The sequence below is a fragment of the Stegodyphus dumicola genome, chromosome 7 (genome assembly GCF_044657685.1).
Source record: "Stegodyphus dumicola isolate Sdum_Otavi_A_Nest chromosome 7, ASM4465768v1".
Classification (NCBI taxonomy): Eukaryota; Metazoa; Arthropoda; class Arachnida; order Araneae; family Eresidae; genus Stegodyphus; species Stegodyphus dumicola.
The window spans coordinates 163,325,876-163,394,130 of NC_140774.1; the positions used below are offsets into that span (position 1 = coordinate 163,325,876).

A 68,255-nucleotide genomic window follows, 5' to 3' on the forward strand; every position below is an offset into this window, starting at 1 on the left:
GGTCGTTACTGCAGATTTGCACTCCTGTTGCTGGGCTCTGCATTATTTGGCATTCATCTATTATAGCCTTGATCTTTAGCTGGTCTTGTCTTAGTCTCTTTGTAGTTTGGAACCATTGATGCCAGTAATTGTCATTAGGCTTTTTGAGCCTGTACTGGGCTCTGAGGGTGCATGAAAAGAATAGATGGTCTGGGACACCTACCTCACCACATTCGCAGGTGTCATTATCTACGAATCCAAAGTGAAATTTGTGCGTGAGGAATGGGCCATGTCGCAGTTGAAAACTGCGTCATAAAATGTGTGGGACTGTGTATCGGTCTTTACTTTTGGAATAAACTGAAAGATCCGACGACCCGTGGTGCCGTGATCCTATCTTTGTTGCCACTGAGAGAGTAATTGTTCTTGCGTCTGTCTTTTGATGAAAGAGATCGGCTTTAACCCTTTCGCCGTCCTCTCCTGTCCACGAAAATTTGCCCCCAGCGGCCGTCTGTTTTTCGTAGCGTGTCACGTTGTTTTCTCTGTACATCATAACTTTCCATACATGAGTTTCGTAGTGGATGAATGTCAATGAATATTAATTAAAATTATAAGGAAATAAAGCATAATGGGAAAATAATAATATCTCTGCTTATTTCTAACAGCAGGATAATTTCATAACATTTAACGCACGCGGTTCACTCCTCCCACTTTGTTGTTGTAATCTTTTACAATTATTGTTTTTTTTTTTTTTTTTTCTTTTTTTTTTTTTTTACAGTTCTTTTCCCTGTTCCAAAATCAATCATCGTTATTATGGACTATACTCATCAAAGTACTTCTTGTCTTTCCAATTCGGAACCTCATTTTTTTTCTCTTTTTCTGCTAGGTAGACGTTGAAGCCATCTCATCTCTCACTGTCTTGTATCTTATGTAAAATGGCGCAAATATTCATAAAATCCGGGGCAAATTCAATTAGAAATAGAATGCCTGATTAGTGCTACCCTCTAGGAGGTACAGAAAAGGGTGCAGCCCCCGTCCTCCTAATCGACTTGATTTAATGACTTTTTAGGGAAGCGCCGAGTCATAACCACAAACGAGGACATCCAGCAGCCCAGCCATGTTCCACCCTCTAGGAGGTATTAGAACAAACAAAAATAAAAACTCAAACAAGTAAACATTTAGAAAGCGTTTTAAACGTTTAAAAGTTTTAAAATGTAGAAGAACGCTTGAGCCGCGTTACGGGCGCCCTGCGGAAGTTTCACTTGAACGCGCTACACGCGTTACGGACGACGAAATTAATGTGCCTTTTTCATTGACGTCAGTTGGAGCAGGCTGCCTCCTTTGCCGACTGTGGAAAACTACAAAGTCGAGAAAATACAATTAACATTTTCTTCTAATATTTGATCTAAAGAAATGTCCCTATGTTGTTTAAATTCACCCACTTCATTCTGCAAGGTAATTCTTATACTGTGTATATTATGGTACGTGCATTAAGTGTTGATATCACTAAAACGTGTGCGGAACGAATGTTTTGCACACTTTTTAAATGTACACATAAATACAATTAAATCATTCGCAGTAAATCAATAATAGAAACTTTTATTCTTTTATGAACTATTTACCTAACTTGTTAGGTTTTATGCATTTTTGTCACGCACATATATTTTCATGTCGTTTTACATATCTCCTAATTAATATTTCTTTCTTTCACTTTGTCATTTCCTGAAAACTAGTGCTGCTGTTTAGTGTTTCTTATTAAGTTTTCTTTAAAATATGTTCAAATTTTTACCTCATGTTATGTTACAAATAGGCATTATTTCAATATGTTTGGAAGATTCATATCTTGAATTCAGATCTTCACTTTATTGTAACATATACACATGATGTCATAAACTATGTCTTCAAAGTTATCCCTACTACTATGATGGTGAAAAATTGCAGTTGCTTATCATACTGTCAAGCTTAATTTTCCATCTGTTAAACTATTAACATGATCCAAGCCAGTCTGGTATTTATAAAAACATACTGAGGTAACACAGTTTAATGCATATATAATTATTTTCGATTTGGATGTAATGTGAATGCTTATGTCAAGACAGTACAGCTATTTCGTAATTGTAAGCATCTTCTTTTTTTAATTGCAGTCTATTGGTGTGAGGAAAATATAAAATAAAATTATGTAAAGTGTCATACACATATTTCACATAAACAGAATTACTTTTGCTTTGGATATATTGTTATATTTATGTCAGAATAATCCAGCTATTTTAGAATCATAAGTCACATTTTTTTTAGTTGCAATCTACTGGTATGTGGGAAAAGCATAAATAAAAATTATGTAATGAATGAGTGGTCAATGCCATAGATGGCACAATGTTTTTAAATTTTGAGTTATCTATCATACATTAAAGGTTATAAATACTGCATCATATTTTTTTATACAATAAAATTCTATTGTCTCATGGAATCTCTTAGATAACTGTAAATCAATAATATAAATTCTTTCATGCAGATGTATTATTATTCAATAACTATTTAACATGAATTAAACAATAATTGAAATTATTAATTCATTATGTCAACTTTTTCTAAAAATATCATAATGATCATTTCCAAGTTTTTGAAGGCTTTATATTTTCTCTGTTATTTGCATAACTTAGCATGCAGCCAAATGCCTACATATAAAAAGAACATTCATTGGTTTTCGATACTTTACTGGTGACCAAATAATGCTCCAGTTTGTGTTCACATACCTTTTCAAAACACAGACATCATTAGAAGTTGCTTTATATTTTCAAATAATCAAAAACAATATTCTTTTCAGAATTTCAGTTATTAATGTAAATGTTAACACTATTGCATTTTATATTTTCAGAAAATATAGACATACCAATGAAATATTAAAACATTAATCCCTTCTTCTAACAAAAATTTTAAAAAATGCAAAAATAATTTTGTTTTATTATAAAGTAAATAAAAAAAATCTCTCCATCTCAAGCTCCCGCTCTCCAAAAACTGAATAAAATCCCCTATGTTATTTCACCATTTCTGATATTTTATACGAAACATTCGGCAGTATTCTGAAGTCCAATTATAAATACTTAAGTTCTGGTAATGAAATTTCCTGTATATCATTACATATTTTGTTCAACGAAATTTCTCTTCAATACTTTACGTGTTTAATAAACATTCTCTATTCGTAAAAAGCAAATTTAACTTTACTATATTCTTTTAAAATACTTCATGAGTTCATGTCTGAAGAGCTCCGTGTTCTGTATTCCTCGATAGCTATAACTTTTAATGGTTTATTATTAATTTGGAATTGAATATGCATACAAAGTTTATTTTGATTTATCCAGCAACGAATAAATTAATTTCTACAACATCTTCCATAATACGTTTTCATCTCACATGCAATTGTTTTTGTCACGTGACCAAACAAGTTACGCTATTATATATGAGTCATTCAGCCTATAGTGATTCAGCATTTTCTCCACAGAGGTACTGCGAGTACATGTTAGGAACATGCATATCGGATTACGCAGAACTATCCTTGCTTATCTATCATCTTCACCAGACTTCAAGAATTGATAAATACTAACTGCATTTCTCCTACCTAATTTGGATTCCAGAAAAAACATTCTACTACTCATCAAATTCTTCGCATTATCACATAAGCATAAGTTTTAATAATAAAGAATGTGTTATTGGCTGCTTCCTCAACATTGAAAAAGGCCTCTGAAAAAGTATGGCATCCTGGAATTATCCACAAAATGATAAATTATAATTTTCTTACTTACGTCATGAAAATCATCAATAGTTCCGTCCAAAGTAGAAAATTTACGAGTAAAATCAGGAACTCTCTCTCCTCTTAAGTCAGTTCAAGCTGGTGTTCAACAAGGCTTTGTTCTTTTAACTATTCTCTGTAATATTTTTATTAATGACATGTCTAATCCTCATCGTACGCTTTTCCCCAAATCTGCAGATTACACAACTCTGTTAGCAGGTCATACAATCCAGACACTGCTTTTCAAATTCTTGAGAATGCACATAATGAGGCCGATAACTGGTGCATTAAAATCAACCCTTTTGAATCTGTTGCAATTCCTTTCCGCATAAAAAAAAAGCTACAATTTACAAATCAAAAATATCAAAGTGCAGCTCAACAAATCAATAAAATATCTCGGAGTGTATCTGGACAATAAATTAAAATTCGAGGAGCATGTAAATAGCATTTGAATCAAAGCACAGAAAGCTTTCATGGCAGTTTATCCCCTATTAAAAATAAACTCTCACCTAAGCACTGAAAATAAAAGAGTTATTTCTCTATGTAACGACGGACCCTGTCATTCTACATGCAGCCCCAGAAAGGGCTGGGACTCCAAACTGAAACCGAAAGTAAGTTTCTCCACATCATATCTGATGCCCCATGGTATTTACAAAACAGTATCATCCATGCTGACCTTAAGATCACCACCACTGAAGAGGAGCTTTCAAAGTCTTGCGAAAAATCATTTCACAACCGTGCCCACGTCTAACTTAGCTGAAATTTTGGAGATTTTAAATTCCGACCACACAGATATGCAGAAATACAAACGACCATGCACTGTACATTGTAATTCAACCTGAAGTCTGAACGACTACCCTGAATTTTCAACTTTTCTCCACACTCTCTTAGCACAACACAAAGTTCTCACCTCCGATCAGATCCAGAGTTCAAGGTCCTACTTTTTCTCTGGTTTGTATCATATTTTTACTTATGCATATTTAAACAAGCTTCTTCGTACAACTAATTATCCAAGATTCTTTTATTTCTGCCTTATGTTTTTGAAAAAAATGCAAAGTCTTACTATCGGAAATTTTTTATATCATTCTCAACTGCAATTTTAAATTTAAGCAATGACTACAGTTTATCATCTCATAATGATTTTTATGATTAATCTTCGGCTTTTAGGTGACTTTATACTTAATTCTTTTTATCCAAAGTACCTCCAGCTCAATTTTTCAAGATGATCTTGTTAAAGCCACAAGGCAGATACGCAACACACAACTAAGATAATGGTAATGGTATCGCTGCTTGCACACTGATGCATACGTCCAGCATGCCCTCTTTTATTAGCAAAGTGTGACTCCAGGATTGTGTTTTATTTTAATTTTTGTTGTCTTTTGGTAATGCAATCTCTTATTAACGTGTAAACTGTATGCTTTAATTCCCCTTTTTACATTCGTACCTTTTGTTTTAGCATTCGTTGCTTATTTTTTAATTTATTTACACAAAATAATTTACAATTTGAGCATACATCTTACATTCCTACAATCAGAAGTCTTTAGATCATATTCTGAAAAAATAAAAAAAAACTGGGGAGAGGGGAGGAGAAGAATATGTGAGTAAATACACTATATCTTTATATATATATATCTTGGTAATTGCCTAAGTCATCTGTGCTTCAATCTGGCCCTGCCCTTCTTATAAAATAAAAATCGCATGTGAGAAATGTGTGTTATTATTTGTTTAAAAGGACATATTGTAAGCTGCTATTGGGAAAAAAAGTAAATTAGTCATTTGTATTAAATATAGAGGAGAGAAATGTTAGTATGATTGAAAAGGCCTCTGTTTAGTTCATATAAACAATTACTTGTATCTAACCAGTGGAGAGCTATAAAGATTTGAACAAAGGATTCATACACTATCCTATAAGGACAAAATGTTTCTTTTTTTTTTTTTTTTTTTCCTAATAATACTATGTTTTACTTTTTACAGCAACAAAAAAGACAAGTCAGTATGCAGGAATAGAAATCATTTAAAAATTAAAACAAATCATAAAATATTAGAGATTATAACTGAAGTTTGATAACAATCATCAGTGCCCAGTCTTAAAAAATCCAACTTACAAGTTGATTAATAAAACATATTTATCATTCAATGCAAAATGCTTGCATAGAGCTTTGTGACTTCTCCAAATAGCAAAAGTTATACACTGCATGCTCTCATGTTCCAAAAACAGTCGATTTTTTTTTTTTTTTTTTTTTTTTTGTTTGTTTGTTTGTTTCAACATATTGATCTTTACTATGGTTATTTAATTTTTCTTGATTTTGGTTGTGGATTTAAGATAAACAGAAGCAAATTTATCAAGAAAAATTCCAACATAATTCTTTTCCTGAGCAGTTTTCTACCAAATCTTCTAATTCTAAGCATGGTGGTCGAAGCTCTGATTTCGGTAGTAAAATTGTTTTTTGCAGTTGTTTGCATTTTTTATGAAGTCAGACTAAAATAAAGTTGAATACTACTGGTATACATAAATGCCAGTTTTATTGGAATGCAATCTAGAAAGACATGCATACCAAATGAATAAGAAATCACACGACTGGTACATATAGTAAGTTATTTGCACATGCAAGTATGTTCAGAGCACATATTATTTTCCACACAGGTTATACTCAAAAGGTATATTAAAATATGCATGTTAATCACACTAAAGGGAAACCACATGAACAAGTTACATGCAGGCATCATTAAAATAAGCATGTTTACACACACTGGGGAAAAACTATATAAATGCAATGTTTGCAAATCATCCGCACATTGAAGTGCATTAAAAGGACAATCACTTATCCATAACAATAAGAAATGACATGAATGTATATTTGTAACCTGTTATTCACAGTTAAATAGTGTGTTAGAAACATAATTTTACCCACACTAGCTAGAAATCATAAACATGTGCTAAATATAGCAGTTCATCTAAATTCAATGGTCATTTAGCAATTGCTTATTTACTCTCATGAAAAAACACACGAAAATGTTATATGCAATAAATCATTTGCATGCAAGAGTGACTTAGCTAAGGAATGCTGCCTTTGCAAGGGGATCTCTCAAATTTAATCTTCAAATGTTTGATGTTGCATGACTTCTGTTTTTGTGAAACTTCAGCTGATTTTCATAATACTTCTTTATATTAATCACCATAATATCAAGTACCTCCGATTCCAAGATGATCTCGTTAAAATCGCAAGGCTGAAGCTGGACATGCAACTAAGATAATGGTAACAGTATCGCTCGCTGCTTGCAAGCTGATGCATAGGTCCAGAATGCCCCCCTTTTTTAATAATTTTGGTATGACTCCACAATTGTGTTTTATGCTAATTTTGGTTGTCTGTTTGCATTCGGTGATCCAATGTTTACCTCATGTGTTAACTGCATGTTTCCATTTCCCTCTTTACATTTGTACATTTTCTTTTAGTGTCTGCTACTTATTTTTTTAACACGAGTGCATTATGTCACTTATTTCAATGGTCTTATCAATTTCAACAACATTTCTTTTATTTACACAAAATAATTTCTATCTTTGGATACATTTTACATTGTTACAATCAGTCTTTAAATCATATTCTAAAAAAAAAAAAAAAAAAAAAAATGGGGAGCAGGGAAGAATATATAAGTAAATACAGTATACCTGTATGTATCCTGGTAACTACCTAGGTCAACTGTGTTTCAATTTGGCCCTGCTCTTCACATAAAATAAAAAATCAAATGTGAGAAATGTGAGTTACTATTTGTTTAACAGGGCACATTTTACGCTCCTATTAGAAAGAAAAGATACATTTCAAGTTATTTGTGTTAAATATAAAACAAAGAAATTTAAAGACCTTTGAAATGAAAATACTTTTGTTTAATTCATGTCAACAATTACTTCTATCCATCCAGTGGAGAGCTATGAAGATTTGATCAGAGGATTCAGGCATTATCCTATAAAGACAAAATGTCTTTTCTAATAATATATTTTACTTTTCACAGCAACAGAAAAATAAACCAATCAGCATGCAAGAATAGAAAACATTTTAAAATTAAAACAAATCACATAATATTATAGATTATAAGTTATGTTTGATAATAATCATCAATGACCAGTCTTAAAAATTCCAACTTACAAGTTAATTAATAAAACACTTATATTGATCATTCAATGCAAAATGCTTGCATAGACCTCGATGAATTCTCCATATAGCAAGTGTATAAAATGCATGCCCTCATGGTCCAAAAACACAGTGGTTTTGGCTGTGGATTTGAGATAAATAGGAATAAGTTTATCAAAAAAAATTTCCAAAATAATTCTTTTTATAAACATTTCTCTACCAAATTTTCAAATTATAAACAATGTGATCCGAGTTTCGATTTGGGTAGTAAAGTTGTTTTTTGAGGTTTGCATTTTTAAGAGGTAACACTGTGATAAATTTGAACACTACTGGTATACGTAAAATGACAGTTTCATTGGAATGCACTCTATTGCCTATTTGGGAATAAAAGTTTTCTCTGCAATGCGTGCTGACTTGCATTTCTTCATTTATTTTCTAAAAGATTTTGAATTAAAGAAAAAAACACTTTTTTAAAATTAATTATTTATAACTCACTCATATGAAAAATGTATTACATAACTGTATTCTTAAAGAACAATACATATTTTTCCGATTTTAGCTTACGTCTGCTAAAATCAAACAACAGTTATAAAAGGAGGAGGAAACAAAAAGAATATGTTTGCTTTTTCTGTCTGAAAGAAGAATGCTCAACTACACAGTACACTAATTTCAAATTTATATTTTATTGGGACTTACTTTCCTGAATAGAGGACAGAGAGGGAAAAAAATATTTATTTACATTTACATGTAACCATGCGAATCGCATATAAAATGTAAAACTCTTCATTTACTTCAAACATTTCTTTCCATCGAAAACATGTCTTATTATTTTTTAAATGGTTTAAATATGGATTTGCAGCTCTCGAACATTTATGAAATCCACCATGAGGCTGCTGTCGTCATAAAGTTTGGCCACCCCAGGTATATATAATAAGTTATTTGCACATGCAAGTATGTTAAAGGCACATATTGCTTTCCGCACAGGTACAAAACAACATGAGTGTGTTCGTGCCATTTATACTCAAAAGTCATATTAAATCTTTATCACACATGAACAAGTTGTATGTGATGAATTATTTGCATCATTAAAATAAAATTGTTTACACACACTGGGGGCAACTTACATGAATGCAATGTTTGTAAATCATCCGCACACACAAGTGCATTAAAGAGACAAATACTTATCCAGCAACAATGAGAAATGACATGAATGTGATATTTGTAACCAGATATTCACAGTTAAATGTGTGTTAGAAACACACATATTTTTACCCACACTGGTGAGAAACTATAAACATGTGCTAAATATAGCAGTTCATTTAAATTCAAAGGTTATTTAGCAATACATGTGCTTATTTAATCTCATAAAAAAGTTATATGCAATAAATCATTTTCATGCATGAGCGAATTAGCTAAGGAGTTTATTAAAAAATGCTGCGTTTGCAAGGAGATATCTCATATTTAATCTTCAAATGTTTCATGCTGCATGATTTCTGTTCTTGTGAAACTTTAGCTGAACCACGCTTTTATACTAATCACCATAATGCCATTTCTTGCGAACTGTAAATACAAATAAGAAAATATCTAGAATTACAAAATAAGCTTACTTTTAAGTTCTGAAATACTATTTGAATTTTCAAAACTGAACACAATGTAAAGCCAACAATAAAGTCGAGAAATTATCCAAATTAGTGTACAAATATTTTTAATTCATTTCTCAAATCTGGAACACAACACAATACAGTCAAAAGTCGTTAATTCGGACACCCATAATCCGGAATGATCTATAATCCGGACCTCAAAGCTACAAACTTTCTGCGCATGCGTCGCATTCACGCACAGGCGTTTACGAGAGCGCGTAAGACCTTTACGGCTGCTAATATGTTTGTGCGCATGCGCATTTAATGTGTAACGGAGGTATAAGCTGAGCTAACGTTATCTAATTCAGTTAATGTTGCAGATTGCGTTGTTCCTTAATCTTCGAATTAGATCCGGCTTATTATTTTTTGCAGACTGTTAAAGCAATTTCATAAAAGTAAGCTTGAACTTTCGATTATGTCAAATAGAATTTCCGATATATATTTACTAATATGTAATTTGAATCTATAAAGCGAAAGTATGTTTTGAAATCCGAAATCTGTTTATCAATTTCACGCCGCGGATTGGAAGTTGATCTGTCAGCACTATCCTTATCTTCAGGGCAGATGTTTTTATTTTATTTGGCTTATAATTCCTTACTAAGTGTAGTATTTTATCTCGATGTACTCCATCTTTGATATGATTTAAATCAAGTTCCTCGTGATTATAATTCGCTTCCGATAGTGAAGAAAGTGACCCAGCGGTTATTGAAAACGAAAACATTTCAATTGACAAGTAAGTCGGTGTTCTCGGCACAGCAATTACGGGACTTGAACAGCGGAACTTTGTAACCGAACAAGAAATTATGTTTGTTTATAGAATTAAAGAGAAATTATTATCACAGAAAACGAAGCAACTTAAACAACTTACATTGAAAGAAATGTTTAATAAAGTAAACAAATAAATATTAAGGTTTTTTTTTTTTTGTAAATTTTGATACCCTTTAGATTATAATTGTTCTTTATTTCATAAATTACGGTTTCATATTTTTAATTTTATAATTTCTGCATGCCATCTTACCAGATTTAAACTGATGATCTATAATTCGGAAAAATCGATAATCCGGAATCGCCGAAGTCCCGACGAGTCTGGATTAACGACTTTTGACTGTATAAGTCTGATTTAAACTTATCAAAAACACAAAACTGTAATTAAACTTTATTAAGGTTCACTAGAAAGTATGAAATTATGCATTGTATGGATATTTACCTAAATGATAAGTGGAATTTGGTTGGAAATTAAGAATACAGATTTGTAAATAGATAAAAAATAATCATATTATTTATTTAAATATGATTTATAATGTAAAATGACACTTTCCTTATAATCAAATAATTATAAATACAGTACAAAGTGCTTAATCCGGGAGTCCATAATCCGGACCTCAAAGCTACAAACTTTCTGCACATGTGTAGCGTTTATGCATGCGCATAATACGTTTACACATGCACGTTTAATGTATAACGGACAGTATAAGCTAGGCTAAAATGATCTAATTATCTATTTCAGTTAATGTTGCAGATTGTGTTGTTCCTTAATCTTCTAAATGGATCCGGCTTATTATTTTTTGCAGACTATTAGAGCAGTTTTATAAAAAGTAAGCTTGAACTTTCGATTATGTCAAAGAGTTTCCGATTCTGAAGCTGCCAAAGGATCTACAAAGCGAAAGCATGTTCCGATGTCCATCAAACAAAAAATGGATAAAGGCATGAAGAAAGTGACAGAGAGGTTAGTGAAAACGAAAAAATTTCAACTGACAAGTTAGTCGGTATTTTTGGCACAGCAATTACAGGACTTGAACAGCGGAACTTTGCAACTGAACAAGAAATTTTGTCTGTTTGTAGAATTAAAGAGAAAGTATTAGCACATAAAACGAAGCAACTTAAACAACTTACATTGAAAGAAATGTTTAATAAAGTAAAGAAATAACTATTAAGGTTTTTTTTTTTTAAATTTTGATACCCTTTAGATCATAATTGCTTTTTATTTCATAAATTACGGTTTCATATTTTGGTACTTTTCAGTTTCGCTTGCACAAAACTCTCCAAGCAGACTTTGTTGCCAACATCATACAGTACACACATAAAAAATGTTAATTCTAAGAATTTTTTATTTTGAAGGCATAAATATTTTAATATGGTTTAACATTTTGTAAAAATACATTAATTTAAGAATTTACTATGCTTTCATGGTTCTACATCCTGATTTGCTGGTTTAAATCGCGTGACCCCAAGTGATCTCATCTCACGTAAACTGCGCTACAAAAATCTAATTCTCTCAGCAGTTATCTACATTAATTTCAACTTAAATCTTAATTTGGAATACAAGTTTAAATGCAAGAATTATTTCAATTTGTACGAATAGCTTACTCAGAAAATATGTAAACCGCAGTGCTTTACTTCGCTAGTTCATTCTCATTCGAATTTAACAATTGATTTTGCCTTTTCTATATTTTTGCCTTCGGGTGTGCAGTGTGATTGCATTCTAATTGACTTAATTACCATGAATGGTCTTAGGGCATAAAATTTAACTATCTTGTAAAAATTCTACGTAATTGTATGCCAGTATTGAAAAAATAATCAATCGGATAAGAAATGGCTGCGACTTGTTTTGAAAATGAGGCGTAAAAGGTTATCAGCGAAGATATTCCGTTTGGCATCAGTTGTACCATTATTGGCGACTTTATCTATTGCGCCGGCAAAACGGAAACGTACCCCTATTTTTAATTGTATAATTTTTGCATGCCATCTTACCAGATTTAAATTGATGATCTATCATCCGGAAGAACCTCTAGTCCGGAATCGCCGAAGTCCCGACGAGTCCGGATTACGGAATTTGTACTGTATAATAATAAATAACTATCTAAGATTGATGTTTTAATTTAGATGAAAGGTTAATTTCATATAATATTTTTTATTATTATAATTTACATAGAAAAGGCTAAACATGACTGAATGGAAGCATAAGAGTAAATAACTATTCCAGATCATTATTATAATTTATATAAAAATTGCTAAACATAACTGAATGGATGCCTGCATCGCTATTTTGCTACCCAGTTATCGCTAAAGCATAATTTCATCTCGTTGGTTGTTCAAACATAATTTTCTATAATGAATAATGCTTTTTCTTTGAAAAAATTCTCGGTAAAGTACAGAATCGCCAACTTATTTGTTTGCTGCTTTTTACAAGGGTCAAAACAATTGCATTTTTGTCAATTTTCTTTTACTTTTTAAGTGAAGATAAGTCGATGTGTACATAGATAAAGTCAAGGGTGTGTGCACAGTGCCATTTTTCAGCAATTCTGGGATTTTTGTTTTTAAGTGAAAATAGGTCGCCGTGTACATGGATACTGAGTATGTGCAATTCTTAAAAACGTGTCAAGCAGTGGGTGATTCTGCACTTCACCCAAAATTTTATTGCAGACTTTTCATCATGGGCATTTCCCATATTGTTAAATCCATAGGATATCAAAAAAGGATTTAAAAATTAATATTTTAAATCCTTTTTTGATTATTTTAAATCCTTTTAAAATAAATTTTTAAATAATTTAAAAATAGTATTTTAATGGCATCTTAAGAAATACAGAACTATATAAGCTTACGCAATCTGAAATCAGTGCGTACGCTAGATTACGTGAGCTGTTAAATGGGCGCATTTGCGCTGCAATTCTTTAACGGTCCTCAAAACAGAACAATATCAAAAATTCTTTTGTACAGATAGCTCTCCATGTAATAAGATTAGAACTATTTTTGCAACTTTCGGTACAGGTGTCTAATGAAGAGAAAAAAGTAAAGAGAACATAAACATGGGTAAAAGTATGTTTACGGGTAACCCCTTGACAAAAACTGCAGTTTTTGGCAGCACATGGAGACCAAGCTTGTGCAAATCTTTGACTTGTTATTTTGGCTTTGTGTAGCGCCAAAAATTATTTTAGCACCAAAAATCGCTGCTACACAAAGACAAAATAACAAGTCGAAGAATTGCACGAACTCAGTATCCATGTACATATTAACCTATTTTCACTTAAAAAAATATCAGAGAATCTCAAACTTGGCATTGTGTACTCTCTTGGCTTGGCAATAAATGAAACAAAAACTTTATGATAATACATGGGGTACCCTTCAGTCTACACTAACCTAAACATGTTAAGAGACCAACTTTCAGAATCAAAAATAAAAAATTCAAATAATTTTGTTTTCAATGTCCTTAAAAAAATTCTCCAAAAATAAGATATTCATCAAAAATTTCTCACAAAATATGACCATTAAATGATAATGCCAACAAGACTTAAATCATTTTGTCACATATTTTAGAAATCATATGCCTTTAAATCCTGAGTATGTGAGTTAATCGAAAAGGCACCCCTACAAACTCTGTGCGAGCAAACAGACGCAAGACTTGTGAATTTTGAAAAGAAAAGAAATCAGAAAAGTGTAAAGTGAATTTTACAGAGAAACCTGATACACATTTAAATGTACAGAAACAATTACACAGTATACAGTTCTCACGAAAAAATATTAAAGATGAGAAATGAAACTAATCTTAAAATAATTTCAACAATACTTTTACCTTTGCTCAGTACTTCCAAAACCTCCATACTTTCCGAAGCTCCTAGCAAAAAAGCTACTGCCTATGACATTTATTAAATTGTTTATTTTTTTAACATGTGTGCTTTATAGCATTTATTATTTTATTTTATTTTTCAAATAGTTTGTCTCTGAAAAGTTCTTAAAGTGGAAAACTCTTTATGTTCTGAAAAGTTCTTAAAGTGGTCTCTTAAGTTCTTAAAATGGAAAACAATTTCATCTTATAATATGATAGCAGAAAATACAACTGAATTACTTTAGCTTTCTTTATCTATTACATGAAAAATTATAAAAGTTTTCAAAATAAATATCTATCATGCTTCGATTTCTTACATGCAGAGATATGACGCTACACAAATTTCTTCTTATACACACTACACACCTGGTGTCACTGATCTTAATATGTCCAAGATTTGACTGAAAATGTCGGAGATTTCATTTCACTTTTCTAACAATGCAATGGAACGCTGCACTTATTTTGTAAATTTTATACACTGACACATTTGATACTGGAGCCCAACAGGCATGGTCTTTAATACTTGCTCAGGATGAGTGGAAATATCTAATATAGTTTTCATGACAGGTACCAAGAATGGTATTACTATCTGTAATGGCATGGTTGTAATACGTAACTGTGTGAAATTCAGAAACAGTTTAAAGCAAAACACAAATAATTTACAGCATATATATTGGATGAAACATTTAGCCACCATTTAGAATTTCAGTTTTTGAAGTTCTTATCCAGACTTCATTATGCAGCAGATATAAACATTGAACACTTATCATGTAAAAATATATTGAATATTTCATCTTGTGGAAACAAATAAATGGTTTATAATTTATTTTCATCAAATGTGAATTTCTGTTTCTTCTACAGGTTCACTAGTATGCTTTACACTATTCAGATTTGCCTATCTGATTTCTAAGAATTTTGCTATACGAATATTCTGTCAACCTGTGAAAAAATTCTAGACATGACCTCAAATGAGATTTTCTAGCTACAGAGACAAGTGCTTACTGCAAAAGCAAATAAAAGTTGTTTCTAACATATGTTCAAAACACTGGAGGCCACTCTTCTGCGCAGATAACATATACATTTTTGTCATCGCACTAAATGGCTCGTTACACACGTAACATTTATCTCTTGTGCTTATATCCATATTTAAATCCTCTTCGTGAAAAACGAATGAACATTTATGCACTACATAAGACTTCTCGGTACAAGTGACAACAGCGGTAACCCCATTTGGTTACATCATTCAGAAAGCATACAGGAGCTTTGCAGGAGGAAGTCACTAGCGCGGAACGTTCATGATCTGGGCACCACTTTTAGTTCTTTGAGGGAGTAACATAACATTTACCCACTCTCATAAATTCATATCCTATCCTGGAGAATAAGCCTTTGACATACAATTGGGGGCATTTCTTTCCTTAAAAGTCTCAACCTCTGTGCAAAGCTTAAGTGCAAGGGAAAGACAGGCCTACATTCAGAAGTTAGAATTGATTTTTAAGGCATCTTTTACGATTGACGGTGCACTCTGGTTGAAATTATAATTTATCACGAAAACTGATAAGTACCAGAGCCGGGCTCCAGTGCAATTTAAGCTCTGGGGCTCCTGGTTAAAAACCTATCCCAGCAGAACAATTTTTTTCGATTTTTCAAATGTTGACGAGCATTGTATGGGAAAGAGTAATTGCAAGTCTGATATAAAGGTGACCATGAGTCAATGTTGACGACAAGAGTTCTAAAAAAAAGCACCGAGTAGGCAAGCAAATTCACTTTCGAGAGATAGCTGTAACTGAGTATGTAGCTGGATGGAGAGCTTGGGGAAAAGTAGCAAACCTGGTGCCATTTATTGGCCATTTCAGGAGGTGTTGAAACTGAGGAGTCAGAGCAGTCATGTGCAAAGGAGGAAGAAGGTGGTAGGTGGGCGAGAGATTCTCAGTGTGCAGGGGGGCTCTTTTCATTGCCATGCAATTTTGAAAGGGAAGCCGAAAGCAAGGGGAGGAGTTAGTCTAAGACATGGAAGTTAATAGAAGTTTAATTAAAATGAAGAAGAGTTGCAATTAGAAGATATCATCTGAATTAGTTAATTGTTGGGATATTAAGTTAATTAGAATTTGAGTTATTAGCCTGTAAGAGGATTAGGAAGATTATGTAGATTTTTTTAAATAACAGTTTGAGCATTTCTTAATTTGTTTAATTTTTGGTTGATGAGCATTGTTAGCTTAGATAAGTGAATACTGAAAATTGTTTCAAGACCTTTTATAGCATTAAAAAATTCTATGAAGGCTGATGGGGAGTTTTTGAAGGTTTTCGGTTTTGACTGAGTTCAAGAGTGGGATAAGGTTGATTTGGAGTTTTCTCTATCTGCTGTGGTCCAGAATTTTGATGTTTATTGAGTAGTACCTCATAGTAGGATTTTTTTTTTTTTTTTTTTTCTGATTTGCACTAATAGTTTTGGGTTTGGGGAATTTTAAGGAAGCACGATAAGAAGCAGAGTGAGAATTACTGCTGTTTACACAGATGGGATTTCCTAAGAAACCTGTTTTGGGGCATAGTGAAGTTTTGTGTTCTCCTGCGCACTTGACGCAACATGGGGCTAGGAAACAGTTTTTGGAAGAGTGATGCCATTTTTGGCACTGTGAAATGAGGTTTTTGTTTATGTACCTTTGAATTTCAACTATGAATAGTGAGAAATGTGTAATGTCATATAGAGAGTCAATATTGGGTGTAGGAAGAAGTTGAACTTGACATAAAGGCATGGGTTGTTGTGTACATAAACATGTCATTTGTACTACTTTATGTACGTTATATCCTTGTTCAGTTAGAATGTCACTAATTTTTGTGGTGTCCATGTCAATAGGTAATCCTCGTATTATGACTTTAATTGTTTTTTTGTGTAGTGCATTAATGAGGTAGTGTTTTTAAGATATGTAGTAAGAGTTCTATGATCATCGGAAGTGTTTGAAAAGATTTTAAGAAATTCACCGCTGAATGATTTTTAAGATAAGTAGTGAGAGTTCTGTGATCATCAGAAGTGTTTGAAAAGATTTTAAGAAATTCACCACTACTTTTGCTGTAAAATTTAGAAGAGGATTCATGGGCAAGTTGCTTCAGATATACATTTTGTTTGATGTTGCTTGGGAGTTTTACCATAATAGGAGGTACAGATTTTTTTTTTAGTGGAAGAGTAGTTTGATCCTCAGGAGCTTTAGGAAGAGTATTTTGAGTATTATCGTTATCCTGATGATATTTTGCATTGTCCGCATTTAAGGTATGAAATTTATTGCTAGTAGTTATGGGATTTTTTTACGTGTTCTTTTTTTCCTATTTAGGCTACTCGAGTGGGTTTAATAAATCCATCATTTTGAGTTGAGTTATTATCAGAAAGATCAGAGTTATCTAATATTTTCCTTTTTAGATGTTGCAAGTTAACATTACTAGCCGATTTAGAGGGAAAGGGTTTAGTACACTGAGAAATTAAAATATCTCGCTTACCTATTAGGTAGTCCTTCTGCAGCGTGTCTTCTCGTAACATCTTTGCAAGTGACTTGGTGTATTTATCCAGTTCAGTAACAGGTCTAGTAGTGTCAAGTTGTTTTTCGTACCCTTGATTGTGTTAATTTTCGATTCCAATACCTTGATTTCTAAATTTAGTTTTTCAATCAACAGAAGGTCCATATTCAGTAGCGGTCGTTGTATCATCACTGAAGTCATCCATAGGCACACTCCAGTTGGAAAAGCTTTTACCCAGAGGAAGAACACCATGGTTCGACTTAGGATCATGGCTCGCCATGAAAGCGGCGGAAGAGAGCGTAACCTTCACCCATGGAGGCTTAAGGCAAATCTCCAGAAATTCTCATCCGATTCGCAAGGTTTTATTTTAGATATAATGTAGAGAAAATTCAATTCATGGAGGTAGGAAAGGAAGGAGGGGCCATCCGGCGCTAGAAGTGAAGCACTGCTTTGAAGCTTGGGTCACCAGATGGGGTGTTCTTTGTTTACATTCAGAAGCTTGCTTGACACGGTTCTGATAGTATTTCGACAGACGACAGTTCCATACAAATCAAAAAACGGAACAATTCCGCATAAAAGAAACATTCCTAGTATGATGGATAATAACAATTTGTATAGTTTAGCGACATTTAAGCAAAAATCACATCTTGGTTATTTTTTGATAACTAACAAATCTTGGTTATTTTTCGATAACTAACAACAGTGATTTTGATTATGAATTTGTTTTATAAAATTCTAAGCTGTTGAACTACAAAAATTAAGATTTTAAGATAAATGTTATGCTTAAAGAATGAAAAATACCTTACGGTACATTTAAAATTGTATATGTCTTTCGATACCCTTGATAGAGTATTCGCTACTTTTATTTTTTTTTTTTTGCAAATGCCAAAATGTTTTAAATAAAACAAATTTTTTTCACATCCAAATATTATTGTAACATGTACCTTTTAAATTTTTAGAGGAGAGGCTTTACTGCTGCTCATTTTAAACTCATTGTTTTAATTTTATATATCTTATTTGTAATTAGGCACATAGGTCAGATTAAGTTTTTATTAAATAGAGTAACACATGCAAGGGTTATTTGCCTAAAGAGAGAGATGCCATCACGGAGGAATTTTGAAGAAAAACTGACCTTTGAGTGGGTATTAAAAATAATACTTATAATTTTCATTCAAATTATATTCATATATATTTTTTATGTAAAACTTTCGGGTGTATGCTAAATTAGTGTAAATTACTTTACACGAAAAATATAGTGAATGCACAGAAATTAAAGATTTGCAGATGCCGGAAATGAAAAATAGGAAATATGTGTGGGTATTTATGCATGTGCTTGCAAAAAGCATGTATCTGCCTTTGACAAAATACATAAATATTCATTAAATTATTTATAAATGTATTTGAAATGAAGAATTTATTCACTTATAAACACAACTGTAAAAGTACAGTGAAGAAATCTAATTATTTAATGTATCTAATTTATAATGATTATAAATGTTATCTGAATATATAATAATCTTAATATTGAATTGTAAACATAAATTGAAATCCTGTTGACAAATATGTTATAAAACGATTTAAGCAAGAATTGTAAAGCAATCTGTTAAAAGGTATTGTAAAGCAAATGCTATGAGATGCGCACTTAAGAACATAATAAAGAGTTTTGGAATATGTATTGTTGAAATGAAGGGTAAAAAAAAATCTGATAAGTATAATTAAAAAAATTATTCCCCTTACATTTTATATTAACTCAGTTACAAGTTTTAAATAATACTTAAAAAAAAAAAAAAAAAAAAAAAAAAAAAAAAAACTTATTTTATTCTCTTTCAGAAATGTTCAGAGAAAGTTAAGTACTATTTAAAGTATTTCCCTAATTCCTAATAATTCTCTAATTTAAAATGAACCGAATAGAGCATTAATTATAAATTGACTTACATGTTTCGATTTAAAAGATGCCTCAAAAGCCTAAAAATCATGTCATATTTAAGAAAGTATTTTAGGAAAAAGCTATATAAATAGAAAAGAAATAATGCATAATTTTAATATTAATAATACAATAAACTTTTATCTTAATTTTTGTACCTTAACCAAATAAAATCGAATTACCTTAATTTTTGTTTTTAATGTAATTAACGAAAACTTGAAAAAATATTTCATTCAAATTAAACCATTCTGAGAAAAATGTCCTGTGAAAAGTATAGCATTTAATTCCGTTCAGAATGAAATGTTGTTTAAAAATATGTTTAAAAATATATTTTCTTTTTCTACAACACTACTTAGGACTCTGAAGTGTTGTAGAAAAAGAAAATATATACATTTATATGTATATTTACGACGTAATTACAAAATATTTACATCCGAACGCGTCAAATCTCATTGAACTCAATGGTAAATGACCCAATGATTTGGTCACCACATAGGGATCGCCGGTGCTTCAGAGCAGGGTACGGGAGAAACTTGCTTAGGGCTACTCCATCTTACTTCCTACCTCCATGCTACAAGGAGAGGGAAGAAAATCTAACAAAGGTCGTTTTCAGGACAATTTTAATTCACTCTAAATGAAAAAAAAAAAAAATTGTAAACATGATTAATTTTTACTGCAGTTTTCGACACGTAAATAGAATCGAATGCGATCCGGGCGGTGAGTTAAATAAAAATGGGTGATTAAAAGCTACCATTCTGCTAAAGAAATGCACGAACTTTGATGCTAAGCTTCACCACGCCTGCCGAAATATCACATATATATATTTAAGAATAATATTAAAACCTTAATGTATGATACAATACTTCAAACACGCGTTTTAAATACATAAACTATAAACGAAGTCCACGGTCTAAAAGGAACTTATTTAGGTTATCTCCTACACTACGCTTTTTCGCTGCCCTGCCCGCAATCTTTTCATCCCTCAAATATTATTTAAACGTTATTTTAATGACTAAGTATGTAGGCAACGGCAAACTGCTGATGCCTTTAATATTTCGAATGTTCTTCCAAATTGCGTTCAAACATAATTTATTTAGTTGAACGCAATTCTTTGATTTTCTGGACATTGTTTTAAAAACTGAAGCATTGTTTACATTGCCATAGATAATGATGCAATCCTCCCAGCTGTGAGCGTGAAGGTTTGCACAATCTATTAGCAACTCTGCCAGATTTAGATTACCATTCCGACAGGTATAAAACAATGCAACAAATCCCCTGTGATCACAGATGTCGATGTAGTTATTTCCAATCAAGAACATTTTGACCAAATTTTCTTGATTCGAAATTACCGCCATGTGAAGAGGGGATTGTCCATTTGAGTTGGTTACGTTCACATCCGCTCCTTTCTTCCTTAATTGTTCACATATTTAAAAAAAAAAAAAAAAAAAGAGGATTGTTTCGTATAGGAAGCACATTCCACCGCCATCAACAGAGGGGTCGTTCCGCGACTTGAACACTGGTTCACCTAAAAATTAAAATCAGTTTTAGTATTAAATGCTAACTAAAATACTTTAACAAAAACAAAAGCAATAAAAGAGAAAAAACTATGCGATGAATCATAAAGTTTCATATACTTTTCAGCAAGTATGTCCATTTTGAAGAAATGTTTTAAATCTAAAAAATTTTTACATAAATAAATACAGTACAAAGTCCGTAATCCAGACTCGTCGGGACTTCAGCGATTATGGATTAGGGGGTTTTCCGGATAATAGATCATCAATTTAAATCTGGTAAGATGGCATGGAGAAATTATACAATTAAAAATATGAAATCATAATTTATGAAATAAAAAACAATTATGATCTAAAGGGTATCAAAATTTACAAAAAAGCTTAATATTTATTTGTTTACTTTATTAAACATATCTTTCAATGTAAGTTGTTTAAGATTCTTCCACAAAAAATTCAAAAAGTTCCTTTTTCTTGTGTCATATATAGTAGACTTTCCAATGCCATACTTCTCACATAATTTTGAGACGGATAAGCCTTTATCCATTTTTTGCAGCAATTCCACTTTTTGTTTAATGGACATCGAAACATGTTTTCGCTTTGTAGATCCTCTTGCAGCTCCAGAATTGGAAACTCATTTTGGCATAATCGAAAGTTCAAGCTTAATTTTTATAAAATTGTTCTAACAGTCTGCAAAAAATAATAAGCCGGATCCAATTAGAAGATTAAAGAACAGCGCAATCTGCAACATTAACTGAAATGCCTTAGATAATTTTATCCTAGCTTATAGCGTGGGTTATACATTAAACGCGCATGCGTATAAAGTTTGTAGCTTTGAGGTCCGGATTACAGACTTTGTACTGTATCATCAAGTATCGTTTGAAATAGTATTTCGTATAAGTTGTTATAGTTTATTAAATATTTCTATTCCATATGTACACAGGGGGTCTCAGTACCACGTTTCAGAACTTCTAGGAAGGGTAGAGCCAAAGAACGTCTATTCTTTGCCTCAACGACTCTGAATCATATACCAATGCAGGGTCTGAAATGCTTTTTTGACGCTGTAGATGGCGTTCCAGGAAAGTTCCGCAGGAGTTCTTGCAGGGAATCGTCACTTCGCACCAGGACAGATAGTTAGTAGAATGAATAATTATACAAATGGGAAGTTAGCCAATATGCATTTGGTATATGTGCTACAAACTGTAGTGGGCCAACCACACAGCGCTTGTACGCGGAACGACAGGCTATGAGGTGTACACCTAGCCATAATTTGTTTGCAATGCTGCACAGGAGGTTAGCTGAAACAGGTTCCTTTCTAAGAGCTGTCATGAATCGGGCACGATCAGCATAGACTCCAGACATCAAACAGAATGTCCTAAATCAGGTACAGGGAACTCCACGTTTAAGTACACAAAGTGTAGTGCACGCATGGAGGTAGGAAAGGTTTCTAGAATTGCGTTCACTACACCTTACTTCCTACTATTGCGTTCACTACACCTTACTTCCTACCTCCATAAGTGCACGCAGTCGGAGTTTTCCATTCCGGTATCTGGAGGCTTCTCAGCAAAAAAAAAAAGAAAAAAAGAAAAATGCATCCCTATCACGTGCAGCTTATCCAAGCACATCGCCAATTGGGCGATTATGCAGCTCATATTCCTTAAAATATTCATAGGAAAGAAAACTATCATTCTTTTGAAATTATATTTTTAAGGCAGGCAGAAACAGCCTTTTTTGAAACTCAACAGCAAATGGTATTGAAGAGGTAAATGAATGTATATATATATTTTTAAATTCCAAGCAGATATAAACATTGTAACAGAAATGAATGAGCTACTTAGAGCAAATAATAAATGATTACATTTTGGTAGAACAACTTATGGAAGCGAAGCTAGTCAAAATGAAATTTAAAAAAGGTAAAAAAGGTTTGCTGAAAAACGTTGCGTACCTCAAGGAAGATTTGGATGGTTTATTTTAGTGCACGCAAAGCAGACTAGAACTATCCGCGAGGGAGGAATTTTTCAGGAAAGCTGTCTCAGATTTCCATTAGGTTTTTGAGGTAGATTTACGTGAGATCCTCTTTTTGCAGGAGAAAATGTGTTCGGAAATTGATACATGTTTCTGTAGAAAATTCGCACTAACTTTGCAGCTTGTTAAAGAGCGACCCTTTCCGATTTCTATGAAATGTATAAAATTTTTAAGTTATATTCTTTATCAGTATAGGATCAAATTTTTCCTGTTTTTAATTATTATGCGTAATTACAAAATGAAGGCTCGATTTCAGAACTAGAAATTTTCTGAAACTGAGTGAATATTAAATATTTATCAAGCATCATCTGTTACAGTTTATGTAGTTGGCTACGAGAAGGCGCAGCGTTTTTTACTTTAAACTTGTTATATTTTTCTTACCGCATTGCGGATTTTTGAGATAGATGTAGTGGCAACCCGAAAAACATGTTGAACGTTTTAATGTAAGCATACAATTGTTGTACATAGCTGTAAATAAAGCTTCTGTGTGATAAAAATTAAAAGGAATTCCAAGCGTTCCTGTGGATATTTATCAAGAAAGGTAAGCAAAAATTCACTTATCGATGTTGTTAAATGTAAATAATAAGAATACGAAAAAAGATCAAAAGTTGCAACATCATCCACCTGATTAAATTTCATTTATACTGTTTTCAAACAAATATATTGATATTTTGTATTCATTAATAATTTATTCATCTGAGTCTGTTAAATAGTTCATAAATTACAAGATAAAGTTTCTATTGAGAAATTAATAACTGAAACCTAAGTATGAACTTCTGTTACTATATCAATATATATAAGGTACTTTCTCTCTAATTTCCGTGTGCCTTCTTGGTGTAACAGTAACAAACTTCGCAAGTATTCGAGAAGTCCAGATTCGTGTCCCGGCGAAGGCGTTGCTCATTTTTCATGTCTCCAGCATCGAAGAAACCCTAATGACTCTACAAGTGGCGCCCGAACTAAAAGGTGGTAGACAATAATTCATCACAACCTGAATTTGAAGACTGGGTTCCCTAATCCTCACTCACCCTTTAAAAGGGGAAGTATATACGGTATTTTCTCCCTTCTTCCAGCATGCCTTCATGTGTAACGGTAACGTATGCGGCGCGTATTCGAGAGGTCCAGATTCGAGTCCCAACGAGGCCATTGCTCATTTTTTATGTCTTCTCCTTCAAAAATTAACTTAATGACTCTACATATTTATTTACTATTAAAATAGCATTCAATATATTCCAGGATTTTCTGCATAACTTTTCTAATTTAATTCCATATTTTCATTGTGTTTCATGACAAACGCACATAGACAGTTCAAATTATAAATGATTTAAAAGCTACAGTATCTCAGAAAATCCTTAAAAATAAATACAAAGAAATGTGGACTTCAAAGAACCAAACTTTTATCTTCATTTCAAGTTTTCTCCAAACAAAGCGTTGGTTTAACTAAGTAAAATCACAGAAGATTATTTGCCGGTTTGCGTGGAGATAGTTTTCGCATGCTTTCATGAAAGACTTTCTAAGGGAAACGGATTCTCTTGGTTGTGTGAGCTACATGGCAAAAATCAATAAAGTATTTAAATGCTAGGCTATTTTATCGCTATTTGAAGCAGCGCCTACCGGAAACATCATCATGACAAAAACATCGCAGATGAACACATCTAGAAGGAAAAAACGCAAGGCCAAAACGTCGTCTACATGAGACAAAAAAACAGCAAGAAGCATCGCAGCTTTAAACAGTTTAAAAACGTATCAATTTTAAACATAATAGTAGAAAATATCGTGGTAAAAAGTCATAGTTAAGGAATCAACATCCAAATTTTCGATTATGGGAAAGCACCTACAAATCATCATATAATGATAACATCAGACGCCTAGACGGTATAGTGGCTAGGGAAGCCAACTGAAATACCAAAGGGCCCGGGTTCGAATTGATGGGCGTATGTATATTCATCCTTTCATAGGAGGTGAGGTGGCCCACCTCTTAGGTGCCTCCATAATAAAAAGACCACCGCTTTTGGCCTTAGTAGTAGAACAGTTTGTGTCATTGGGAAAAAAATAATGAGAACATACCTGACATTAGTTTTTTAGGTCAGACATAAGCTTTAAAAGTTGTAAATGTATATTTGCATACAGATTTGTGAGCTCAAGAGGGAGTAAGGAATATCTTTACCTCTGCGTTTTCTATTTTTGAATTAATCACCATTTTTTTGCTAAAATGCAAGAAGGAAACTTAAGCATTTCCCCAACTGAAAATGGGCAAAAAATTTATGCTACGAAAAGTAGTTAATAGAAGTTTAAACTTATGTAGTTAACTGTTAAAAAAGTCACTATTTAGCTAGTCTCTTCTATCAAGTTGTACTGGAAATTTTTCATTAAAAGTATAGTCCTTAAAACGATTAGTAAAGGAAAAACCAGTAACTGCACGAAGTATAAGCATATTAAAATTGTTTACATTAATTATCAAATAGAAAAATTATTTTTTTCACTTTATTAGTTTGATATTCTTTTAGTCTTTAGTATTTAGAAATTAGTCACTTTATTAAAAGTGATTTACAAATTTTCCAGAGAAATCTGCCAAAATAATTTTAAAAAATTTGAGCTTGAGTGTATATGCAAAAAATTTATAAAAATATGCCTTTTTGAATCAATGTATTTAAAGCAGAAAGCTTTAGTTTATGCATGCAATAAAATACTCATATGAAAATGAAAAAGTAATTTTTTTTCCCTGTGAAGTGGAAACAGAAGAAAATGATTTAGCATGCAATTGGTTTGGTGAGGTAAAGAAATCGTGCAAGCAATTAATATCTTCGTTGCTCGGAGTGGTGTGGTTTGATAAAACCAATTATATTCGTTGATGAAGTTTTATGCATGATGTTTTCTTCTTGTTTCCTTTTCTCCCACAATATTTTATACGACGACGTTTTTGCCTTGCATTGTTTTCTGCGCGACGTTTTCATCCGCAATGTTTTCACCTGTAACTGTTTGAAACCATGTCAAACTATTATATTCACTATTCGAATTATCGAGCTATTAGCGGTCGAACTATTAATATTCGGAGTACTAATAGCAGTGTTTCCTGTCTGGCCATTAAGAGTATTCCTATCTGGTAATGGATGCCTGAAGAAATAAAATTTCATAAATACTGCGGCAAGACTCAGATAAGGTCACTAAAAATCCAGCAATATAAATGTAAGCAGCGTTGTCAAGGTGATAATGAATTAGTTCAGCATGATCCTTGCATTGTAAGTGACAGCATAATGGTCGTATGAGGTCGCTCTCTTAAAGCTAAACCACATTGTACACCTTACATTAAGAAAATCTATATACTGATTACTCAGAATTACTTTAATTAGTTCATATGTTAATTAATTAATTTATTTTACCCAAAACTGCAAACCATAATTTTTTTGCTTTAAAAGCAGAATCTATATTTCAATAATAAAACTCGGGATGCATTCAAGCAAAAGAAGAAAATAACAAACTTTTGTTCTGAATATGATGTGATTCTTATAATGTAAACTATAATTTGAGAAAATAATCTAGAAACGTAGATATTATTCTGTGTATATAACTCCTACATTTGTGATTCAATGCAGTTAATAGAAGACAACCTTCATTTTGTATGTCAGCACCATTCTCAAGCAAGTATTGGACAACTTTTAGTGAACTTTGAGAGCATGCTATGCGCAGCGGCGTTCTTGCAAACCCGTCATGTTTATTCAGAATGGACCTGCTCCCGTTTTCAAGAAGTAGCTGTATCACTGCTGCAACAAAATGTATATTTGAACTTTAAGCATTCAATAAAATGAAAAAAAAAAAAAAAAATACTATCAATGTTATGCATAATGAGAAACCACATGCATTTATATTTAATGATAACATACATAGGTTTTTAAAAATATTTCTATCCAGAGTATGTCAATGAAGTACTTCCGCATATTATTGTCGCCGTAACGTAAAAAACGCTAATACTGCAGCTTGTGAAACAAAAAGAAGTCTAGGACTAATACGATACACAAGGAGAAACTGAAATCCGCATCATTGGGGGAAATAGCAGTTTGGGAATTCTGAGCCGCATTTATGTCTTATTGCAGCAGGTTAGCATCAGGCCCGCGCCAAGCCTAATCGGAGCCGTCGTGCAAATGTCTAGCGAGCGCCTTTATGTAGTGACGATATTAAAGGGACGGTGCTTATGATTAACATTTAAAATGAAGCATTATTAACATAATAATACAAAAAACCAAAAAAAAATATATATATATATATTACCATTTGTCTAATACCATTTGTCATGCAAATATTTTGTGCTTTGTTAAAAACCGCACTCAAACATATTCACTGAATAATTATACATTCATTTATGTTATAAAAGGCCGCCCAACCGGTAAAGTGGTTAGAGTTGCTGACTGCCGTGCAAAGGCCTCGGGTTCGAATCCCGGAGAAGTTATGGATGTTTGTAAATGTACAGTGCCTGTGCGGCATGGGGCACTCTAAATAAGTGAGGCGAAAGTCCTCTTGAAAGGTTGGTGGTAGGGGAAGGAGGGTTCGAGACGCTCGGACCCGTTCCCCCAGGTGCTCTCCATCAAAATTAGGGCGAAACTGAGCTAAATCGCACTGTTGCCTGTAAAGTGCTCAAAGCTGTTGCCAACGGCACACGTGGCGTATCTTGCGCTCCTTGCCACGAGGAACTTCGTAGGCTTCAGGTGACTATAGGCCAGACAAGTGAGCATTAGTCAACAACAACATGTTATAAAAAAGTAACACTGCAAGCGAAACGAAATAATATACTAAACGCATTGCATACCAAATATTGGTGAACACTATTTATTATCTTAAAATTAAAAACAAATTAATATACATATCTAATAAGTTTGCACTAAATAAATTGTTGTTCGTAGCGTAGTTTACGACAAGGTGCAAACTGTGATTACAACAGGGCACAAAAAATGCTCCAGCGTTGATACCTATCCAAACTTCTTTTCTGCACACCACTATGTTGTTGACAATGATACAGCTTAGAGTTTCGACTGGCGATGCTACATTTCCTCCAAAAGTTTGCAAAAACTGCAGTTCCTGCATAAGATCTATACTATTTATATCACTTTGATTTTTATCAGTTAATGCTTTTTGTACTTTTTGACATAAGTTGAGCTTATCTTGTAAAATATATGTGAACCAAAATACATGATGCCGAAGCAAATGTAAGGATATAGGGGCGCCGTAGACGCGTTCGACAAATTGCTTAGTCCTTATTTTGTTCTACTGTTGCAATCGTAGTAATTTGGGCAACATTTATCTTTTTTGTGATTTTTTTTTGGGGGGGGGAGAGGTGATTGCTTGCTGTTATTGTTATCCTACGTAAAAAAAAGGTACGTGCAGTTACATATTATTTTAAACTTATGTTAGCTATGTAATTCAGAAAAGCGGTGATTTGAGCATAATTACTCGATTTTTTTTTTTTTTTTCATCAACCATTTGTTGATTAAACTAAAACATATTATCCTTCGAGAAGAAAGGATTGACATATTTATGGAGTACCATTGAATTTAAAATATACCTATTTGAGATTTGGAATCAAGTAAAAATATTCAACATATTCTGAAATCAAAAATTAGCCATTTTCCGATTTTTAGCTATACGGAAAACCGAAGGAAAATGTTTCGTTATTTTCATTACGCCTTTAAATTTGATTTATTTACTTTAATAAACAAAAGAGTACATCCCCTTCTTGAATTATTTGGTATTGATCTAATAATTCCTATAATTTCCAAGCAATGGTTTAAGATATACTCACTTTTTCAGAAGTAAGGTAAATTATTTCAAACAGTGACTTTCCAAATATTTTCCAGAAGTATTTTACACAATAGTTCTTATAATAGTTATTTTCTGCTTTTATTTTTACTTCCACTTTTTCTGTTTTCGTTTTCCCCTACATGTCGGAAGGAAAACGGAAAAAAAACTGTTTGAGTATCAGAATGTAATAAGGAAAAAAAAAAAAAAAAAGTGAGAGGAAGACTTAATAAACCAGAACTATAAAATTATTGAGTTTTTCCAAAATCCGAAGAATACCCAAGCTGGCACTACTAGCACTAGTTATCAATCAACGTCTCGGCTACCACTGAAATTACTAAAACAACTTAATAATTAGAAAGAGTTTAGAAAGCATATTCACCTGAGAATTACCTTTAACTTCAATGCAGCTGGTCAAAAAAATAGAAGAAATACTATTGAAATCTACAACTTCTGCAATAGATAACGCATTTGCTTGTGCCTGATGATTCTGGATTATGCCCAAGTTCATTACTGCCACCTCAAGTTTAAGCCTTAATAGAAAATAATCTTGGATGTTAACAAAACTTGGTTTCGAGTTTGAGTTTCCCAAAAGACAAAAATGGACGTAATTTTTTTTAGACGTACTCATGTCGAATCTTGCCAGACAACGAAAGAGTTACTCTTATTTCTTAGAACGATTACGAAAGAATAAACCTGTTAATTCGGAATTTCAAATTTTATTAAAAACAGAGACTAAGCATTGGCGTAATGTTATTGAAAGAATTATCTATGCCATTCAGTTTTTAGGCAAACAATATTTAGCCTTCCCGTGGTTCCAGTAACACATTATTCGAAAGAAATAATAATTTTTTAAAGTGTATGGAAATGATCACTATTTGACCCTATCATGTCTATATATTGCTAACTAAAAACATATGCTTCATTACCAAAATAAAATAATTAGCTTATTAGGGAATAATACAAAGCAAATTATTTTAAATAAGGTCAAACAGGCAAAACATTTTTCTACTTTACTTGATTGTACCCCTGATGCCAGCCATCAAGAGCAAATAGTATTAATTTGTATGAAGTATTTTAATTTAGAAAATACAGACATGAGTATTAAAGAAAGGTTTTTAGTATTTTAATTCTCGTTTGGAGAACTACTTCATGTAACTTCTTATCACCATGCCCATTGTGGAGCTCATTCATGTGAGCAGGTAAGTACTGCTATTGCAGTAGATAACCTGCATAATCACACAAGTATCAAGGTTTAGTATTTTGTATTTTGTGTTACAACAGATACGACCAGTGGAAGATGAACAACTTTATTATTAAATGTCAGCTTATTAAAAGACTTTAGAGGAAAATGGTTTAGATATTAGTAATTTTTTAGGCCAAGAATACGACAATGGTTCAAACTTGAGAGCTTAACAGTTTTCGAGTAATTATGCTCAAATCTTTGCTTCGCGTTAAAAAGTTGACCTAAATTTAACATAATATGTAACTACACTTACCTTTTTTTATGTAGAAAAACAATAACAACAAGCAATCACAAAAAAGATAAATATTGCACAAATTACTACGTTTGCAACAGTAGACACAAAATAAGGATTAAGCAATTTGTCAAATGCGTCTACCCTTACATACGCATGAAGTATTTGCACGTTCAAATAAGACAAAAGAGAACAACCAGAGACGAACTCCTGCTCTGCTGCTCTAAACTTTTGGTCGAATAAGACAGTGTGCTAGGTGGAAGGGGCACTCCAGGCTGGCAAACTCGAGGCTGCCCTAACACAGTTAAACGCCCCAACTCCTAAAGGCAATCCAAGAAGCTGCTAACCTATTGGTCCAGTAGACGAGCTATGACTAAGCTGAGTCGACAGGACTACTCAGCAACTCACATTCCATGTCTCTGTTCTGGAAGGATGGTAAAAATATCTGCTTTCAACAGGGGCCCCAACCCCAGACAGCAGAATGAAGTCACTTAAACACTGTCAGACAGACCGTGCCACAAATCCGGCCTGCTAACACTAAGTCATTGCGTACAGATGTCGGTTTTAGGCGCCTCCCCAGGGGGAAACCAAGGAAGGATATGAATATGCAGTTTTGAGGCCCCAGTCGCACTGGAAACCTCAAGCAGTTTAAAGGCTCGCTGAGTTCGTCAACTTCATCAATGGGGGTGTTACACTCTGGACAACATGTATATCTGACTATATTGCTCCACTACAACCAATGGAACAGACAATACAGTACCGTACTGTACCGCACATACCTGAAACAGCCATCACCAGCGATGACTTTAGTCCTGTGGAGACTGATTTTAAAGACCCGTGGTCGATACTGCCTAGGTACAGAACCTAATCAGTAGCTTCCCAGGTTTTACCTGAGTCGACCCCCAGAGGGGTGTTCAAATAAAACAAGAATTTTCCTGTTCAGACAGGCAGCGATACGAACTGCTTGTTTTAATGATTGTCTGGCGGCTTTTCGAATCGGCGCCGTCGTGCTTTGCACGACCTTCCACCTATTGTCGGCACAAGCCAGTGAGCTCATAGCCGTCATAGTGGAGGGACGTGCTTCTTTTATCTCTGTGACAAATGTGATTTTTTCCCGTTTCTTAAATATTTTCATGTGCGCAATAAATTGTATCTTGTGTGTGAAATGCTTCTCTGCATCTTGACATGTGTTTCATATCAACGTGATTATTGTGCGTATGCTAGTTCTTTAAATCAAAATTCTCAAAGTCCAAATTTCCAGTAACCATGCCTAACTTTCATATCAATGCTTTTTACATTTTTCCTACAAGACATCATTTTCATTCCAAATCATTTTTCTTTTTCTAATTGGACGAAGCACCTACTGCACAAGGCACAATAGACTTCATAACATAAACTTTCATTTTCTTATGACTATCGTTCAATTTACCACATCTGATCCGCCACCCGGCCCTTCGCTGTGGTGCGCTGATAGTGGTTTCTTCCTTCAGTGGAATGGCATCATCCTGCTCGTTGTGCTTAGGTCAGGAGCCATCTCGTTGGGTAGAGCTGTCGGCGCGGGCCTGGTTAGCATAATGAAAGCCTATTCTCATTGTATCAAAAAGGCATGTTATTAATAATAAACAGTGATAATTTTTTATCCCAAAATTGACATCTTAAAAACTCTCAGGCAGATTTTCAGATTCTATACATATAGGGTCGAGGATTCTTAATGTTTCCACATCCCGCTTCCTTGTTTCATTTGTTGGTCATAATGGTGGAACCATACTTCATTTCCCTCTTCCCAGCTAACAAACAATAAAAGCTTTTTATCGGCGTTTATCACGCAGAGCTATTCTCGGACTTGATGCTTCTTCTTTCTGGCTTCAACATTCTGGACACCACATAGCGCGGAACTTCGACATCACAGGATTTGTTTTCCAACCACTGCCCATTTTTCCAATCTAGGCCCATTTCCACTGCTGCGTATGCGTTGCGGTGTCTATGCGTTTCTCCAATCAGCGAGCGAATTCCCTTTGATTAACATCTGCAATCTGGTCGATGTGTGGTGACGGATGACGTACAGATGGAGTTCAACTTCTATCCGTATGTCTGCGGATGCGTTGGAGTCACGTGGTAAAAAAGGAGCAATCAGATGTTATCACCAAAAATTAATGGCGGCAGAAGTAGCGATAAACGCTGGCTTAAGGAAAGAATGTTTTGCTAAAAAATACTTATTTCTGAATTAACATTATAGCGAGAAATCTGCGAGCGGAAAAAGACAGCAATCAGCTGAATTTAGTTTAAAAAATCTGATGTGTACACCACATGACTTCCTTGTATTGGAATATTAAATTATATGCATTTTTTCTTGCATTTCATTTAAACTTATTGGATTGAATGAAATCTACTTCGCCGACAGCGCATAAACCACAATAGAATAAATGCATTCTTTAAAATTCACTCTAGTATTTGTTTACCATAGCGACACTCTGGCGCTAGATTCACTTAACAGTATTAATAATTATACAACAGTTAACTTATATAATAATTATATAACGGAAACTAAGTTAACTGTTATATAATCCAATAATTATATAACAGTTAACTTATATATTTCATTCATATTATAACTCATAATGCACAAAATTTATATCATTTAAAGAATAAAATTATCTAATCATTGCCACATGTTCTATTCAAATACTATAATAAAGCTAGAATGATGTATAAAAGAAATTAAGGAAACAAAACAAAAAAGAAACAGTTTTTTACAGACGATTGAGTATTTCTCATTTAATTAATTCAGTTCTCACTTCGCGAGAAGGCAAAAATAAATAAAAACTCAAAATATCTATATTAAAAATTACAAAGTAAATCTTAAACACTTATTTCCTCGAAAAAATTCCAGAAAGAATTAAGCATGATTTAATTGGCAATAATAAATGAATGCGTTATCTTTGTTGTTGCGAAGCTAAGTTTCTCTAGATTGGCAATAAATCCACTAGTCTCCTGTTTCAAATGTAAACATCAATGGTCGCCATTAAAAAAAGGCTTAGCGTCACTTAACCCTTTGTGGCATGGTGGGTCAATATATGTCCCACCTAATTAATATTTATTTTCTCAGTTAGCAATTTCCGTTAGAAATTTTCTAATCTTTTAAAAATAATCTATTTTAGTTATTATTTTTCTCAGTAGATGTTACTACTATACTAGGGCTTAAGTTTATGAGCAAAAAATATTCAAAATGGGATCACAATAGTGATATCCATGTATCTCGCATTTTTCAATATTTTAAAAGGTTTGGTATACAATTTATGATATGTATGATTCTTTTTAATATTCAAAGGTATTTTATTTTCAAAAATCTTAATTGGATTCAATATTTTATAACATTAATTTTGCAGTTGAAATAAGTGGGTTAAAATTTGTCCCACCACACACTTGAATTTCCGCTCAATAGATGGCAGCACACGCGATTATTTTTTCTTTTCTTTTTTGCATCTATTTTTTTCGTGATTGCGCGCACTTTTACATCCGTTGTATGCTCTGATGTGCTAAAATGTCTAGAAAAAAATTAACAACTCAGGAAGCTTTGGATCTTTTTGCTGAATTGCCATCCGATTGCGACTCAAATGCTTCAGATGTCAGTTCTGATTCAGATGAAATTGAAATCCAGGAGAGAATAACTGAGGTTGAAGTTATTGCTGAAGAAGAAAGGGAAGTAGTTATAATTTGTTTTGCTTTTTAAAGACACAGACCCATCTATGCATGTGGCACTGTAAATATGGATCGGAAGTATCTACCCAAAAATTTAAAAGACAAATTTATGTCAAGAGAATATATAGACTTTTCAGTTAACGATGATTCAATTTATTGCATAAAATGAAAGGATAAAAGATCCGTTTCTATCCCGTCTTGCTTGGAAAAGACAACTGAAATGAAAGAAATTAATAGAAAAGAACGAGATGGAAAGACAAAAAAAAGTACTGTGCCCAAACAGCATTATTTCATACAATAAGAATATGGGATATGTCGACTGATTGATCAACAGAAAGGACTATATGAAATAGACCGCAAAAGCAAGAAATGGTGGCACATGATTTTTTTTTTTTTTTTTTACTTTTTAGATGTGAGTATAGTAAACACGTTTATTCAAGTTTGTTCACGAACCTGATCATGATGTAAAAACAATGAAAGATTTTCTTCTCTCAGTTATAGAAGGTCTAATGGCACTTGCAGGCAAGAAAGAGCTGAAAAGAAAACTGAAATCCCCAGTTCAAATAATAAAAACCCGTTCGTACAACCAGAAAAGAGACTAAAAAATGTAAGTAAAACGCCAAAGAGAACGAACAGGAGAAGATGTGCATATTGCAGCATATCGAAAGAAGAACGACGAACATTTTGGATGTGTGAAACATGTGAAGTGCCTCTATGCTTACAAAAGAATGAAACAACATGTTTTTCAAAGTTTCATGAAAAATGACTTTTTTTCAATTTTAATCATATATAAATGTTTTTGAATCAAGTGCCAATTTTAATATTTTATTTAGTATCATATGTACGAGTATCAAATTTTAATCTTAAAATAATATTCAAGAAAATATTTTCTTTTGTTCCTAAAATTTGAAAATATTAAATGCAAAATATGCATATGCAAAATTTTACAAGTCATGCATATATGCAATAAGTACAAAATGCATTTTAGTGTGTTTATTATGAATATTTTAGAATGCACGCTTTATTTTGTTTATTCATTCCACATATGATTTTTTTTTCCTGCTATACACCAATATGCTATAAGACATGTGCTAGTTGCATGGTGGGACAAACGGTATCCCACCTTCCACCGTAAAAAATAAAAGTGCAGAATTTTTTTCAAGCCTTAAAGGCACTTAAGTAAGTCCGTCTGACTTATTCTAAGGCATTTTTTTAAAGATTAAAATATATTTTAAATATGCGTGTCGCAAAGGGTTAAACAACTTTAAAATTGCTAATAATTCTAAAAATATTGCATACAGATTTACTAAAGGCATAAAAACCTTAACCGGAAGATAAAAACAACAAAATTCAATCATTTTTAAAGCAAAAAATGAAAAATTTACGAACATATACGAGTAAAGAAACTAACATCACTGAGCCGGGTAACAGAGTGGATATATATATAAATATATTTATATACGTTTGGTGCGGCCGATTGCAACCAAAATACGAAGTGCACATCTACCTGTTATAGATTTTGTTCTATAGACAAAATTTCAACGTTCTGAGACTACTCGTTTTTGAGTTATGCGAGATACATATGTACATACCTTCGCACAGACGCCGCGGAAAATTCTCTTCAGAACTCATTTTAAAGCAATTTTATAATTTTTTTGAAGGAAAAGAGTATTTTATTCTGTCCTTGCATACAGATATCAAGCAAAAACATCGTTAAATTGCATTCGATAGTGGTCAAAATGAATATTTTCGTTGAAACATGCTGCCTGAAACGTTTCATGATTACAATACTTCCTTTTTACTTTGTACAAGTAATTTGTACAAGTTTGCGTTATCTTTGTTGTTGCGAAGCTAAGTTTCTCTAGATTGGCAACAAATCCACTAGTCTCCTGTTTCAAATGTAAACATCAATGGCTGCCATTAAAAAAAGGCTCAGCGGCACTTAGACAACTTTAACCCATTTATGCCTACTGTTCCATTTTTGGAACATCCCTCACATAAAAGTTATTTTTAGCCCACGGGTTCACGGTCGCACACATGGTTTGATTTGTGATGTCAGCCAGTTTGTAAGGGCATATGGTTTTGCTTAGAACACAGAGTTTGTCACTCCTGCAGATATTTGGCTGCTGTGATGTTGTGAAATTTTTGTCTTCATTTTCGTCAAGGTTTTTGTAGATTCATCTATAAACAGATAACTATAACTCTGTTGCATTATACTTTAAAATTGTAAAAAAAAATTGTGTTATTATTCAATTAGTTACTCTTTATTACTGCAAAAAGAAAATGAATTAGTTATAGGCTTGAAATTTCCATTTTGGAACACTAGGCAAAACCACTACCACAAGAACGCATATATTTTCTCTTCATATTTTTTTAGTTGAAATAATAAAAATAATATAATAATTAAAAATAATTTTCCAAGACACAAGATGTCCGAAATAGCCTTACATGAGTTAACTGATCTTTTAGAGACGTGTGACAACATAGAAGCAAGTGCCATAATCATAGAACCACCTGAAAATGCTACAGCGTCTGTTTCTGATGAGGACTCCGGTGAGGAAGATGGGGAACCAATAAATAAGCCGCCTGGTTCTTTGCTGCGCGCACCTGCTTATCTTGTTCGGGATGGTTCTTTTGATGCTGACTCTGAACCAGATGATCCTTCATATTTAACTAAATTTGATTCTCCTGCAGATGGGGTTCCATCCACTTCTTCTACTTTGCAGCAATCCCCTCTAACAAAGAAGAAAAAGTTCGAAAAATTTGTACGAAAATGGGAAAAAGCAGATCTAAATGTGTAACCCATATGAACGATGTCATGTCATGACATCGTTCTTACTTTGGTAATTGGTAATGACGATGTCATGGAACTCATTGTAACATACTCAAATTTATATGCTTCAACTAAGGGTGTAAACCTAAGCTTGACAAACTCTGAATTGAAATGTTTTCTGGAGATTATATTTCTGAGTGGATATGTCTCTTCCTAGATGGCGCATATTCTGGGAACAAAGAACCGATTCACAAAAAGCCCTTGATAGTATTGCCATGAGACGTGACTGCTTTGAAACAATATTTTCAAATCTCCATGTTGCAGACGATGCAAATTTAGACCCACTTGACAAGTTTGCTAAATTACGACCTCTTATAAACAACTAAATGAGCTGTGCATGAAGTTTGTTCCAAATGAAACACATTTCAGCATTGATGAATTCATGGTTCCTTACTTTGGTCGACACGGATGCAAACAATTTATAAGAGGAAAGCCTATTTGTTTTGGATACAAGTTTTGGTGTGCGGCAACTCGTCTAGGTTACATTTGTTGGTTCGAACCCTATCAAGGTAAAAATCTGGCAAACAAATATAAGGAGTATGATGTTGGTGCTTCTGTTGTCTTATGGTTTACGGATGCACTAACAGAGGAGCACCCTGGGCAATATCATTTTGTTTTTGATAATTTTTTCAAAAGTATTGCCCTGCTTGATAAACTTGGTTCAATGGGTCATCAGGCAATAGGCCACAGTTAGAAAAGGTCGTATTGATAAACCACCATTGCAATCGGATGTTGCCCTAAAGAAAATGGAAAGAGGCTCATTCGGTTATCGAGTTGATGGCAAAGGCAATATTGTCTGTAGATGGCATGACAACAGTGTTGTGACTGTTGCATCATCTGGTGCTGGTGTAAATCCACTGTGTTTTGTAAATCGTTATTCACAAGAACAAAAAAAAGAAAATCCAAGTTCAGCAGCCAAACATGATAAAAGTATATAACCAATTTATGGGAAGTGTGAATAGAGCAGACGAAAACACTGACAAATATAGAGCATCAATTCGTGGAAAGAAATGGTAATCAAGTCCATTGTTGTTCTGTTTCGAATTGGCCTTACAAAATGCTTGGCAATTACACAAAACTTATGATGCAAAACCAATGGATCTTTTAGAATTCTGTCGTCATGTAGCATGCCATTATCTTGAGACTCATGGTCATCCTGCAGAACCTGGCAGGAAAGGAAAACCCTCTCAGAAGCGAAACATTGATTCACGCTATGATGGCATAAATCATAGGATCGTAAAGCAAGGAAAGTAAACTCGCTGTGCTCAATGTCATAAAAACACCACTTTTCGATGTGGAAAATGGCTTTACATGTTAAAGGTTCTTCCAATTACCATACCGAATAATGGGAATAACCACATTTTTCGAGGAAACCCATGATTTTATACATTGTAACATTATAGCAATGGTTTTGCCTAGTGTTCCATTTTTGGAACACCATATAACTTGTAAACTAATTAAAATAAAAAAATTTCTTCTTCAAATCATTGTTTATTATATTTTTTTACTTAACATATAGAAATTTCATGCAAAAATTCCAATTTTTAAACCTTCGGCATAAATGGGTTAAAATTGTTGATAATTCTAAAAATATTGCATACAGATTTATTAAAGGCATAAAAACAACATAATACAATCATTTTTAAAGCAAAAAATGTACAATTTACAAACATATACGAGGTGCACATCTACATGTTATAGCAGTCCTATATACAAAATTTCAACGTTCTGAGGCTACTCGTTTTTGAGTTATGTGAGATACGTACGTACATACGTTCGGACAGACGCCGCGAAAAATTCTCTTCAGAATTAATTTTAAAGCAGTTTTATAATTTTTTTGAAGGAAAAGAGTATTTTATTCTGTTATGTACGGATATCACGCAAAAACATCGTTAAATTGCATTCAATAGCGGTTAAAATCAGATATTTTCGGTGAAATATGCTGCCTGAAATTTTTCACGATTACAATACTTCCTTTTTACTTCATACAAGGAAGTAAAAAGATAAGAAAAATAAGAAAACTGCAACTATAGTACCTGTTTGCAGATAAAATCAGACGTTCAAGAAATTCAGTTCAAGAAAATCAAGCTTTCAAGAAAATCAGGCGCAAAAATTATAATTCCAAGTCCATGAAATAGCAAAATTTGTCCTGAAAATTATTTCCTAGTTCTGCATACATATTTACCTTTAATGAAAATGAATGCCTGACTATATCAAACTGTTATATCAAATCCGATATTAAAAGATTTGTTATTTTTTCTTTTGAAACAGGTAAAAGCTAAAAACATTAATTATAAATTAAATTTAATAGCCTTTTAAATATTCCGCTGCATTAAAGAGTATGTTAAATTTGTATTTCTCTATTTATAAATATACATTTCTGTCTAACATATATTTGTAAGCACATGGAATATATTTTTAGCAGCCCGTTTAACTTCAATCGGAACGCCACTTATTATTATCTTTAATATTTAATATAGTGAGCCCTTTTAGTCTTTAATTCTTTCTTTTCACTTTTACAATACAGAATCTTTAAGCTTAATGTCAGTAGCCATCGCCCAGAATGTGAAAAAGATACGAAAGTCTTTGTTTGGAACTGAGCGTTTCACAGTTCCAGTGACGTAGTGTTTGGCTGTTCTGCGCATGCGCACACAGAAAGCAGGTACGCGAGCCAAGGCAGAGAGAAGAGCACTGTCGCTCTTGCAGTGCCGAAATTCTGGCGTGTCATTGGAAATCTGATTTCTTTTTACTCCGCGCATGTAGTATTCCTTCATCATACGGACCATAAACAGAGTTCATGAAAATTTGCAACCTTAAAAAAATTACCTTGCTGAAATTTAATCAACATCAAATGCAGATCTAACTATTGCAAAAGCAACAGGAATTTTAAAATATCTAAATGATGATAATTTGAAGTGATGATCAGAGCTTTTATCAGATTATGCCTCATGTTGAAATAATATACAACTAAATGCAATCCAGAGAAATTAGTGTGTTTAAAGTTAATGAATATATAACAAATTTCAAAACTGCTATTTTAGAATTAAGAAACTCAAAGTACTGTGAGAATTTTTCAAAGACACTGATGGCAGAAGCTACGGAAATATGTGACTTTATACCATGTACTGATATAATGCACTAATATTCTTCCACTAAACACTTAGCAGCTGCTAAATTGTTTAACAAGAAATGTTTTGCTAGTTTTAGGAATGAACATCCTATAGAAGAAATAGTAGTGACCACTGAAACATATCCAATGACTGACAAAGAAAAGCTTGGAACTGAGCTAAAGTATTTTATGGTAGGTCTGATATCCATGAATACTGCAAATTAATTGAGCTGCTGAAATTTATCTTCGAAAACAATCTAGATGATGTTTTTAGTGAAATTACGAAACTGATAAAAATTCTCTTGAGAGTTCCCATGACTACATCAGAGGCAGAACGCTGCTTTTCAACACTGAAAAAAAAATGAAAACTTTTCTAAGAAGCACTAGGAATTCAGGAAGACTAAATGCCCTAGTATTGCTTTCAATAAATCAAAATTTCCTCAGTTGTGCTCGACAGATCAAGGAGAAAATTATTCATCTTTTCGCGCAAATTAAAATAAGAAGAATGGATTACAATTTTATATGACTAGATAGAGTTTGAACTGTAACAATTTAGGTTAACGTAATTAAAAAAAGGTTTTATTTTTTCCTTGTAAGATTTCATGAAGTTTCAAAATAAATTTTATTTTTATACATGTTAGTTTCCTTTTACACAATTTTAAAACAAATGTAATTTTTTTTTTTTTTTTTTTTTTTTTTGAATAGCACCCCCACTCATTTTAGTTATGAGCCAGCACTGCTGCTTTTCTCAAAAACTGCATACACTGTGTCATTTTTCTCTTTCAATTTTTAAGTAGTAATATTGATTGAAAGGGGAGGAATCGAAAGTAAATACTGTGCTTAAGATGTCCAGTAAAATCTCAGTGCATTCAGCTCAGTTTCACTGCACAATGTGAAAGAATACTCAAACATGTTCAGCATAAATTTAGATTTGACCTAACAATATTTTATGACAAGAACAGTAGATGTATTTATCCTTTTGACTGCATAGATGGAAGTCAGATCTAATGTGAAACAATTCCTGTAAGAAACCAAGTGTAATGTGCAATAATTACTGTTGGAATTCAAATATAATGAGAAATAACATTAGATTTGGTTTCTAACTGGAACTTACTAAATTCATAATTCAGCAAAATCAAATATATGAATAGGAATTTTAATATTACCCAAGGACTCCTTTGTGCAAGCTATGTGCAAAGCAGTCTGGCCTTCTGAGTCCACGTTGACAGGATCTAAACCTAGACTTAAACAAAATTGGACGTATACACGTTCTGAAGACCTCCCTGCGATGTGGACTGCTTTAATTTCTTCCATTTGAGCTATATCAATAACGGTGCCCCTTGTAACATGGGCATCCAATGCTAAAAATAAATTTTAAAATATGTAATAAAAATAATTAAATAAAGTTAAAACATTTAAATTAATGTAAAGTTATACAAGCTTCAGTGAAAATTTAAAAAAGCATATTCATTGAAAAATGCATTACATAGCAATATGAATCTCTACATGCTTTCTTCTGCATAAAAAATGTTTACAAATTTTCATTACTTATTAGAAAACTTAATAAATGTAATAACCAGTATTCACTGTAAAGGTGAATTATTCATGGAAACAATAGAAGTAAAAAAAAATAATAAATTGAGTCAACATTAAAAAATATACCTTTAATTATAGTCAGCAGTCTGGTAACATTACCTATCAGCATTGCTCATGTACACCATCAATAAATTTGAAAATGGAGAAAAGAGTATTTTTTAATAGCGCAGATTGCATTGTAATTAAGTCTCATGTAATCACCTTTTGCTTTCTTTAACTTCCCACTGCACCTTGGAAATGTACGATGTTGTGAATAAAAATTGCTTTTTCCTTCGAAAAAGAAAACAGTTTGGAAGGCAGAATTCTTTAAAATGTGCAAAGTTTTTCCTGTATGAGGTAAGAATAACTGATAAAATGTATTTCAAAGATAGGTAATGCAAAGCATTATTTTTAGTCCAAAGGGGCTTTGTCCCTGAAGGACTATTGTTTTCGTTTTGCGATTTTGCGTTGAATCACTATAAATATCAGTTTCACTTTTCAACTGTTGCCCCCAAATGTTAGAGACCTACATTATATTTGAAGAAATTAAATAATGAAAATCTGCATAAATGTATGTATATTTCTCGCATTGTGATAAAACAATGGTACATAGAGCCATCGAATTTTGAATGACGTAATCCTCCTACGAATATGGGCATGAGGAAGACCAAATTTGAAATTTGTTTTATTATCGATTTCATATTTTGTAAAACTTCAACGAATTTTTGATTAACAAATTCAAGGATTTCAAAGCGAGCAATGGCAAAAGTCTACGGGGGGGGAGGACCTTTTTATCTCCAGCGCATGGAACTGTGTATCGGAAATTCTAAAGATATGCTAATTTTAAAATTATTTTAAGACCATTTTTATTGAACTGAATTTTATGGTTTAAGTGCAAAGAATATATTTAATAAATAAAGCTAACACACAAAACGTTAAAAAAAATGCCCCTTTGGACGTAATTTAAAATCTGAAACCATTCACCATTCAAATTTTTTTTTTTTTTTTTTTTTTTTTTTTTTATTCTTTTTTGTTTAAGAGGCCAGAAGTTAGAGATTTTGCTTGCTTACCTTTTAGTTATGAGACTGGCTTAATGAATAGAAAAGCTTTTTTGGCTAGTTTATTCGAGACTGGGAAAAGTTTCTTCACAAAGCACTTGAAGTTTAACATTCTGTTTTCACATGTAACATTATATGTACAGGTGCAGGTAAAAGTAAGCGGAAAGGAAGAAAATGCGAGTATGTCTTACCTCTCCTACCCTAACATGGAGGTAGAAAGTAATAGTTTCACTTACGCATCGCTAAAAACTGAATTGTGAATTCATCGCCAAGCCAAACACACATAGAAGTTCTTTGGCCAAGCAACGAAGTTTACAATGCTGAAAATATGCCTATTGCTCATGCGCGAAGCATAAACCATGCTAGGGCTGGACGCTACTAGAAGTAAGTCCCCTATAAGAAACAGCGGACAAGTCCGAACTGGTTTTTCCCATACACTGCTACACTACTTTGAAGCAGTGACCCACCCCTCTTCGTGACCAAAACATTCGGTGACGTGTCATTACGATCAATAAGTTTTGACAAGATTGGAAATAAATATTTCGTAATTACGTCGTAAATATAAGTATAAATGTGTATATTTTCTTTTTATACAATATTTCAGAGTCCTAAGTATGTGAAAGACTACATTTTTAAATGACATTTCATTCTGAAAGGAATTATGTGAAACATTTTGATATTTAGAACATAAAATAAAAATAACAAATACACAATCAAGGGTATTGAAAGATGGGTACTATTCGGTTTCGAGGGCCGTGAAAAAAGTGCAGCGAAAATGTACGCGCAAAAGCGCCAAATCTAGCAAACGCGTCCATTTAACAGCGCGCCACATCTAGTGTATGCGCTGATTTCAGATTGCGTAAGTTTATATAGTTCTATATTTCTTAAGACGCCATTGAAATACTAGTTTGATTTTTAAATCCTTTTTTGATTTTAAATCCTTTTTTGATATCCTATGGATTTAACAATTTGGGAATTGCCCATGACGAAAACTCGGCAATAGAATTTTGGGTAATGTGCAGAATCACCGACTGCTTGACGCGTTTTTAAGAATTGCGCATACTCGGTGTCCATGTGCACATCGACCTATTTTTCACTTAAAAAAAATCCGAGAATTGCACAAAAATGGCACTGCGCACACCCTTGACTTTATCTATGTACACATAGACCTATTTTCACTCACTCAAAAGTAACAGAATATTGACAAAAATCCAATTCTTTTTACCCTTGTAAAAAGCGGCAAACAAATAAGTGAGCGATTCTGCACTTTACCGAGAATATTTTCAAAGAAAAGACATCATTCGTTATAGAAAATTACGTTTGAACAACCAACGAGATAAAATTATGCTTTAGCGGTAAGTCGATAGCAAAATAGCGATGCAGGTATCCATTCAGTTATGTTTAGCAATTTTTATATAAATTATAATAATGATCTGAAATAATTTACTCTTATGCTCCCATTCAATCATGTTTAGCCTTTTTCGTATAAATTATAATAATAAAAAAGTATTACTATATGAAATTAACCTTTCATCTAAATTAAAAAATCAATCTTAAATAGTTATTTACTATTATACTTCCTTTCTTGCCGCAATTATTAGGGTTGCCGCAATTAATTTTGGCAGCACTGGCATCAACAATAGTTTGGCGATTTTTTACGGCCCTCCAAACCGAATAGTACCGAAAGATGTATACAAATTTGCACGCTTATACTCATTAATTATAAGGAAATTGAGTTTTAAACTGTTATACTTGAGCGATATTTTGGCATTTTAATGCTTCCTTAAGGTATTTATCATTTTTAACACATTGTAGAGTTATTAATTTATTTTTGAAGCAGGCAACGTGAAAAATGTGTAATGCCCTCGCCTGGACCTCTCGAATACGCACCAAGTGTGCTACCGTTACACCACAAAGGCATCCTAGAAGGAGGAAGAAAATACCTTATATACTCCCCCTTTTAGATCGTGACTGTGAATTACGGGACCCAGTCGTCAAATCCTGGTGGTAATGAATAATCTTCCACTCTTCCACTACCCTTTTTGTTCGAGCATCACTGCAAAATAATTAAGTTTTTTTTTTTTTTTTTTTTTTTTTTTTTTTAAGCAGGAAACATGAAAACGTGCAACAATGCCCTTGCCGGGACTGGGATCTCTTGAATACGTGTCGAGTGTGCTACCGTTACACCACGAAGATATGCTCGATGGATAGCGAAAACACCTTATTACATAACAGAAACATTTTGCTAAAATATATATTTTTGTAGTCCAGTAGCTTAGAATTTTTTAAAACAAATTCATAATCAAAACCGCTATTGCAAGTTATCAAAAGATAATCAGGATGTGATTTGTGTGAAAATGCCACTAAACTATACAAATTGCTATTATCCATCCAAGCAATGAATGTTTCATTTATGTGGAAATGTCCCAGCTTTTCTGTTTGTGCAGTTTATAAGGTTTTATGTTATTTCTCCTGTGCGCTTTCCTCTTGTGCAGTGGTTAGCACATTCAGCCCGTGGTTTGATTAACGAGTTAAACACAAATAATTTTTAAATATTTCTACTTCAAAAAGCTTAATATATTGTCTTCAAAGTCTTAGAAGTTTCGCAGTTTGTTCAGATAAACTTTTTAAACAATCCATGCATCAAATGTTATCACCTGGTTTGACGAAGATTGATGGTAGCGATAGTAAGCGAGACAAAAATCTGTTATTACCTTACACTAGGATCAATGTACAGTATGCTAGAATTACGAACTATAAACGAGCTCAATTTATGGTTTTAGTATCACTTGATTTTTCTGCTGGAAGATGTTATTACTTTTGTAAAGGTCACGGTAAATTTACGATTAAAATTATCTTTCTGATCGATCTCAACGGTATCCTGGCTACCATAAGCTGAGTCTAAAATCCAGGAAAGCATAGTTGTTTGTGAGTGTCTTTTTCATGGAGGTAAGAAAGGAAGGAGTGGCCAACTAGGCACTAAAAGTGAAGCACTGCTTCAAAGCTTCGGTCACCAGATCGGGTGTTCTTTGATTACATTCAGAAGCTCGCTTAACAGTGTTCTGATAGTATTTCGACACACGACAGTTCCATACAAATAGAAAAAGGGACACTTTCACATGAAAGAAACATTCCTAGAGTGATGGATAATAGCAATTAATTTGTATAGTTTAGTGACATTTACGCAAAAATCACATCTTGGTTATTTTTCGATAACTAGCAACAGTGATTTTGATTATGAATTTGTTTTATAAAATTCTAAGCTGTTGAACTACAAAAATATAAATTTTAGCAAAAATGTTATGCATAAAGAATGAAAAATACCTTACGGTACCTTTAAAATTGTATATGTCTTTCGATACCTTTGATAGAGTATTCGCTACTTTTATTTTATGTTCCAAACGCCAAATTGTTTTAAATAAAATAAATTTTTTTCACATCCATACATTATTGTAACATGTACCTTTTAAAATTTTTTTAGAGGAGAGGCTTTACTGTTCCTCATTTTAATTTTATATATCTGAAAAATAATCCCTTTGGGCTTACACATTTTACTTATTTGGGTTAATTAAAAATAAAATATAGTGAATGCACAGAAATTAAAGATTTGCACATGCCAGAAATTAGAAATATGTATGGGTATTTATGCATGTGCTTGCAAAAAGCATGTATCTGCCTTTAACAAAATACATAAATCATCATTAAATTATTTATAAATGTATTTGAAATGAAGAATTTATTCATTTATAAACAACTGTGAAGAAATCTAATTATTAAATGTATCTAATTTATAATGATTACAAATGTTATCTAAATATATAATAACCTTAATATTGAATTTGTAAACATAAATTGAAATCCTGTTGACAAATACGTTATAAAACTATTTAAGCAAGAATTGTTCGTACTGGAAAGCAATCTGTTAAAAGACATTGTAAAGCAAATGCTATGAGATGCGCACTTAAGAAAGTAATAAAGAGTTTTGGAATATGTATTGTTGAAATTAATGAGAAAAAAATCTGATAATTAAAAGAATTATTCCCCCTACATTTTATAATAACTCAGTTACAAGTTTTAAATAATTAAAAAAATCCTTATTTTATTCCCTCTCAGAAATGTTCAGAGAAAGTTAAGTACTATTTAAACCGCGGGAAGGCGCGTGGGGTGTATCATACCCCAACCCTACATAAAAGTGGAATATTCCTAACTTGTGAAACTGAAATTCTGTGCTGCTTTCAGTAGCTGAGTTTCTAGTTGTGGTTGACTTTCAGAACCGCTTTTTCTTTGCCTGTGTGTTTCAGAAAAAGATTTATCGGTATTTTGTTGGAACTGGGGTATGACACAACCCACGCACCTGTCCGTTGTTTTTCTGACTGAATATTTAGTTCAGAAATTTATTTCTAGAGTGTAACAGTAAATATTTCTACTCGCAAGTGATTGTAAAGTACTTGACATTAAATTCTTAATTTCTAACTGCACTATGGTAAAAAGAATGAGTCCCTATGAACTGGAGATGCAACGCATGCGAGATTTATTAGAATATTTGAAAGCGATGAAGACTGCATTTCGGAAACTGAAGATGAAACTAGGAATATTTTCTACACTGTTTTTGGTTTCGCAAGAGATAAAACATTAATTCATAATGTTCCTAAAAAAGGAAAGACTGTTCTTATGCTTTCAACATTATATAACGATTGTACTATAGATGATACTATTGGAGGAAAATAAAACGTTAGGAATTATATGTTTTAATAATATGACTAAAGGAGCAGTGGATATGGGGGATAAAATGTCAGCCAATTATTCAATTGCCAGAATAACGAGAAGGTGGCCAATGGTAATTTTCGTTCCTGCACTGAATGTTGCTGTAATAAATGCTTGAATTATATTACATTCAACTGCTAATCCACCAACAAGAAACAGAAGTCCGTTTTTGAAGGACTTAGCATTACAATTAATGAAAAAAGTATTGAACAAAGATCAGAGATTTAATACTTTTCTAAGAAATTGACGTACTGCATGCGAAACAAAAGCAGAAGTTTCGATGAAGAATTAAAACGAATACATGAAATTAGAAACAACTAAGTATGAAAGATGTGTTAAATTTTTTGCCCTCGCGCCAAGGACAGAAGAACGTGAATGCAATGTTTAAAATGTGAAAGCATTGAAATGTGAAAAAAAGCATGGTGTATTAGAGATGCAATGAAACTTAGAGGCATGATGTTTATTATTTTCATTTATCTTAATTTTAACTCTAAGATTATTTCAGAAATTAATTTTTTGAAACCCAATTATTATTCACTTATTTATAATACACGAGAACAAAAAAAAAAAAAAAAAACAGTTTTAAAACTAAATACTATTTTTATTGTATTTTAAATATTGGGGTATGTGTGATACCCCACGCGCCCGTTCTAGTAACTTTTCTTGGTGCGCCTTCCGCCGGGTTAAAGTATTTCACTAATTTTTAATAATTCTCTAATTTAAAATTAACCGAATAGAGCATTAATTATAAATATTTTTTGATTTAAAAGATGCCTCAGAAGCAAAAAATCATGTCATATTTAAGAAAGTATTTTAGGAAGAAGCTTTATAAATAGAAAAGAAATAATGCATAATTTTAATATTAATAATACAATAAACTTTGATCTTAATTTTTGTACCTTAACCGAATAAAATCGAATTACCTTAAATTTTTTTTCTAATGTAATTAACGAAAACTTGTGAAAATATTTCATTCAAATTAAACCATTCTGAGAAAACTGTTCTGCAAAAAGTATAGCATTTAATTCCGTTCAGAATGAAATGTTGTTTAAAAATATGTTGTTTTCATATACTTAGGACTCTGAAGTGTTGTAGAAAAAGAAAATATATTCATTTATATGTATATTTACAACGTAATTACAAAATATTTACATCCGATTGCATCAAAATCCATTGAACTTAATGGTAAATGACCCAATGTTTTGGTCACCACGTAGGGATCGCCGGTGTTTCAGAGCAGGGTACAGGAGAAACCTGTTTAAGGCTACTCCATCTTACTTCCTACCTCCATGATTCAATTGCTTTCAGACGTCAAAAATCACTTTTTTTTTTTTTTTTTTTTTTTTTTTTTTTTTTTTTTGTTCATATAACAAAGTATAAAGCCAAGTTCCATCAAAATCGTGAGAAATTTTACGAATAAGAAAAAGTCAGGAGAAATATATTGTAAATCGTGTTGGCCAGAGAGCGGTCGAAAATTGGGAGTCTCCCGCCTAAATCGGGAGAGTTGTCAAATATGTAAATAGATTAAAAATGAATCGAATAAGAAAAAGAAGATGAAATAGAACATTTAAAAAAGACTAACGAATAAGATTTTGAATAACTCTTGAGTTCCATTTAATTAAATGAAATTTTAAAAAAAAATTTTAATATTTTCATTTAAGAAATCAAATTACACTAAATTACCTAAACTCATATACAGTCAAGTCTTTAATCCGTACCTCAAAGCTACAAACTTTCTGCGCATGCGTTAACGCATAATGTATCTACGCATGTGCATAATACCTTTATGTATGCGCATAATACGTTTACACATGCGTGTTTAATGTATAATGGACGGTATAAGTTAGGCTAAAATTATCTAATTATCTACTGCAGTAAATGTTGCAGATTGCGTTGTTCCTTAATCTTCTAATTGGATCCGGCTTATTATTTTTTGCAGACTGTTAGAGCAATTTTATAAAAGTAAGCTTGAACTTTTGATTATGTCAAAAAGAATTTCCGATTCTGGAGCTGCCAAAGGATCTACAAAGCGAAAGCATGTTTCGATGTCCATCAAACAAAAAGTGGAATTGCTGCAAAAAATGGATAAAGGCATATCCTTTGTTTCTCTAACCATTCCGAAATCTGTTTATCAATTTCACGCTGCTCTGCAAGGGGGGGGGGCACGTCGCGGCATGCAATGTACTGGAAGTTGATCTGTCAGCATTATCCTTATCTTCAGGGCAGATGTTTTTATTTTATTCGGCTTATAATTCCTTACTAAATGTAGTATTTCATCTCTATGTACTCTGTCTTTCATATGATTTAAATCAAATTCCTCGTCATTATAAATATCACAAATACACATCAAATAGTTTTCTGGTTGCAATTTTCTAATTTCGACTATGCGTAAAGAAAGCTTTACACATGCACACGTTGAAAAAAATTTTTAATAAATATTAAGCTTTTTTTTTTTTGTAAATTTTGTTAATCTTTAGATCATAATTGCTTTTTATTTCATAAATTACAGTTTCATATTTTTAAATAATTTCTGCATGCCATCTTACCAGATTTAAATTGATGATCTATAATCCGGAAAAAAACCCTAATCCAGAATCGCGAAGTCTTTAAAGACCAGATTAAAGACTTTGTGCTGTATGTAATAATGTAAATAAACCAGAAGAAAATAAAAAAATATTTTCACATTACCATCCAAGGACAATGATGATACTTTTTAATATTAATATTGAATTTTTTCTGTTTTGCATTATAATCAAAGGTACTATTCGGTTTCGAGGGCCGTAAAAAATCACCAAACTATTGTTGATGATAAGGCTGCCAAAAATAATTGCAATAAACCTAATAACTGTGGCAAGAAAGGAAGTATAATAGTAAATAACTATCTAACATTGATGTTTTAATTTAGATGAAAGGCTAATTTCATATAATACCTTTTTATTATCATAATTTATACGAAAAAGGCTAAACATGACTGAATGGAAGCATAAGAGTAATCGTGTTAAACTAAGAATTTACTTTATTCTCGTTAGCATCCTCTGACAATATATGAAATTAAAGTTAATTTATATCATAATATATATTAAATAATAATAATAAATTGTACAAATAACAAATTAGCACTTACTTTGTACACGAGACATCCTTTACGCACGCGATCGGAATTCGTTGTTGACAGGCAGGGGGGGCCCAAGAGCGATGCGCAGTGCAGGGAGAAAGTTATGCCACATACGCATGACGTCCTGTGGGTGACAGAGTTAGTTCTTGGCGTTTGTTTACTTTCGTTGCATCAACAGTTTGATTTGATTTGTGTTGTTAATTTGCTATTATACCTAAGCGGAATTGGCAAATTGTGCTATAGCGTTGTGTCAGAATTATACACGTTAATACTTTTTTTGGCGGAAAACACTTTTTACAATCAGATAAAATAACTATTTTTTTAATGAATTTATGTAGTTTTCATACATAACTGTGATGTAATTTTACATTTATTTTTCATTTTACTGCTATTTTACATTTAAATTGAAAAATTTCTCATTTTAAATCATTTTTTATCATAATCTTCATTTTGTGTATGAGACTTACATCGTAGTGAGATATTTAAACTCAGTGTCATGTTTACCAATACTGAGTACCTAAATGATTAGTTAATAAATTTGCGTATCCAACTTCATTCACATGTTTTGGTTACTTTCTTTACATCCTAAACGTAACTCTATGTATTGAAGCAGCGTCTGGGTTAAGCTTTGCGAACTAAGTAAACTAATACATGCCTCACCGTGAGGAAAGGACAATTTCTCGACCACACTATGCTGCAAACATCGAATGAGTGAGTGACATATTTCCTTCAGTGTTATTTAACTGATGCATACAGGTATGTGTGATGTAATTTAATTGATATAACTTACACATGCTTGAACCTGAAGGAAAACAAATCTGTGTATAATGCTAGAATACAAATAGCGAAAGAGAAAGTAAGATATTCTGTTCAGTGTTATTTAACTGCTGCATATGTTTTAATTTTGATTCCATATAACTTGTTTTTAATTATAAGAGAAAGAAAAATAATTCAATATTGAACACATATTTCGAGTATAACAAAAGTATTTTAAGAAACAAGCTAATAAAAATACATTAGTAATTAAAAATATTTAATTTGTGTACAGACTGAATTGAAATTAAGATGTGGTGGTGTATTTAATTATGGCAAAGCACACTAGGGCTATCTGCGTAATAGGTGTGATGCCTTCGTGGAGGACTTTCTCAGGGAAATTGGCTCGTATACACGTTACGCATGAGGAAAACCACGAAAACACCCATGCAGCCAGCCCGTTCGCGGGATTCGAACCGAACTACCCAGTGTTCAGCGACTTTACCGCTCGGTCGCTGGTGGGCCGAAACTAAGATGTAAGGCAAGTTTATTATTATTATTATTGTGTGTATGTGTGTAAGAAAATGTATTTTAATTGTTCCATTTTTAATGTATGAAAGGAAGAATATGATGCCAATATCGAAGATTATTTACTATAGCAAATAATCACGTCAGGATAAATGTTATATAGAAATCTTGGGAGTGTAAGGGATTATAAGAGTACTTTTAGATTATACTGAAAATATACGCACTTCTGCTAAAATCTGAAGTGAATCAGTATGAAGTGACTTTTCACTTTAAAAAGAATGTGATAAGTATACTATTTAAAAGTATAATGACGGATATTAAGAAATTTGTAGAATTTTATGGTATTTAAATATGAATTTGTTAAGTCAAATCTTTTTATATATATTTTTGCTTGAGATATGTAATTTGAACTGAAAATCACGATCATATATTTCTCATGGAAAGTGCATGAGCAATGAAAATAAATAGAATAATACTTTTTGATTATGTTTCTACCATGGTCTTAGCAGTTATGCCATCATGTGTTCTGTTCAACAAGATTTATTTAGTGCAAACAATACTACGAAAAATATTGAAAAATACCTTGCTTTACAATATTTATTTCCCTTAATTAACTTAAATATCGTTTTTCATTTTCTAATGCTTTCCTTTACGAAAAGAATTTAATGTTTACAATTATTTTCAGCATTCGTACGAATTCTGTGCATAAAATAAACATTTTTTTTAACAAAATACTTAATCGGAAAGTATATACCCGGTATTTCCGATATATCTACCACATATAAAATGATCATTTTGCTTTAGTTTACATTTTTTCCATTACCAAAATCATGTAGCAGACGCGTCGGCCGATGCGTCTTGTCTCCCGGGTGACGTCACTACCAGCAACCAATGGCACGCTTTTTCCGTTCCTGGCCTAACCTTAGTATATTAAAGAACCTTGGTCTCTGACTCACCTCGCTCCTTCAAACAAAATCAAAGCCCCGTAGTTGAGCCAAGAGCGACGAACGTGGAGCGGTTATTTGCGTTAGCGACAGAGGTTTTATATTGTCTCGTGCTTTTATAATTTCATACGATGCCTCATAAATGTGCTGTAGCCACATGTCGTGGTAATTATAAAAACGGACCAAAAGTGGCTGTATTCAAGTTTCCAAATGAGACTGAACTCCGGATGAAACGGATAAGGAGTCTACGAAGAAAAGATGGCTTTTAACCTACTAAACATACCAGAGTAAGTTCAATTTTACTGCATTTTTTATGTTTTGTATCTTTACATTTTTTATTACTTTTATTGATAGGTATGTGATGTTTATGCTTACGATATTAGATTTTGATCTGTGGGTAAGAAGTTTTATGTTTGAAAGATTTTAATCTTGCCTGTTTTAATCATTTAAAAAAAATATATTCCTTCAAAGTTTTATGAATGAAATAAAGTTCCATATAACAGGAATAATTCTAAATTTAGTAGTTACATAAATGCCAATAATTTGTAAATGCTTTCTAGTATACTGTGCAGGCAGATTCTGTAGTTATTCCAAATTTATCATAATTTATATGACAAGGAACTACTAAGTAATCATAATAGGTTTCATTTTAAAATTTTTGTAATGATATATGAAAGTTTGGTATGATGTATTCAAGGTAATTATTTGTATTTGGTAACCAGTGTTTGTTGTAAACAATTATCTCAAATATATAATTTATAATTTTCTTTAAATGTAAATAAAGCTGTAATCATTATGATGAGCATTCCAGATTTTACAAATTACTTAAATTATACACGTAATTGAAATGATATTACTGGTTTTTTAATTCGTATTTATGTATCAAATTATTTATTTAAATCATAGGGCTTATTGACTTCTGTTACTAAATATTAACATGCATCTAACTTTTGTACTCACAACAAGTTGATTTTTGAATATTTTCTTTTATAGGTATGTGAATTACATTTTCGATCAGATGAAATAATACGAGAAATCGAAATGTATGATGAGAAATCAGCGAAGTTAATTAAAGCCCCAATTTCTAGGCCACGTTTGAAAAAAGGATGCATACCTTCTCAGTTCCCTGATGGCCCATCCTACATGTCATCAAATTCTGTATCGAGAATGTCACCAGAAAAGAAGAAAGCTCGTTTAGAAGAGAAATACCTGGAGAAAGCGATAGAAGAAAGTTTGAAAATGAAAGAACGGTATGATAATGAACGATCATTTGAAAGTTTAATTGAATTCAATAATTGCCTAGAACATCAGATTTTAGAAACATTTTGGACAACTGTACATACTGAAAATTCAACTATGTTACTTGATATTTTAAGTGACCCAGCTCCAGAAATTCAGAAATCGGTAGTAATAAATGAGGATTTAACAGTATGTGTTTATATTAAAAACATCGCTATAAAATCTATTGGTAAATTTGTTTTCCCTCTAAAAATTAGTAATGTAAATATGTTTCTAGAAGTACTAAAGGAAGTTGAAAGTTTGTCTCATAACTTACAAAATGAAGAATATATTAAGAATTCTATACAAATTGTGGATGATATGCTTTCAGAATTGAAAAGAGTGTTACCTGAAAAAGAAACTGAACTGAACTTCCTTTCAGAGCAAGTAAATAAACTAAATGTAAAGAAAGAGAAGTATCGATATACTCCAGATTTGCAGTTTGTTAAACTCGATCTCACCGCATGCATACAAGTTTTTACGACATTCAGGTTACATTTCTATTCCCCATCCACGTACTATTCGTAGAATTTGTTCAATGTTTTCTCTTAATCCTATTACTGAGCAATTTAATGATGACTTTTTAGGATATGTTAAACAAAGATACAAGGATTTAGAAGAAAATGATAAAACTGTAATTATTATGATGGATGAAGTGCATTTAAATTCATGTTTCGATTTTAAAGGAGGAAATTTGTGTGGCATGGCCTACAACTGTGAAAAAGCTGCTACAAGTGCTTATGTTTTTATGATACGTAGCTTATTATCACCTTTCAAGGATGTGGCACATATATTACCAGTTAAATCATTAAATGCTGAGGATCTGTATCAATATCTTAAGAAAATTATAATTGGTTTAGAAAATATAGGTTATAGAATTGTGGCAGTTGTCTCTGACAATAATTCAATAAATAAAAAAGCCATGTCATTATTTTGTATGCCTCCAAAAATTAGTATTGTGTATAAAAACCCTGCAGACTTATCTCGGCCACTATTTTTTGTTATTGACTCAGTGCACATCTTGAAGTGTGTCAGGAACAACTGGATAAATCAAAAACTTCTGGGCAATGTTTATTTTATCCAAATTTTGAAAATTTTTCCAAGGTCGAAACAGCGGCATTTGCATGCATAAAAAGTCTCCATTCATTAGAGGCAGGCAGAATTGTAAAATATAGTTATGGTTTGACTCTGAAAGCTCTGTATCCAACCAATTTGGAAAGATAAAATGTCAAGCTAGCATTACAAATATTTGATAGTCGTCTTGCAGAGGCAATAATGGTTATTGGTAAAGAAAATAGTATTTTAAATTACGAAACAACAGCTGAATTTATTAAAATTATATCTATCTACATGGTGGTCAATAGTCAATGTCAAAAGTATCTTTAAAGGACACCATAAGATGAATGAGTATCAAAAGCCGTTAACTGTGCAAAATGATGATGTTAGATATATTTATTTAAATAAGTTACTTGAGTGGTTAGATCAGTGGAAACTTTTAGGCTGTTCTAGTGGTGGACTAACTAAGGAAACACATTTTGCATTAACACATACTAGCTATTCGTTGCTCGAAATGGCAAGGTATTGCATTGAGGAGCTAAAATTTACTTACTTTTTACCAGGAAAAGTTCAGACAGATCTCCTAGAGAATAGATTCGGAAAATATAGACAGCTGGCTGGTTCACAACATAATATTTCTATAAGGCAAGTATATGAAACTGAAGCAAAATTAAGATTACAAAGTCTTCTGCCAACTGTTATTAAATCATCAAAGTATGGAGGAATTCCTATTTATCTAAATTGTAAAAACCTGTGTATTGAATCTCTGGAGCAAGAAAATATTGGATGCACTTTCTCAGGAAGAATAACTATTACAAATGAAGATATACAAAATGTTCAAAATGACATACCAATTTTAATGTATATAGCTGGTTACTGTAGTTATAAAGTTGTGAAACTATTAAGCTGTGATATTTGTAAAGGCAATCTAACTATTGATAAAGAATTAATTGTAGAAAATGAAGGACAGTCTTGGATAAAAAGATTTGATAGAGGACTTCTATATCCTCATCCTGATGTACTAAATTCAGTAATATATAATTATGTTGTTATTCAAAAACTTGTATCTGAAGAATTTGAGAATGAATTTTTATTTTCTGCAAATCAGAGGGATATAGCATGTAACTTAACTCTAGACATACTGATAGAAAATGACATTTTTTTAAATCTAGATGATTGCCCTAAAGCTCATGAGTCACAGAAAGTGTTAAAGCAGATTCTTTGGTCATCAACGAACACATTTTTAAATAATTATTGCAAATTAAAGAATGATACACTAAACCAGAAAAGCATTGCAAAAGAGCGCAAATTGAAAACTTTAAAGCATAAATAAAAATATAATGGGTGTTTAGCAATTAAACATTTAAAAAATGTAGGTTTTAATTCAAATGATGCTGTATTTCATAGACTAGTAAGTTTAGTAACTTTAATGCATGTAACAAGACACAAAAAATTAATTGAGCAAAGCCTAGTGATGTTAGTTCAGATTTATTTCTGTTGAAAAAATATTTTCGCTTCTAACAGTTACTGTTACACATTATTGTGAATTCCTTATTATTTTTTTTCTACTCATGTATGCTGTCTGTTTAACCTTGAGATCACTTGAAAAGTAATAGTAACGAAAAATTCATTTCTATGCATCTATGTAAATAAGTGTCTGGGTTGTATTTTAAGTGGTCCTTATTATTAATGTGGATATCAAATTAGTGTTAACATATGGTAAGATTCTTTATCATTATAATTGACTTGAAATATTGAAAAATTCATTTCCTTGCCCTTAATTTGTTGTGTAAAAAAGTGTCTGCGTTATGTTTTTATGTGGCCACTACTTTTATCATTTGGGTATAATTTTGGTGTTAACATGATAAAATACTTTATCAAAGTAACAGTTATATGTTTCAAAATGTTATGTATATAATAACTGCCACTGTTATACTGGTAATGGGTCATTATACTTTTGTTGATATGGACAGATATTGACTGTTTTACATTCAGATGACTTGAAATATTGAAGAAGGCATGTCCTTTTTTTAATTTCTCATCGCGTAAAAAAGTGTCTCGGTTTGTGTTTTAGTGCGGCCACTACTTTTATCATTTGGATATAAGTTTGGTGTTAACATATGGTAAAATGCTTTCTCCTGATAAAAGTGATTTGTTTCAGCATGGGTACAAAATGATATGTGTATAATAACTGCCACTGTTATACTGGTAATGGGTCATTATACTTTTGTTGATATGGACAGATACTGACTGTTTAACATTCAGATGACTTGAAATATTGAAGAAGCCATTTCCTTGCCTTTAAATTGTCATTGCGTAAAAAGGTGTCTTGGTTTGTGTTTTAGCGCAGCCACTACTTTTATCATTTGGGTATAAGTTTGGTGTTGACATATGGTAAAATGCTTTCTCCTGATAAAAGTTATGTTTCAGCATGCTTACCGAATGATATGTATATAATAACTGCCACTGTTATACTGGTAATGGGTCATTATAATTTTGTTGATATGAACATATACTGACTGTTTTATATTTAGATCACTTGAAATATTGAAGAAGGCATGTCCTTTCTTTAATTTGTCATCGCGTAAAAAAGTATCTCGGTTTGTGTTTTAGTGCGGCCACTACTTTTTATCATTTGGGTATAAGTTTGGTGTTGACATATGGTAAAATGCTTTCTCCTGATAAAAGTGATGTTTCAGCATGCTTACCGAATGATATGTATATAATAACTGCCACTGTTATACTGATAATGGGTCATTATAATTTTGTTGATATGAACATATACTGACTGTTTTATATTTAGATGACTTGAAATATTGAAGAAGGCATGTCCTTTTTACTTCCTTGTACGAAGTAAAAAGAAAGTATTGTAATCGCGAAAAGTTTCAGGCAGCATATTTCACCGAAAATATCCATTTCGACCACTATCGAATGCAATTTAACGATGTTTTTGCACCATATCTGTACGTAAGGACAGAATAAAATACTCTTTTCCTTCAAAAAATTATAAAACTGCTTAAAAAAACTGAAACTAAAATTAATTCTGAAGAGAATTTTTCGTGGCTTCTGTACGAACGTATGTACGTACGTTCATGCATACGTACATATCTCACATAACTCAAAAACGAGTAGCCTCAGAACGTTGAAATTTTGTATATAGGACTGCTATAACATGTATATGTGCACCTCGTATTTTGGTTGCAATCGTCCACACCAAGCGTATATAAATATATTTATATATATATCCACTCTATGACTTGAAATATTGAAGAAGGAATTTCCTTGCCTTTAATTTGTCATCGCATAAAAATGTGTGTGGGTTATGTTTTAAGTGGCCACTACTCTTATCATTTTGATATAATTTTTGTGTTAACATATGGTAAAATGTTTTATCGAGGTAACTGTTATATGTTTCCAGCATGATTAGAAAATTGTATGTTTATAATAGCTGCTGCTATTATACTGGGAATGGGTCATTATAATTTTGTTCATATGGACATGCACTGACTGTTTTATATTCAGAGCACTTGAAAGATGATAATATTGAAAAATTCATTTTCGTGCTGTTGAGTGTTTGCTGCATAAAATGGTATCTGGGTTGTATTTAAATGGCTACCACTTAATGTTTAGTAAGTGGTTATCATTTGGTATTAACATACTGTAAAATGCTTTCTCATGATAAAAGTTGTGTTTCAGCATGCTTACAAGATGACAAGTTTATGGTAACTGCTGCTTTTATACTAAGAATGGGTCATTATAATTTATATTTTTTATATGGGCATGTACTGACTGTTTTACACTTAAAAATATTGAAAAATTCATGTCCTTGTCTTTAATTTGTTGTTGTGTAAAAAAGGGTCTATGTTGTGTCTTTAAGTGGCCATTACTTATATCATTTGAGTATAATTTTCATGTTACCATATGATAAATTACTTTATCAAGATAACAGTTATGTGTTTCAGCATGGCGACAAAATAACAGGTTTGTAATAACTCCTACTATTATTCTGGGAATTGGCTGAATAAAGGGTGTCTCTGATTAGGAGCACTCATTTCACAAACCTGTGATTTTCATGTGCATTTTGAAATTACCGGTGTCCCATAATTAAGACTGGTGGCTTTCTGGACAAATCATTTTGATATATTCTTTGCTTAAATTAAACAAGCCTGATAGCGAGTAACTTAGAAGATCACGATTTTAGCTTGGAAAAATTACAACAAAATTGTGTTGCATGTAGTGACCAGATACTTTCAAATTGGATACTGGTGCATAGGTAAAACATTTTTATTATTTTCTATATTTGAAACATTAACTGATAATCACTTCCTTTACACAACATCAATAAATGTTTTTACATATACTGGTGATGCTGACATCCATTTGCTGTTGAATGTATCTTTATATGCTTCATAAATAATAATAGCCATCGTATAAAATTTAATATCATTTGTGCACCTGAAGTGTTTTAAATGGTAATGGACGGTCTTCTCAAGTGTTTGCCCAATATTTATCCATATTATGGCAGTATCGTAATACATTTTGAAACTATTAATTGGCTGTTGTAAAAAGTTAATAACGGTGTTTGTAATTGCCAGACAAAATGGGTTGAAATTTAACGAATAGAAACTTGAACTTTCAGTATCAAAATTTAAATATTAAGGTCACATAGTCTCATCTTATTGTTTCTGATGAGACCCAATTAATATAGAAGCAGTTTTGAAATTTTCACACCTGTTAATAAATAAGAATTGATGAGATTTCTTAGTATGGCAATATGCTTAATGAGATTTCTGCTTCAATTTTTACAAGAAAGTTTGAATAATTTATTGATAAAAAGAGATCAGCTGGTTTTAACTTATCTGTATGTTATAACTTAGGTGTTGTGTTGTTATGCTGACTGCTTGCATAAAATTGTAAATAAATTTTTTTTATTTTTCACTTGTGAATCTTTATTTTCAAGTTCAGCTATATAACTAACACAATACAGTTATGTACATATACAACTAATATTATTGGTTCTACAGATTTAAGCAATAATTTTAAATTGCACATTGAATTATTTGCTAAGCAAACCTCTGATATACTAATTTATTTGAAACTTGCAAGACACATAGCATATTATAGACAAAATTTAGTGCATTTTTATACCATTTTCTTTTAAAGACAAATTACTGATTGGAAGAAAAATGAAATGATAAGTAATAGTTTGTATGCAGATAATTTGGGTTTTTTTCATAAATATTAGAAAAATATAAAGCAATATTAAATTATGAGGGAAAAGTCAGAAATTCCTTTTTTGAGTTAGTATGGCTGATTTTTAACTTTTTAAATGCTGCTGTGAAACCTACAAGGAAGTATAATTCATTAAAGTCAAGAAATAAGAAACAAAAAATTCTTAAATTTATGTTAAATTTTGAAGTAATTAAATTATTCATTATACATAATTGAATCTCTGAATAAAATCCCACCCAAGTATCTATATCAAATAGTGAAATCAACGTTAAGTACGGCACTAGCGCGCAGCCTGTTTTGTTTCGTTGCTCTCTCGGGGTTTCGACATAGACGACTACGCGTGACGTCACAATCCAGTGTCCCGGCTTCCTTCTATAAGGAGGTGTTGGCATTTGGCGTTATTTTTATCCCGTAAATTTTTCCGCGAGGTCAAGAATTCACAAGCGCCTAGACATTGGGTTCTCATCTATCCCAGAGCTCCCCACTCTCGGTTGCTCGCCAGACGTCACTTCCGTTTGAGAAGATGTAAGTAAGTTGGGAGGGGGGGTTGAACCAAAGCTAACGTGGTTGTCGGCTTTCTCAAAACGGTATTATTCCATACAGCTCTTAAATATCCTGTGCCCTCAAAATATACATTTTTAAATGGTTAATGAAGCAGTGTTTTTTACTTCTGTTGTTATAATGTTACCTATAATATTAAGCAGATAAGTTTTTTTTTTTTAAATATTTACCTTTCGGAAGATGTTAGGTTTTACATACAATAAATGATTTCAGTTAAATAAAGATTATTATCATTTTATTGGCTCTGTGAGATGACTGAGAAGTTTTATGCACTCCCAAAGTCACCAAAATTAACAAACTGGTGTGGTGTAATCTAAATTCAAATGACTTCAAACTGCATAAAAATAACAAAATGTATAATTTTTCTGTTTTATTTATAATGATGTTCTAAGGAATTTAAATGCTATTTAAAATCTGTGGTATTGTTAAGTATGTTATGAATAAGGACAGGCAGTTGTGTCAAACTAAAATGCTGAAAGCGGTAGGTAAATAGATAAAGAAAAATGTCTTTAAAATATAGTTTGGGAAAAATGAATATGTTAACTGTGTTAAGTTGTGAATTCATTAACGCACTTCATGTACTATAACTAGCACTGATAAAGATAAAGTTTTCTTAATATCGATAAACAAAGTACATAAAAACATATTCCTACATATCATTAAAATATTAGTATTTTTCATGAATTCCAGAGAAAATAGGCTAATGAATAATAAATACCATGGTCAAGAATTACCTAAACAAACAGCAAAAAAAAAAAAAAAAAAAAAAAAAAAAAAGATTTCCTACCTTGATACATAAGAAAGGAATATCACCATGTAACACATTGTTCACTTGTGTCAATATCACAGGCATTTTCTTCAGATTCTCCATTGACAAGTTGTATCTGTTAAAATGTCCCTGAGGCAGGAAAACAATCATCTGCTGATGGGACAGGTGCATATTTAAAACATAGAGATTCACAGGATTCGTAACGATATCAAACATGTTTTCACAATGCTTGAACCTACACCTTTTTCAACGTAAATATTGAGACACATTTTTCATCACATCAAATTCATACAAAGAGGCTACTAAATTTAGATTCTGTTTCTCCAGGGAAGCTTGTATTTGAGAGAAATATGAAGCTATAAATGTGAGACTCTTATTTAGAGATGCCTTTTTAAATAACACCTAAGCATTTTAATTGAAGAACATAAAAAATATTGACAGCATCTGAGGTTTTGACAAAATACTAGTCATTAGGGCCAACTTTACTGTATTTTCTGCCCACGAAAGCATACAGAAAGTAAAAATCTGTTAATCATTCTTCACTGAAACCAGAAATAACTGAATAAAGATAGAACATTTCACAAAGAAATCTATAAAAAAAACTTCAGTATTTGGCATTCTGTGCAATCACCCTACCTCCACCTCTTAAAAACGCTACTACTCGCCAAAATAGCAAGCTCACACTACCATATTCCTCACTTTTTCAAAACTGGATTTAAAGGCAACAATATATCAACTGCAATCTCTCTAAAGACTTTTGCTCTAGCAGGTAATTCTAAAAACATCCTTTTTACATTAGAAATAAGTTTGCAATTGTCTGTGAACAATTCAGGAACCTTTTCGGCAAGGTGTACAGGAAGCATTTTAGATACATTATTTTGAGAAACAATCCTGTAAATGCCTCACCTTTTTCATATATCTGCATCATTCAGGAAAAGAATGGCATAGCCATGTTTACTTCTATTAAGATGAAATAAATTCTATTGATGAAACTTTAGATATACTGAAACTGTTGGTTTCTTTCTACATCTGCTATCAGGAGGAATATATTCGATATCCTAGGGTGTAAGGTTTTAGTTGCAATGTTACATATGAATTTTACCACAGCATTCATTCATGAAAATGAATTGCTGTCAAAATCACACTTTGGATATCTTAAACTGCACAAATGTAGGCAGTATGTCAATATGTCCTTCTTAAAATAGATTTATAGGGAATTTATCACTTTTAAAATATCTTTTCGCAGATGGACTTTTAACTTTCTAAAATGTCATTCAATTCAAATCATTCATGAACTACTTATGACATGACATGCAGCTGTAAACACTAGTAAATGTTTTGTTGTTTCATTGGCATTACACTTCCTCTTAACTGTATGTTTGTGCTATGCTACAAAATAAAATTTTTGAGCACTAAGTACTTTCTGGTGCTTATGTATCAATAAAAGTGTCCATTCCAAATTTTTTCGCAAAATTGTTCATTTTCCCTATCATTGAAAGCTCTTTCTTAAGCATGGCAGTATAGCACAAAAGGCAAAGCAAAGGAACAAATGAAACTGAGAGAAGAAATTTTGACAGAACCTAGTCATCACTCTGGCATTCATGCTGCTAAGTTATAACCTTCCTGAAAAGGAGCATTTCATCCATTTATTTTTTAGGTAATTTCTAATTATCAGAACCCCCCCCCCACCACCAAAAATTATAAATTTGTTGCCAACTTTGGAGAGAGATGTTTATTTGAGTACTTTTGTGTCTATTTTAATAATGCATCCAGTGCCACCTATTTCTTTTTTTCTAAAATACACACATACTCCTTTTTTTTTTTTTTTTTTTTTTTTTTTTTGTGCTACTGTTTGATTTCTTGGACACAGCATTGAAATCAAAATTTTAAAATAAGAAGGTAAAAAAAAAGGAGGTCCATAAAGCCTTTAACCCTTTGATGGGCAGCGGGACGGCTTTTTTTATCAGTTTTTATCTCCAAGATGACAGCTGCAAAATTCTGTTTAAAATACATACAATAATACCTTTCAGTTTCCTAAATATATAACAGATGGTGGCACTAGTAATTCATAGAAATCATGTAGGAAAAAATTCTTTGCAGGTCTAATTTTGAAGCATTTTTTGTTTTAATTTCTTATGCAATTTAAATCATTTGGACAACTTTTGGTATTAGAATGAATATTTTTTTCTTGCAGATAAAAAGTATTATTTGAATTCATATATATATATATTAATTAAAAATGGTTGAAATGAAAAGGTGGGACAAATTTGTCCCATCACGCATGTAGGAAATACTGCTACTAGGGGACAGGACTACCGAAAATGTTTTCCGAACATTTGTTCCATTGTGATTTTGTACTTTCGGTTTAATATTCTGAAATTTTTTGGGTAGGTTTATGGTTATTTGTAAGGTACCACAAACTATAATAATCATATGAGATATGTTGATTAATTTGACCACTTAAAAATGTCTATATCAGACTGAGAGAAAAAGTGTCAAATGGTGGCACAGAATTTTTTTTTCATTTCCTTGATGTTTGTGTAGTTAATTCATTCATATTGTGTAAACAGTTACCTGCAGAGTGAGAACATTTAAAATCTCTAAAATTGTTTAAAATGTATATAGCTGGAAATTTACTGAATATGAGTTAAATAAAATATAAGAAAAAAAGAGAAAAAAATACCAGAGTCCTGTACATGTAAAGTAATAGTAAAATTGATATAAGTTAATTTTACTAAGACATATGTCATCAAATGAATTTTCAATATAATGTAATTTTTAAACAATGAAAATTTTAAGAAGAATGTTGCCCCTGAATATTTGTCTTGTTATTTATCATAACTGTGAGAGGAAAATTTTGTACAGATGTCCGAATTAAATTTTTCATTATTTTTCTTCTTTTTGTTTGTTTAAAGGTTCTTTGCTGTACAATTTTTTTATTAGCTGGTATGTTTACAGTTGGAGGTTCAAAGTGTGCTATACTCGTATTTATTGCAGATTTATAAATTTTCTCCATTTTAGTTACTTCATTAGGTGTTGTTATTGAGTTTAGTAAGCTTGTAAATTTATTCAGCAGTGCTATTTTTCTTTCTGCTAATGTCAAAGTTTGTGATGTACTTTGCATTAATTCATTTACTATTACTATATCATTTGTGTCGTCTATTATCAATGAAGGATCATTACAGAAATCATGAACTGTATCTGCTGGACTGTTTTTCTGCATCTGGCATAAATGATGAATATGCTTACACATATTCCACTTAATTGAAGTATCTATACATGTGCACATATATGTGTGTATGCATACATTACATTCAGTACATTTCAATTCACAGTTACCCTCACTGATCACTTTTTGTATGGTATACAAATCTAAATTGTTTTCTGATGAAATAATCCAGCCACTTTCATTTTGTATAATTTGTGATGACAGTGTTAAGCTGGTTTTATATCTGTTTCTCAAGTCTCTAATTTTACTTGTCAATTTTTCTTTATTTGATGTAATGATTCTATCAAACATTTTATCCCTAATAAATTTCATAATTGCATGCACAGCCGTATCATATCTTTTAACATTTTTTCCATGTAAATAAATATATGTACTTTAATGTTCGATGCATTCTTTCAATATGTATATTTGTATTTAATCCACAATGAACTCTGTGACAATAAGCCCAAGTAGTTGCATCTTTTAAATAATGTGTCAAAAAATAATTATCAAAATCAAGTGTATCGGGATCAGTTTTCAAGTAATTTAACACAGCTTCTGCTGCAGTATTAAAACTCTGTATACACATTCTTGTAAAGAAGTGCGGAGAACTTGATATTCTTGGGCTTGTTTTTCTCTACCACTGATTTTTTTAAAATTCTTTCGCCATGCACGGTCAACATGCCATGCACAAAAGAGGCGTTTTTCACGTGTGTCCATCTCTGAAACCTATACATTAAAAAAAGAATCAGCCATATCTGACATGAAAACTTTTGGTTGTAATGTGCCAATGCTTTGCTTGATTATTGAGAAGAATATAGACAAAACTGGTTGGTCACTTCGATTCGAAATTAAAAATGCACAAGCAAATCCTTCTCTTAAATTGTTGACAGTTAATAAAACTATAAGCTCAAAGCCATATGCATTCATGCCATGAGTGCCATCTATACATACAGTTAGTCAATAAAGTCTGCGTACATCAAGAAAAGTAATATCAAATCCAAATTTATGGTGCGAAAAGGGTAGTTTCTTAAAGTTTTTTTTTTTTTAATATTTAGTTTCAAAAAGGGACTTTGAAATTATTTAACTGTAATATTTTCATATCTAATAATTTATGCAGACTAAATTTTAAAAGATAAGTGGTCAGAAATCAAAGCCAATAAAGTTTGCGTACAACACGAAGGAGGCGGGGTATTTCTTATCTAACTTTTAAACTTCAAACTTGAGAATGCAAAGAAGGTTACACTTTCAAGGTCATTGACTTCCGAAGCAAATTTCACGTTGATTGGAAGTTGTTATTTCTATTTTCTTTGACGAAAATGACAACCAATAAAGAAATTCCTTTAGTTACGAGACAACTAATTATCAAATTGAGAGATGAAGATAAAACTCTTCGTTATATTGGTAAAACCATTTGAAAACCATTTTCTAGTGGGCAAAGAGTTATTCAAAACTATCTTGACACTGATAGTGATAGTGACACTGAACCAAGATGTGGGAGACCGAAGAAGCTAACGCAGAGGGGAAAAAAAAAAAATTCTTTTACGAATTAAACAAAATCCTAAACTTTCTGCTGCAAGCATTGCAAAAGACATTTTTTTAACTAGCAACAAGGAAATTTCTCCTGAAACTGTACGAAAAGTGCTGCCAAAGGCCGATTATCATGGACGCAAACCTAGGTCTAAGCCATACGTTTCCGAGACAAATAGAAAGAAAAGAATTGCTTTTGCCAAAACATATTTAAACTCTTCGCAGGACTTCTATAACAATGTAATTTGGTCAAATGAAAGTAAATTTACAATATTTAAAGTTAATGGCCACCCTATTGTATGGAGAAAACCAGGAACAGAACTGAATCTGAGAAATTTAAATCCAACTGTCAAACATGGAGCTGGCGGTGTAATGGTATGGGGGTGTATGTCGTCGAAAGGAGATGGAAATTTTCACATTATTGATAAAGTCATGGATAAGTATGTTTATCTGGATATTCTGAAGAAAAATCTGCGAGACAGTGCCCGAAATTTAAACCTTTCTAATACCTTTATTTTCCAACAAGACAACGACCCGAAACATAGAGCTAAAATTGTGAAGGAATATCTCCTCTATCACACTCCAAGACAATTGCGTACTCTTCCACAGTCACCAGACCTCAATCCAATCGAACATTTGTGGGCAAAATTGGAGAAACGAATTCGAAAACACAATATTACATTGCGAAATGAGCTAACTAGTAAATTGCAGAAAGAATGGACGAAATTTATGTCGGATGACACTTAAAAACTTGTTCAGTCAATGCCCAGACGTCTGCAGGCTGTTTTGAAGAATAAAGGATATCCTACAAAGTATTGAAGTAATGTAAAAAACTTATATTTTACTTTTTTTTTAAAGTGTACGCAGACTTATTGGATGGAATTTCTGAGTTTTTAGAAAAAATTTAAAAAGTATTACACTGATATTATTTACTTTTTATTTAAGCTTACAATTTTAGCTAATAGAAGAAAAATATGCAATGATTAAAAAACATTTTTCTATGCTTTAAGTGCTTTTTTTAATTTAAAATTTAGTCTGTACACAGACTTTTGTAGCTAACTGTATGCAGTCTGAACTAAATTTTTTTTAGCATTTCACTTTGATTATTGTCATCATATTTGTCATTATGATGAGAATAAAATCTTAATCGTTAAGGAATGTATGTGTTGGGGATATTACACCTTGTGCCTTATAATATAACACGCATGAAATCTGTGAACTAAGCATTTCATTCACCCACATGTCAACCCTCACATAGTCATTACTATGCTTTAGCCGACCAGCGGTCGAGCAGTAAAGTCGCTGAACACTGGTAGTTCGGTCCGAGGTTCGAATCCCGCGAATGAGCTGGCTGCATGGGCATTTTCGTGGTTTTCCCCATGTGTAACGTGTATACGAGCCAGTTCCCTTAGAAAGTCCTCCACAAAGGCATCACTTAGGCAGATAGCCCTCGTGTGCTTTGCCATAATTAAATACACCAACACCATTACTATGCTTTACTGCACTGGAAGCTAACTCAAAACTTCATTCAATGTTTTGCAGATCTTTTTTCGTTATTAGATGCAATCGTTCGAGGCCAGAATCAGATATGGAATCGTGAATTTCATCCAAAATTGCATCAAATGGTACTTTAGCAGCTATTTTTGATGCAATAAAGGTTCTATCCTTACTTGAAAGAAAAAGATGACCCATATCATTTTCATGGCCTACGTGTGTTTTCTGGAAATATGCACAGTATTCCTCTCGTTTTGATTTGACCAATTTTATTTTCGAAGGACAATAAGCATTATTTTTTTTTACTGCCCAGTAGCTTTATGTGTCGCTTTCCAGAACTCTGTGAATGAAAATGCCCTGAACGGTGACATGTAAAATATGTAACTGTAC

The 68,255-nt window shown here is 32.2% G+C and overlaps 2 protein-coding genes across 4 annotated transcripts; one reads left to right on the forward strand and one right to left on the reverse strand.

Annotated features, from left to right (window-relative positions):
- Positions 1-6,876: 6,876 nt before the first annotated feature.
- On the reverse strand, positions 6,877-50,598 carry LOC118202940 (uncharacterized). 3 transcript variants are annotated; one of them, XR_015042237.1, is made up of 4 exons: positions 50,522-50,598; positions 41,167-41,361; positions 17,620-21,086; positions 6,877-7,723 (listed from the first exon to the last, which is right to left on the reverse strand). XR_015042237.1 is itself a non-coding variant. In XM_085821010.1 (3 exons), exons 1-3 carry the CDS (start codon positions 50,535-50,537, stop codon positions 7,719-7,721), a joined length of 216 nt encoding a protein of 71 aa, XP_085677136.1. In that variant the 5' UTR covers positions 50,538-50,598; the 3' UTR covers positions 6,877-7,718. The 3 variants fall into 3 exon arrangements, 1 of the variants encoding a protein (XP_085677136.1); XR_015042238.1 differs by having other exon boundaries at positions 7,625-9,450; XM_085821010.1 differs by lacking the exon at positions 17,620-21,086.
- A 2,184-nt stretch (positions 50,599-52,782) lies between these two features.
- On the forward strand, positions 52,783-60,009 carry LOC146996574 (uncharacterized). Its single transcript, XM_085821011.1, has 2 exons — positions 52,783-53,024; positions 53,731-60,009. Exon 2 carries the CDS (start codon positions 55,415-55,417, stop codon positions 56,402-56,404), a length of 990 nt encoding a protein of 329 aa, XP_085677137.1. The 5' UTR covers positions 52,783-53,024; positions 53,731-55,414; the 3' UTR covers positions 56,405-60,009.
- The last annotated feature ends 8,246 nt before the right edge of the window (positions 60,010-68,255 follow it).

What these genes read in the sequence shown, in the direction of transcription:
- LOC146996574 (XM_085821011.1), top strand. Translation starts at nt 55,415, where the DNA reads ATGAATGAGTATCAAAAGCCGTTAACTGTGCAAAATGATGATGTTAGA.